Here is a 72,089-nt window from a genome sequence, read left to right on the forward strand (position 1 = left end):
ACGCCTTTGCGGCTAAACAAGGCAGATAGACCCTCATATGGATGGACAAGTATAATGGCAGTGAAACCTTTAATGTTGTTGGGTATCAGATAAAAGGTACACTTTGGAAATGAGATTAGAGCGTGGAAAGACCATTGGATACCAACGATACCAGCAAGACCAGCTCGACCACTAGCGCCAGTGGTTCATCCAATGATGTCAGTTCGTGATCTGATGACAGGCGATCCAAAAACATGGAACTCGGAGGTGCTTGAAAACTATGTGGATCCAGAAGATATCCCTCTGATTCAATCTTTGGCCATAAGTCAAGGATATCAGAGGGACAAGTACTGTTGGAGTTATACCAAGAATGGGATGTACACTGTTAAATCAGGATATTGGGTAGCCAAGAACATTCTTAACAAAGAGATGGTGAAAACCCAGGAAGAACCGAGTATTACAAAACTATAAGCCTTTGCATGGAAGATAAAAGCTCCACCAAATCACATTTTATCTGGCAAACAATCTCTGGACAACTAGCAGTAACAAGCAATCTAACACATCGTCATATGCGATGCGATAACCATTGTCCTAGATGCGGAGCAGATGATGAGACTATAAACCATGCCATCTTCGAGTGTCCCTCAGCGCTACAAACATGGGCACATGCAGCAACCCCAACGCCGCCATCAATGTTCCCCAGCGCGAGCCACTACACGAATATAGACAATCTTTTTGGAGGAATAATGATATAGAAGATCCTGAGCTGGATAAAGACCCCTATCCTTGGATTATGTGGTTTACTTGGAAAGCGAGAAATGATAAACTATTCAGAGGAATAAACATGGACTCTTTGGAAACTGTCCGACATGCTGAGTCAGAATGCCATGCTTGGTTCCAAGCAAACAACAAACAAGAGGAACATGTAGTTGCACAAAACCTTGAGCAGTTAACAAATTCTGAGAGATGCATGATAGATGGATCATGGACACATGATGCACTCTACAGTGGTTATGGATGGATATGGAAGACCTCAGGAGGAACAACTCAGCTATTGGGAGCACGAAACCAGCGACGAAGAATCTCACCACTTCTCTCGGAGCTCGAGGCCCTCTCGTGGGCGATGGAGTGCATGCTTCAGCTATCGACGTGTCAAGCTTTTGGCACGGATTGTAAGGATCTAATTTCGATGATTCAAGACCCTGGAGCATGGTCCAACTTCTCACCTGAATTGGACGAGCTGTAGAAGCTGAAGAGCAGATTCCCAGAATTCTCTATTGTTTTTACTCCTTGATCTGAAAATGTATCATCTATTTCATTAGCTAAGATACCAAGATCCTTTCATAGGGATATGTATTACATTGGTTGTTCTATTCCGGTATGGTTCCACAGACCACCTCAAGCTTGAGTAATAGATTAACCGTTTGATGTCCAAAAAAAAAAGGTTGGTCTCATATGATGTCAAAAAGTTTCATACAGCATTATTTGGTTCATACATATTATATCCTTTTATAATCATATAAATAAACTAAATATATGTATTAAACTAAAAAATCAGATTTTTTCAAAAATTAATATCCAAAACTTTCACATGTTTTTTTTCCATCATGGTATAGTATCTGAATCCCTAAAAGTGAAATATTTCATATTGTAGGCAATTTCTGGTTGTGTGAAAGCAACAAAACATCTCACAAATATGTAATTCACCACTGGTAAGAGCTGTCTTAGATATAATGGTCCCTTAAATCAATAAACTATTTTCTCTTTAAATGTCATCAAGCGTTTTAAGTTTGGATCCTATTGAACGATACTAAACAAAATTAAAGATTAATTTTGAGAAATTAGCGATGAAGTTTAACGAGATAACTTACTCAGCTTTTCAATATAACTAGTTTTTCTAGTTTAAAAATTTAATTACATAATTAAATTATGTGGAACATAGTTCAGATGAAACCAACTAAACAAATTTCTTTAGGGAAATCGTCAAAAGACCACGTTCATAATATAATTTTTCAAGTTTACACTAACCATTTTTCTTTCAAGCTTTGACCAAAAAAACCTAGGGTTAACTAATCTAAACTTAAAACCTAAACTCTAAACCCTAAACCATCAACTCTAAACCTTAAGCCTTGAAACATCAATCCTAAACCCTAAAACATCAACTCTAAACCTAAAACCATCAACTCTAAACCCCAAACCTTGAAACATCAACCCTAAACCCTAAAACATCACTCTAAAACCCTAAAACATCACTCTAAAACCCAAACCTTCAACTCTAAACCCTCAACTTTAAACCCTAAATCCTATATTTTTCGAAGTTTAAACCTTAAACCTAAAACCATAGAGTTTAGGGTTTTAGGGTTTAGAGTTGAGAGGTGGGATAGGGTTTAGGGTTTGGGGTTGATGTTTTAGGGTTTAGGGTTTATAGTTGATGTTCTATGGTTTAGGGTTTAGAGTTGATGGTTTAGGATTTAGGGTTTAGATGAGGTTTAAAGGTTTAGGGTTCGAATTTCGAAAAAATATAGGGTTTAGGTTTAGTGTTTAGGGTTTAGAGTTAATGGTTTAGGGTTTAGGGTTTAGAGTTGATGTTTTAGGGTTTAAGGTTTAGAGATGAGGTTTTAGGGTTTAGGGTTCGAATTTTGAAAAAAATATAAGGTTTAGGTTTAGAATTTCGAGTTAATGGTTTAGGGTTTAGAGTTGAGTTTTAGGGTTTAGGGTTCGAATTTCGAAATAGGATAATTTGAAAAAATTAAAAAAATTATTTTTTTATTTTTTAAATTATTTTTATTTATTTTTAATTTTTTTTATTATTTATTATATATATATATAACATGGGTATAAGAGTCTTTAATCTTTTAATGAAGTGTGAACACTTCACACGATTAAAATTGTAAAAGTTTTTTTTTATTATATTTTGTTATAAAGTTATTAATCTTAATTTTACTGATTTTTTTTGTATTTTGTTGAATAAAATACATGATTTTGCATTTTAAAGTAAAGTTTTACGGGTTATTTTACTGTACTAAATTATTTATATTTATCTCATAGTTTGGGGTTGATTTTACTGTTTTTCACGGTAAAAAAAATTATATCGTTCATGAAAAAAAAATTATATTTTTCATCTTTTTAATATTTAAATCATATCTATTAACAAAACATTCATTCCCCACAAATCCTTTAATTATTAGTCTATTTCCAATTCATCCAAATTTTTTATATTAATCATTCTACAACATAAATTAATTTAACAAATTACATAATGGAATTAAATATGAGAAATTTCCTACGATAGTCTTTTTTTTTGAGTTTTTGCCACAAAAATAGTTTTCAATGAAGAAAATGACCAAAATAAGTTTTATTAAAAGGTAAAAATACATTTTTACCTTAGGGTAACTAATCTAGATTTAGGGTTTAGAGTTAAGGGGTGGAGTTTTGGGGATAGAGTTTCAAATTTTAAAAAATAAAAAAATAAATTAAATTTTCCAAAATGAAAAATGCTATTTTGGTCATTTTTTTCTTTTTGAAAGATATTTTTGTGACAAAAACTTAAAAAGAGATATTTGAGAGAATTGCCCATTAAATATACATAAATTTCAAAAAAAAATGAAAATACATTAACATTTTTTACTTACAATACATTAACATTTTTTTACTTACAATATTTTCATATTTCATTTAACTGAAGCCAAAGAAATGAACTTTACAAAACTTTTTTTTTTTAATATCAAGTTAAACTTAAAGAGATAGAAATAAGGAAGAACCCTAATTTGACACAAAATCAAAGAATTTTTTGAACAAATTCATTTTGAAAACAAATACTTAAAAAAAAATTAAAAAATAAAAATTAAAAAAAATAAAAATAAAAATTAAGAATTTTGTTAAAATTCTTAATCTATATATATATGAAATATACTTTTCTCTCTTCTCAAAAAATCACTCATGCACATTGTTCATAAAAAGTTGACACATCATCACCAATTCTTTTACAGAATTGAAATTCTTCCACATTTTAATTTTCTTATTTGTTTGCCCAAATATTTAACAAATCATTTAATAGCTCATAAAATATTTGTTCTAATTACATGTTATTTTCGTGAAAACAACATGTAAAAATATCATTTAATATTTAAAATTAAATTTATCTATATATAGATTTATTTAAAATGAATATGAAATATCATTTTGTTTTTTCTTATCGTGATAGTTAAAATTTTATGTATATATTACATAATTTCAAATCTATATTATTAAAACTGAAGTACATTTTAGATTTGTTTGGAAACAAGAATAACATTATACATTTATATTGTTTGGAAACATGGAGAACATTTTAAAAAAATTATGGTCTTTTAGCAATATAAAAAAATCAATTTGTAATCAATATTTCATCATATATATTCAGTTACCATAACTCAAATACACGTAATAAATCTCACTTTTAAATATGGAAACAATAAAAGAATAACTAATAAATAGATTTTGACAAATATATGATACATCTGCAATATAAATTTATAAAGAAAATATAGAACACTTAAAACGGGAAAAAATATAAATTTATAAAACAAAAAAAAAAATACCACGATACAATTGCACTACAAAATGGTGAGACATCTAAAATATATAATATTCACATGAAAACTATAACAAATGTGTCGGGTAGGATCCAAACTCAAACAAAGACCCGCGGATCCAAAAGAAATACCTATTAGGTAATTTTTTCTGAACCCGGACCCAAACCAAACCTATGTTTTGAGTCGGTTTCGGTTTGTCTTTGGTCTGGATTAAATATCTAGGTCTAAGAGAAAGTTATATAAAATGTACATATAAAATCTTAAATAAACTACTTATAGAATATATAATTTTCAAAAATTCTCTTGCTCAATATAATATGACTTTATATTATAATATAATCTCAAAAAACCCGCGCTTTCGAAGCGCGGATCAAAATCTAGTTTATTTTAAATTTAAATATACATAAAATATGTTTAAATCAATAAGAGATATCTTTTCTCATTTTTGACAAGTTTTATATACATAAAGTAAAGTAAATATAAAAGATTATTTGTAAATTTTTATATCGCAAATCAAATCGTGTTTCATCATATTTTTACACTAAGACCCACATTTTTGAAACTTAGTTACACCAAGGCACACTTTTAACTTGTTCCATACTTTTGACTATGCGAACATATCAATTTAATCCTAACTAAATCCAAAACTAATTCATCTCTAACTAAATTTTCCTTCTGTCTCTTTCTTATTCATGAAACCAATGAAAACATTTTCTATAACCATAATCAAAATTAATTTTCATATTGGTCACAGTCTCTAGCGAAGCTTGCCCCATAATCTCTACCATATATTCCTCTCCTCTAATATCTCTAGTTTAACAACTTTGGTTTCATGTTCTCAAAATTACTCATATCTTCTATTCTGCTGACAATGTCGCAAGATTGTAGAAGGAAAATTAGTACGTGGAGGAAGAGGAGGGTTTTGGAATCAGTGGAAGTGATGAAGATGTAGAATGAAAGGAAGAGGAGGTTGAGGGAATGGTGATGTGGTGGAGGCGGAGAGGTAGGATGAACCAGTGGTGGAGGTAGAAAAAACTTTAGGAGTGTCAATTTCAAAATTAGGATATATCATAAGAGTCATTTAGCTAAGATATACAAGATAAACCTAATTCTTTGTACAAAACATTCACCTAGGTCAATTGACCCACTTCCCAATACCATCTGCCACTGGGATGAACCATATTCCCAATGATGGATGAAGTGAGGGCATACTAGATTGAAGAAAGAGTTAAAAGGGAGGTGTGTAAAGACAGTGGAGGAAGAAGTAGTGTAGCTTCTTGTTTAACAAGATTTGGTAGAGATTTCATTACAAAAAATAAGGCAAGAGATTGTCTGATGGAGGAGAAAACGATTGAGTTTGGGCTATGGAAGCTGAGAATCATGGCAAAAAAAAAAAAAAAAGCATCCAAGATTGAAAATCTCAGAACGAGACTGAAAGACTTTAAGTAATTACTAGATTAAAGACAATCAAATTCCATCTACGAAGCATCCTCCTCACTACGCCCTTCCAAAAAATTTCATAAACATAATCCACAAGTCATAATTCATCCAAGTCTCTTCCATTCATGTTTCACTCATCCATGATGTACCTGAAAAAGGCGACATAGGAGGCGGTGATTGAGTTTGGGCATGATCTTGTTGTGGTTGGACAAGGAAGAAATCATGGAAGCTGAGAATCATGGCGAGAACTAAAACATCCAAGATTGAAAATCACTAAACGAAATTGAAAAAACCCTAATGAATCACTAGATTGGCGAAGAAACTCGATTCATATGAAAAACAATAACACAATCCAGAAAACACCATCTATGTTACATGCATCCAATTATTGCCATAAACACACAATCCACACAAATGCATTATGTCAAAGCCATCCACACAAGAAAATGTATACAATTAAACTTTAATCCAAAAATTTGATCAATGAATTATTAAAATATATGAAAATAATTGTTAAACAATAGAAAATAAAATTTTAATTTATCATATCAATCACATTTATTTTATGTATTTTAAAAGTTAAGAAATAACCAAATAAAATATGCAATCGTTCGTTCGTCGTTCATATGGATGCAGAGTTACAAGTTTGGTTTACAAAATCTTCATGAGCATATGTTTATGGTGATGAAAAAAAAACAATTAAAATATAAGAGGTGAGATAAATAATTATAATAACAGAAAATACAAGAAACAAATTTACCTAAAACTACTTAGTCAATTGCAACAAGTTTTTCTTTCATCCAAGGGTATTTTATAAAGAAATTTAGTGACTATAGGTTTAAAGTGCCTATGTTTTTATTGAGAGGTAACGGATTGGTAAAGAGTTGAGTAAATTAGAGTAAATAAAAATGTGAAGAACATATGAAGTTAAGAAGGTGTGATGGTAGATTTAAAGAGAAAAAAAAAATAGAGTTACATCAGTTATTCTAACAAAATATAGAATAAAACTAGAGTGTTTTTTCTTCTTCTGAATAGTAAATATAGTAAATAAAAAATTGAGCAAAGTGAATCTGTAGTCATCTAAAAAATATTACTTTTTCTCCCTCTATATCCTCTACCATCTCTCTATACTTCGTCTTCTTCATCTGGTTTCTTCAGTCACCGACTCCAGCTGCTTCCACAGAGCCGGAGTCAGGTTTAGTTTTTTCTTTTTATTAATTTCTCTGGTGTGTTTAATCGGTGGCTTTGCATGTCGATTTGGAGGTTAAAAGCTAAAATCCAGATCTGTTCAAGATCTGTCGGGTTTTAGGTTTGTTTCAAGGTTAGGGGTTCCCGGTTTGATAGATCAATGGTGTGGTGTTGTGTCTCCTAAGCTGCATGCTCCTTCTCTTCTGTGTTGGTATCTTTGGCTTCGCTCCGTCTCGATCCGTAAACCGTCCGATTTTGGACGGTGTGTTGAGATTCGCTCCATGTTCTTTCTCTATAGGTATGATCGCGTCCTCGCCTTTCACCTGCTTCTCTTGACGTTTCATGGTTGTCAATCGATTCGACCTCGCCGTCTCATAAGATGAGTTGGAAACTAAAAGATGAGTTGGAAACTCTTATTCATTACGGAGATTTGAAGCAAAGGTTTTGTGCTTTATATGCTATGCTTATTCACTATGGGAAGTCTCTTGTTGGTTCTCTTTTAACAAAGATTTGCATGGAGTTTTGGTGTCTCGGTGCTTCGAGCATTCTTCTACTTTCCACTTTTGTTGTGGCCCTTTAATCTTGTTTTGGTTTTAATCTCTAAATTTTCATGTTTTATGTTCATGTGTATAACAAAAATTTCTCTATGTCAGGGCCTTGTCTTCGGAAAATCTATTTCTGCCGGTTCTGCCTCTGGGTTGTTTATGGCTTTGGTTTATGTTCTACTAGAGGTGTGTCCGCGATTCGCGCAGAATATTATTTCATTATTGTTAAGTATGATATTTTGGATAATCTAATTATGTGATTTTCTTTACTTATTAAGAGAATTATTTGGTGTTTTTATTATTTTATGTAATAGTAGGTGATAGGTTAATATATTATGTGTTTCTTTTTCTCAATAATGTGTTGTTGTGTGCATAATATTAAGTGTTAGTGGTGAAGTGAGTCTCTGATGATATTGAATTTCAATAACTTTGCTTTTATGAATTTGTTGATTCTAAGATTAACGGTTTCGATTTCAAAATTGTATTCTTTTTTATATATTTTAGAACATTATTCTTTTAAGATGTTTTGTGCCCTCTACTCATATTTTGACTGCGAGCCGTCACCATCTATGTATTTTGTTTATCTTTCCGGTGTGCGGTGCTTCTCACCATCACCAAAAAAAGACTCACCTTCGTGCTCTTGTTCTTTCTCGCCTTCTTCTCCTGTGAGATTATCTGATATTTGTTGTAAATCGGGTTTATGAGTTCCCATTTGTGTGGTTGTTTCTTACGCTTTGTAGGCTGTTCTGGTCAATATTGGCACTCCTCTTCTTCTTTAGATTTTGGCTTATGTTAGGAGCTGCATCCCCTTGGGTTGGGACAAAGTTTAGTCGTCTTTGATGTTCTCTTCCCGTCATTGGTTTGCCGTCAATAGTCCATCGTCTTGGTTTTCAAGATAAGGTTTTTGGTGATCTGACATATATGCTCTCTTTCATAGCTCGAAGACGGTTCCATGGTTTGCTCATTTTGTTTCGTCTCCCCTTCCTTCTCTGTTCTCTCGTCTCGTTGCAGCTTTCATCACTGCTCGCATCTCTGGTGGCTCTCCCTTTCGCTATGTTTGCCAATCCAGGTTTGGATAGTGATTTCCTATGTGTATGCTTTGTTGGCTTAGATGGTTGTTTCTGGTGTTAAGCTTAGGCTCTGGTTTCTCGGTGCTTACCTTCCATTCTTCCTCTCTCAGTTTGTTTGTCTTGTTCTCCTCCTTCCCTTGGTATAGGTGTGTGAAGTTAGTTTCTTAGAGTTTTGTTCCCTTATATCCAGAGCTTTGTGGTTCTTTGTTGGCAGAGACACTTTGTATATGCTTGTTTAGTTTAGGCTTGTGTCTTTCTGCTTCGTGGTGACTTTAGCATTCTGGCGATTATTCTTTCTCTGGCGATTATTCTTTCTCTAGTATGCTTTCTTGGTTCTTTGCGTTAGTGTTTGATCGCATTCCTTTGTGTTCGGGGATTGTTTTGTCTCAGATTTTATCTTTCTACCATTCTCTAACATCTGCTTGTTCTGACCAAGATACTCTATGGTAAGGTTAGGTAAGTTAGTTTTCGTTCTTGATCTCCTTTCAGCTTTGGACCTTTATTGAGTTAGCGTTATTATGTCATTTTCAGTTTTTTTTTTGTGATTGTAAATGTTTTAGGTTTAGATTATGTGTATGTTCTAGTTTCTTCTTAGTTTGGTTATTTTATAAATTTTAATAGTAAAATAAAAATATAATTTGTAAATAAAATATTATAAAATAGTTAAAAATAATAAAGTAATAAAAATTTATGTTATTTTTAGTTGTGAATAAGTTAAATATTTATAATATGTTTATATTATTTTATGTATTTCTTTATTCATTTTGTATTTTAATGACCAATAAAATAAATTATTAGACTTCATGTGATGATGGTTAGTTGCATTAATCTAAAAGAAGAAGGATTTAGAATGTAAAAAAAAAAATATGAGGAAATATGTATCAAACCCTTCTTCTACATGTCAAAAGAAGAGAAAATATCTGCTTTATATATATAGATAAATGTTTATCTTTTGTTGTAAATCTTATGTTTAATACAATCATCCTTTAGTGTTAAAAAAAGTAATTACCAAATTATAATATTCTATCCGATTGGTAAAATTCTAGCTAAATTGAGAGTAATTTTAAATCTGGAATAAAATATTACTCTAAAACAGCTAATCAGCCGCAGCTAATGTGTATGATAATGTAATGCACTTATGATTAAAACTACTATTTGAAGAAGAATTCATACATATATATATATATATATATATATATATATATATATGTGTGTACTACACCTTGTCCTTATTAAACTCACATGTCTGACGACCAAAAGAAAATAAAATGATAAAATCACATGTCTCCACAACACAAACAACATATGTCATTTCGGTGAAACATTATTATACAAAGTAATTCAATATGAAATTATAGAAATAAAGATTGGAGGCGCGTAGAGAGATTTGATTAAGTTCACGAAAAAGCGGTAGAAAAGAAGAGCGGTTTTGGCTTTGCTTGTGATCTCTGAAAGTTATCTACTATTTAATGGTTCAAAAATAGAGAGAGGTGATACACGTGTGTTTTCACGGTTCTCCCTTTTTCTTTATCTGTGGCTCCTCTCGCTCTCTTACGTTTGCAGATAAAGGAAAAAAAGTATATCGTCTTTATTACAAAAACAAGATATGGTTTGGAAAATTCAATAATCATTCATTTGACTAGGTGTTTAATTCGATTGAACTTGTAAAGAGCTCTAGATCCCCATTTCGAATTTGACTTTCAAACAGAAAATACTTTTAAGCCAAAATTTTATATTTGAATAAAGAATAGATCTCCAATTCAAAAATTCACCATGGAAACTGTGATAACCATAATCCATTATTCTTTTGCTTCTTACTAGTATATACAATGAAAAGCACAAAATTCAAGCTCTGGTATTTATTTCTTGGTTAATGGACTAATTAGCCAATAAGTAGATTAGTTAGAGGAAAAAATAATATAATGTATCTCATCTTTCAAAATTAATATAAAAAAACAGACAATAATTTTAAGGATTTACTACCTAGTTGAACGACAATATTTTCAATCATTATGTGAAGATAACCTGAATTATATATACAATGATTCATTAGTTACTCTATACAAACATGTGTGTGTGTGGGGAGGGGGGGGGGGGGGGTTAATTATACAAACGAATTATTAAGAATGTACTGATAAAAAAAAAAGAAAAAAAGAATGTACTGATAATTTAATAACTTTGAGGCCCCTTGCTAAACCTATTTATGTACACAAATGCCTCTCTCTCTCTCTCTCTATATATATATATATATCTATCATTAGTTACTGCATATATATGCGTATGTTTATATATATATGGGAGTTTAGTAGTGGTTGCTCATTTGTGACTTCTCAATACATTTATCTCTTGTGTATCTTTTGCTACTTTAGCATGTCTTTTATATACATCTATCGCAAACCCTAGTAACTCGTACAAGGTCAGCCCTCTTCTATTTCATCGACCCAATAGTAAACAAGTTTGGAATTTTGGTGTTAATCACTTATTCTTTTCGTAATTCAGACATAGGTTTGGTCTTAACAAGGTTTTTTTCCTTTTTTTTATTGTTCAACGTGTGGTGTTTTTCATGTATATGTTTTGATCAACTGACTCTGAAGCTCATGGATCGTTGTCGTTAGGTCGTGTTGGAGTCAAGAAGCTAAACCGTAACTAGCCTTAAGAGTTCAGACATTTATAATCAAGTGCGAATGGCAATGGATAAAGATTACTCGGTACGTACCTATATCTTAATCATTGATTTCTTCTCCAACATATATAAACATAATAAAGATGTATATATTTGTATATGAGTCAGTTTATGTTAATTTCGATATCAATTTGATTCTCCGGTTTCTTTCAGGAACCCAATTTCTTAGGTGAATCCTCAGGCGGTAAGGATGATACCAGCGCTGGTATGATAGACTACATGTTCAACAGAAACCTTCAGCAAGAAAATCAATCGATGACGGAACAGCATCAACTGTCTCCTTCTCGATTCGGAGCAACGCCAACTTTTGATAAAATGAGCTTTGCAGACGTGATGCAGTTTGCGGACTTCGGTCCGAAACTGGCGTTGAGCCAGACCAGAAATGAAGACGATCAAGAAACCGAGCCGGGGATGGACCCGGTTTATTTCTTAAAGTTCCCAGTCCTGAACGATAAGATAGAGGATCATAACCAAACTAATCATCTCATGTCTCAAGAAGGAGGTGAGTGTGAAGGTAACATAGGGAACGTGTTTCTTGAAGAAAAGGAAAACCAAGAAGATGAAAACGATAACAACTCCGTGCAGCTCCGTTTTATTGGAGGAGAAGAAGAAGAAGATAGAGATAACAAAAATGTTACCACAAAGGAGGTAAAGAGCAAGAGGAAGAGAGCTAGAACAAGCAAAACCAGCGAAGAAGTGGAAAGCCAAAGAATGACTCATATCGCGGTCGAGAGGAACCGTAGGAAGCAAATGAACGAGCATCTTCGTGTACTCAGGTCTCTCATGCCTGGGTCCTACGTCCAAAGGGTATTATTCACATATATATATTTATTTTATTTTTTTGGTAAAAAAAAAGTGTTTTCACCTCCTCTTTTGCCGGGACCACGGTAATTCCAGTGGAGCATCGCGTACTGGTCATATATTTTTATTTTGTGATTGTGTTCATATAAATAACTGTGAATGTCTCAAATTTTGTAAAACAATAATAAATAATGCATGCAATATAATAGGGAGATCAAGCGTCAATCATAGGAGGAGCAATAGAGTTTGTACGAGAGCTTGAGCAACTCCTACAATGTCTGGAATCACAGAAGCGTCGGAGAATCTTGGGAGAAACTGGTAATAGGCATCTTGGGGACATGACCACGACAACGACTACTTCTTCTCCCATAACTTCGGTTAATAATCCCCAGATTATTACCGGAAATGTAACCGATTCAGAGGGTGGAGGAGTACTTCGGGAGGAGACGGCAGAGAATAAGTCGTGTTTGGCTGATGTAGAGGTGAAGCTGCTAGGGTTTGACGCCATGATCAAGATACTTTCAAGAAGAAGACCAGGACAACTGATTAAGACTATAGCTGCTTTGGAGGATCTTCATCTCTCTATCCTTCACACTAACATCACTACCATGGAACAAACCGTCCTCTACTCCTTCAATGTCAAGGTAGGTTTCACTTACATATAAACTTTCTGAGCGCATATTTTAGCTATTAATCTATATAAATCAAATTAATAAGCCATAAAGAAAATAAAAATAGTCTACTAACTAGAAAATATTCATATAAGACGAAATTACAATTATAGGCTATAGCATTAATTATGCTTAAGGTATATTTTCTGATTTTATTAAACAAATTTAGGGCTGTACAAAATTTAATGAAAGTGTTTTACAGCAGTACCTAGTTACAGGTTTTATCGACACACAAAAGAGAACATCATAAAGGAGTCACAAACGAGCGGTGTATCATGGATTTGTATTGTTATAAAAAAATATGTAGCAAAATGATAAAGGCTAACATGAGGTGATGTACAACATGTGCAGATTACAAGTGAGACAAGGTTTACGGCAGAAGACATTGCAAGTTCGATCCAGGAGATATTTAGTTTTATTCATGCAAATACCACCATGTAATGAATTATATATTTCTCCTTTTATTTCGGTCAAAGGTACTTTTCACAAGTTTACGTTTGTGGCTTAAAAACAAAAGTTGATGATGAATCCATTTTAAACGTCTTTTTGTGTTGTTTATTTTCATTTTTACAATACTCCAAACCGTCTTTTCCCTCAGGGATTTGTTTAGCACAAACGAGACGATACAAGTTTAAAACTCTCTTTGGGGCAATTATCCAAAAGGCAAAAGAATTAAGTGCATATGTAAAACAAATTTGGGGAAACAGGTGGATGAAACTACATAAGTGTATTAAAATGAAAACAAAGATACGACAAAAGAAAACGAAAGCTAAAACTGTTGGGTATTATTCATTTAGTAGCAAAAACTTTCGGGTTAGAGTAGGATGCCAATTTCCCGATTCCGGCTTCTACCTTCCGAGTCATATAATTTCATATGCCTCCGGATAAAAAGAAAAATTTCTAAAGAAAATATGAATATTCACAAATTTCAAGATATAGTCGAATCGCCTTAATTGAACCTAAAAAAAATGAACCATCAACTACAGAAGAAAGACCATACGGTCATCATCAATAGAAAGGTATTCATGAGTCATATGACCCATATCTCATGATACTATCAAGACAACTAATGACATATAATATCCCATACTCATATGGAAGTAGACAAGAGACGAGACTTTCTGTTATATATAAAAATATTTTTTATATATTATTATTTATTTTTATTCATTTATGTATTATGTATATAATTAAATTAGAATAAACACATAAATCAAAACAATATTACGATAATGTTTTGGTAAATTAATCAAAACAATCATTTTATTTATTTTATATGGTATATAACTAAATTTTAATGACATGGACATAGATATATAGTATATTTTAATATAAATATTTATTATTGAGAATTCATACTCATATGATAAACACAAATTTCTAATGTGCGATTTTTTAAATGCAAATTTCAAAATTAAAATATTAAAGTTTTAATACTTTTTCAATACAAATTTATAAATTATCATAGTTAAGCATTTTTCTATGTTATATAGTTTAATTTTAAACTATATTTAATATATAATATGAATGTCTAGTGAATGAGACTTCATATTCATACGATTTATGATAATTTGTATCTTGTTATTACCAAAAAACTAAACCATTGATCACAAAATTTTAGTGTGAGACATTTAAAGTTTTTAGTAATTTATAGTCGTTTTAAAAATTCAAAATATAACATATAATTTTTTTTAATTATTACATGGTTAATGTGATTGTTTAATATCTTTTAATAATATAAAATTAAACAAAAAAGAGCTAAGATACAAAAATTGTTATCAAATATTTATTATTCATAATCATTAATTGTCATATATATTTGAATCATATTAGGCAATTCCGTAGCTTTTATTTAAGGAAAGTGCGAGAATATTCTTTTGTACACTATTTATTAATTTAATAGTTAGTTTAATAAAAAGTAGGGAGAATTGCCAAGTGTGACTCAAAACTTGGAGTCAAACCCAAAACAATACCCCAACTTGGGTCAAAGGCAAAAGTAACCTAAAAGGCTATTGAAATTACAACTATCCCCTTGTGACCAAACAAAAAAACGGAATTTTTTTTACGTTTCTACCCCTCGCAAGTCGTCTGTTTAGACGACTTAACTGAAAGTCGTCTGGATAGTTAGTCTTAAACATAATTTAAAAATTTTGTAAAAAATATTTTGATAAGTGAAAAATGGGAATTATGTAATTAACATATGTCTTAGGAGGTATAAATTAAGATATAACAAATTTCAATTGTTTTCAGCATAGATGAGTGAAAGTAGTGAGTCATGATATTCTTTAGTTTATGTTTCATCAACATATGTTGTAGTATTGTATGTGTTCTTAGGGTTAGATTTTGGAAAGCATTAAAACCGTTTTTGAAAATTTTTAAAATTACTTATGCGTGTTCATTTCTGTGTATAGTAAACACTATTTAAGTATAATTTGATTTTATAACGTGGTTAGTTAGTTAATCTAGTCATTTTAGTTTAGGAGTTCATTTTAGGGTCTAGGACGACTTAATATTTTGTCGTCTGAAAACAGACGACTAAATATTAAGTCGTCTGTTGTACATTATCAGCTAGAATAAGTCGTCTTAACCGGACCAAACCTTAAAGTTTACCAATGTACTTTTAAAGCTAACCGGATTATTTACCCAATATATAAGGTGATTTTTTTTTTTTGTTTCATTTTTCGCGAAATTCAGAAACCCTAACAGTTCTCTCTCAAAGGCGATTTCGAATTCCCACGATTTCCGAACAAACCATCGTTCTCAACGTCGGCTATCTATCTCACTTCATTCTCACCGTTGTCGCCGCAGCTTCTTCTAACCCTAGCGCCGCCGATTCCTCTAAACCCTAGCGCCGCCGATTCCTCTAAACCCTAGCGCCGCCGCTTCCACTATTTCCGAACAAACCGTCGCCCTCGCCACCGTGGTCACCAACGTTCTCACCGCCGTTTCCTCTAAACACTAGCGCTGCCGCTTCTTCTAAACCCTAGCGCCGCCGCTTCTTCTCTGTAAACCCTAACGCCGGTAAGTCATCAATCTCGAGGAAAAGATGAACATAAAACGTTGTCTCTATCAATTTACTCATTCTCACCGTTTCACGTTTATTTTTTCAGATCTATAACCGCAATGACGAGTACTCCAACTCCTTCTGCGACTAATCAGGTCCGCTTTGTACTGGAAGACTTGTAAGTAATTTAAGTCGTCTGGAAAGTCTTCCAACTGGACGACTTAGTAGATGACTTAAATATAAGTCGTCCATTTGGAAGACTTTCCAGACGACTTAATTATAAGTCGTCTACTAAGTCGTCTGGACTTATATTGTTGTCTTTGATTATTTTGCAGACAAAAAGGATGGATATTCCAGAACTCCCCCGTAGGTTATACACATCAGGGGAAGAGCCAGAAGCCCACAATAGCATTTCGTATCATACGGATAACAGCAAGTTGCATACTGCTCTTAGGGAAGCTCTTACTGATGACGAATTTGAAGAGTTGAAGGAGTCGAGTTTGGGAGTTTTCATCAAGTTCAAGGAGCAGGGATTTGGTTGGGCTTCAAGGCTGGTTCACTACATGCTCAGTTTCAAGCTGGACATTAAGAAGAAGTATGAGATGTGGTCTCTCGTTGGTCCAGAACCTTTGAGGTTTTCACTGTTAGAGTTTGAAAACCTCACTGGTCTAAACTGCGAGTACATCGAGGACCTTGAGACACCAAAATGTGACGTTACCCAAGAGATGGTTTCTTTCTGGGGGATGTTGGGAGTTCATCTGGAAGCTGGGCCAACTACTGATCAGATAATAGCAGCACTGAAGAGATGCGGGGATTGGTCCAGGGAAGATCGCAAGCGGCTCGCGTACCTCTCCATCTTCACTGGATTCATTGAAGGGAGAAAGTTTTCAACCGCTACACGATCTACTCTGGCAAGGCTAGTGATGGATTTAGAACGGTTTGAGAATTATCCATGGGGGAGAGTCGCGTTTAAGGTGCTGATGGACTCTTTGTGGAACAAAGAAATTACTGGCTGTTACACCGTGGATGGGTTTATACAAGTTCTTCAGGTCTGGGCGTACACAGCTATGCCGGAATTGGGTGCTAGTATTGGTGGTCCCAGAGCAGACAGTCCGTCTCCACCGATACTGGCTTACGAGGGCAGCAGAGGCCGCAGATCAATGAAAGCTGCTATCTTGAGTCAGATATTTACTTCAATCTAAAAGACTGCGCAGACGACTTATAATAAGTCGTCTGGAAGGTCGTCCAGCTGGACGACTTATCTAACTCGATTCTTCTATTTACTGCAGACCCGCGTGATCAACTTTGTTGAGAAGGACATTAGTGAAATGTGGCCAAAATGGGACTCTGATGTTGAGGACCTGCCCGCGGAGAACATCATTAAAGTCATGTATGAGCGGAGACCGTGGAAGTGGACCATGGATTGCTGGGAAGTCACTGGTACTAAGGTCTATACAAAACCTAAGGTTGTGACTCCATCGAAGAAAGCCAAAGAGATGGTTGTGTTGGAGGAGGAGGAGGAGGAGGAGGAAGACAATCCAAGACCTCGGAAGAAAGCTCGTAAAGAGGTTCCTAAAGTGGCTAGTGAAGAGGCTAGAGAAGAGGCTAGAGGGGTGACCAGAGAGGATTTGGAAATTATGTTCAAGGGCGTAGCTGACTGCATGAAAGAAGGGTTTAAGAAGTGCATGAGGGAGATTAGGAAGTTGTCCGATAGATTGGAAGCTGTGGAGAAGAAGGTTGGTGTCACCAATCAGGCTACCCCTCCACCTCTAACCAATCAGGCTACCCCTCAAGATAAACAGCCTACCCCTCTTGCCAAAGAAACCGGGGGTAGTAACAAACAGGCTACCCCTCATGCCAATGAAACCGTGGTTAGTAACCAGCCTCCTCCTCATCAAACCAAACAGCAGCCTCCTCCTCCTCAAAAGAAACAGCCTCCTCCTCCTCCTCAAAAGAAACAGCCTCCTCCTCAAAAGAATCAGCCTCCTCAAATCAAAGAGGTTAGTATCAAATCCAGGGTTAACTAGTTGTCCAGACGACTGTAAAAGTTGTCTGGACGACTAGTTGACCCTGGACGACTTAAACGTAAGTTGTCTGGACGACTAGTTGACCACGAAAGACTTAATTTTAAGTCGTCCAGGGTCAACTAGTCGTCCAGACGATTTATATTTAAGTCGTCCAGGGTCAACTAGTCGTCCAGACAACTTTTATTTAAGTCGTCCAGGGTTAACTTGTGTGCAACTTTTATTGCAGAGATGGTTGCCGGAGGATACAGCAACCAAGGCGAACTCGGTATATAAGATCTTGCCGGAGGATAAAGCAGATGGTGTCACCTCCAAAGAGATTGTTGCTGTCACTTCCACCGATCACCAACCGAGCCTCGCTTCCACCGATCAACAACCGAGCCTCGCTTCCACCGAGCCAAGCGATCCAGTTTCAGAACCGAGCCTGGTTGTATTGGACAAGCGTGCAAAGAGTAAACGAGCGAAGAAACCTGCTCCCACTGTGAGATCTCCTTATACGGCAGAGAAAAAAAAAGATAAAGTGGCAGCCTATAATCCATTTCCGCCAGTAAACAAAGATAAGTTGAAGGAACTCGCTGATTGGTTGAAAACTGATCCGTAAGTGATTGCTTTACCCATAATAGCTTGATTTAGTAGTCCAAAACTGATTGCTTTTTTGTTTGCAGTCATTATTCAACTAAGACCGAGGACAAACCACGTACATCACCAACAAGGTGGTACCACTTCCTCCGGACAGCCAGAGAATGGCTGGAAGACTGCGTAAGTATTCTGCACACGATTTAAGTCGTCTACAAAGTCGTCCAAGTAGACTACTTTCCAGACGACTTAAAGATAAATCGTCTGGAAAGTCGTCTACTTGGACGACCACGTAGACGACTTATATTTAAGTCGTCTGGTAACTTCTAACTTGTTATATTTAATATGCATCATATAGATGCTTGGATTAATGTGCTAAGGCAGAGGTATCAGGAGAACCCACAAGCTTTCAGGAGCGAGCGAATGTGCTTCCTGGATCACAACTTTTCCCAGTCTTGGAGAGAGCAGTATCAGCTCTTCAAAACATCGGAACCTGATCACAAAGGTTTAGGAAGAGTTCTACCTGGTGGGGCGTCGAATTTTTATGACGGATCAATACCTTCATTTTGCCAATCAAACAAGAAGTGGGGGGAGGACATTGATGATATCTATGCGCCAGTGAACTTGAACGACAATCATTGGGTTGCTATTTGGATATCGATCCCTAAGAGGCACATAGTCGTCTGGGACAGCATACCTTCATCTAGTGTACCAGACGCATGGGATGCGATAATGGAGCCTTTTCTCCAGATGGTCCCTTATCTGCTTGTTGAGTGCGCAGCCACCGACGAAATACGGGTCAAATACGGGTTGGAGCCATACACATATGAGAGACCGCTGAAAGGTGTACCCACGGCCAACAATGGTGATTGTGGTGTGTACGCTGTAAAGTACATTGAATGTCATGCTCTTGGGGTCTCCTTTGACCCTAAAGACTTTGCTAGGTGCAACGCGAAGAAAATGAGGGATAATATGGCGGTGGATATATGGAAGGAGCTTGTTGATCAGCATTTGAAAGAAAATGTGGATGGTGATAAGTTCGTGGGCATATATGATTAGATTTGTGTTTGTATTTGAACTTGTCTTTGTATTTGAACATGATTTTTTAACGAGCGAAGTATTTGTATTTCAGCTTGTCTTTGTATAGATTTGTAAATATATAAGTTGTCTGGAAGAAATAAGTCGTCTGGAAGGTTTTCCAACTGGACGACTTACAAATAAGTCGTCTAGAAGGTTTGGATGACTTATTATAAGTCGTCTGGAAGGTTTTCCAACTGGACGACTTACAAATAAGTCGTCTAGAAGGTTTGGACGACTTATTATAAGTCGTCTGGAAGGTTTTCCAACTGGACGACTTACACTGGACTTCTAAAAATAAAATACACTGGACGACTTACACTGGACTTCTAAAAATAAAATACACTGGACGACTTAGTAGAAGGTAGTCTAAAAATAAAATACACTTGAAGGGATAGTAGAAGGTCGTCTAAAAATAAAATACACTGGACGACTAAAAATTTAGTCGTCTGGACGGATAATCAAGACTGGACGACTTAAATTTAGGTCGTCTGGACAACTAGTCAACTGGTTGTGTACATTGTGGTTTCGTATGGCCAGTTTCCTTGCAGTTTGAGCATCTCCGTGCCCTGTGTTTCTTCCTGGGTTTGTGTCCTCTCATCCTAGATAGCTCCAACCAAGATTGCCATCTTGATTTCTTCGGTCTCCCCCGACCACGCTTTAGTTCTGGAGGAAAGCATTCTCGTTCCTCAATATGTTGTGACACGATAGGATATATATTCTCTGAGTATCCTGCATACAGATAATTCTTTGAGTACAATGGACATACAAGTGTGGAGATATGCAAACCAGCATGTGTTCCAGCAGCTATAGCATGAGAGCAAGGTATTTTCTCCACTCCATAGACACCACAATCACACTTTGCATGTTCCAAATCAACCACACAGTCCATTTTGCCACCTTTGACAAAGAAATGCCATCCATCAATTGGTTCGACCGTCATCGTATCCGCTATCTCTTCTCGAACAGCAAGCAAGTATTCAACACCCCCGCTATGTTCAGTTGTGAGACTCAAAGCATCTTGTCTCCTTTTCCAATACCATTTTCCTAACTTCTGCCTTATGAACTCCAGCAGGAACGTAATCGGAAATCCTCTTGCTCGCTTCAGGGCGGAATTAATAGATTCAGCAATGTTGCTTGTTTTTATGTTGAACCTGTTCCCCTTACAATAAACCCTTGACCATAGCCTGACGTCGGCTTTCTCCAAATACGTTGCAAGTTCCGGGTTTGCACTCCGTATCTCAGCCATGTACCGGTCAAAATCGTAAACCGTGTGAGCATAAGCAGCCCCTTTCACCAAGTACATGAGATGTTTCCCTTTAAACTTTTTGACAATGTTATCTTGAAGGTGATAATAACATATTCCTCGGGTTGCCCAAGGAAACACCTTATCACACGCACTTTTAATGGCCTTGTGCCGGTCGGAGACTATCACCAGAGGCTTGTCATGAGATATACAACTAGCCAATTTTGTGAAAAACCATTCCCAAGAAGGTACATCTTTCTCATCCACGATCCCAAAAGCCAATGGGAATATCTGAAAATTGCCATCTTGTGCGGCTGCAACTAACATAGTTCCTCCATACTTTCCACTTAGGTGAGTTCCATCCACCACAATGACCCTTCTCTGATACTTAAAACCTTTGATAGAAGCTCCAAAAGAGAGAAATAGATACTTAAATCTTTTCATAGAATCAAGTTCTATCGCCGTGATAGAATCAGGATTTGCAATGGAGATTTGCTCGAGATATGATGCCAGACGCGAATACCCTTCTTCTGCTGATCCTCTCACCAATCTTTGTGCATATAACAGTGCTCTGTATGAAGTGGTGTAATCAAGCGCCATGCCAAACATGTTCCTCATTGCATCAGTGATATGCTGCGGAGTTATCCCATCAATGATTCCAACACGATCAATGAAAAGACTACCTACATACTTCGGAGTACAGTGTCTCCGCTGAGCGATTCGGTCTCCCGCTGAGCATAAATGTTTTTCCACATACTTTGTTACCCAAAACGTGTTTGTCCCATGTTTGACACTCGCTCTGGCCTTCCATCCACAATAGCTAACCCGACATGTTGCCACAACGAGAGTTTTCGTTGATTTGTATAATCTGAAAGAAAACTTACCCCTCACTGCTGCCAACCGCAGCTCTGAAAGCAGTGCACCCTTGCTAACAAAACTCTGGTTGACATAGATACTGGTACCATTCGATTTTCCTCCTTCAATAGCATTTGTCTTAGCATATGTCTTTTGGATTTCTTCAAAACAAATATTATCATCATCTTCCTCGTCCTCATCTGGAACCTTTCCATAAAGACTGTAATCCCCACCATTCTGATCCGTTTCACCAACAATAGAATTATCAGCATCCTCCTCCCCATTTTCCTCCTCCCCATCTTGATTTTCATCTTCAACAAACTCATTATCACCAACATCTTCAAAACATTCATCAGCTTCATCATCATCACCAACATCTTCTTCCCATTCACCAGCTTCATCATCATCACCAACATCTTCTTCCCATTCACCAGCTTCATCATTATCACCAACATCTTTTTCCCATTCACCAGCTTCATCAATATTCCTTTTCTCTGAAACCGTTTCGACCTTGCTGCGGCTTGATACACAAAGACATACTCTATGGGTTTTGAGTATCTCCAGCAAGTTTCGAACTTGTCTATCACTTGTAACATGAATGGGAAGACTGCCTGGAGTCATCATCATTTCTGCTGGTAATGAGTAGCTAATCTCCACACTCACTGTTCTCATGTCCAGGTTATAATCTTCTTGAGCCATTGCAACAAGTTCAGCATGTGTTGAATCTTCATTCAATAAAAACAATCTTGCTCCTTTGAGATCATCAACCACAAAATCCCAACGGAAATCTCTCAACAACCATTCTCCATACACTGCATGTAACTGAAAAATCATCTGCAAATATTCAAAATAAAACACATTAGTAAACATAGAGAAAATGAAGAAGTTCAATAAACATTGCCGCAGACGACTTAGCATTAAGTCGTCCAGAAGACTTAAAGGTAAGTCGTCTAAAGAGGTCACTTTTGCAATTGAAAATTAAAAGGGACGACTTAATTCTAAGTCGTCCGGCTTTGTTTGTTAAAAAAAAAACTTCAGACGACTTATATATAAGTCGTCTACGAGAAACGGGCTAGTTTTGCATTTGACCGAATCGTGTCAGATCTTTGACTATTTCTGGACGACTTATAATTCAGTCGTCTCTGGGAAAGTTAAAATTTCAATATTTTATTAAAACTTGACGACTTACGTGTAAGTCGTCCTAGGTTAGTTTTGTAATTGAAAAATAAAACTTGAAATTTAACTTTCTCCAGACGACTTAGATGAAAGTCGTCCAGCTAAACGACTTAATTTAAGGTCGTCCGGGATAAGCAAAGTTTGACCTGAAATTTGGGAAAAATTCTGGACGACTTTGCTTTCCCCGGACGACTTTAAATTAAGTCTTCTGGAGGGACGACTTTATATTAAGTCGTCTAGTTAAAGTTAAATTATGAAGTTTTATTTTTCAATTACAAAACTAACCTAGGACGACTTACACGTAAGTCGTCAAGTTTTCATAAAATATTGAAATTTTAACTTTCCCAGAGACGACTGAATTATAAGTCGTCCAGAAATAGTCAAAGATCTGACACGATTCGGTCAAATGCAAAACTAGCCCGTTTCTCGTAGACGACTTATATATAAGTCGTCTGGAGTGTTTTTTTTTAACAAACAAAGCTGGACGACTTAATTACTCAACATGCCAATTTTCTCCAACTTTAACTATTTCCTGAGCTCCGTAATAATCAATGTTTGCTTCGATCTGCTGGCCGGTGAGATATGGAGGAGGACTGTCTCTGACAATTTTTTTGTGCCGAAACAATGTCTTATTTCTTCTGTACGGATGGGCAAGTGGAAGAAAGCGACGATGACAATCAAACCAACAACTCTTCCTGTCATTCTTCAGTTGAAAAGCATCCGTCGATCCAAGACAATATGGACAAGATAATCTTCCATGTGTTGTCCAGCTAGACAACATCCCATAAGCAGAGAAATCACTTATCGTCCACAGCAGAACTGCTCGCATCGTAAAATTGTTTTCCAAGGAACAATCGTACGTCCTCACCCCTTCTGACCACAATTGCTTTAGCTCTTCTATCAACGGTTGAAGAAAAACATCAAGAGACCGTTTTGGATGCTTCGGCCCAGGGATTAATATGGTCAAAAATAGAAATTCTTGTTCCATGCAAATATCCAGCGGTAAATTGTACGGCGTAAGAATGACTGGCCACAAAGAATATTGTCTACCAGACATTCCAAATGGACTAAATCCATCGGTGCATAACCCAAGATAGACATTCCGAATATTTGTAGCAAAATCTGCGTGTACCTTGTTGAAATGTTTCCACGCTCTTGCGTCTGATGGATGTGCAACCTCACCATCTCTCTGGACATGTTCCGCATGCCACCTCATCGACGCAGCAGTCCTCTCAGATTGATATAATCTTTTCAATCTGTCTGTAATTGGTAGGTACCACATCCTTTGGTACGGTACCCTATTCCTCCCACGGCCTTGCGGTTTGAATCGTGGTTTTTTGCAGAATCGACACTCTTCTAACTTGTCATCTTCTTTCCAGTAGATCACGCAGTTGTCGATGCAAACATCAATCATCTCCGAAGGCAACCCAAGACTATAAACCAATTTCTGAATCTCATAATAAGATTCAGCAGACACGTTGTCTTCTGGCAAATACTCTTTAAACAACTCCGCCCAAGCATCCATGCAATTCTCAGGTAAATTATGATCCGTTTTAATATTCATCATCCTAGCTGCTAGAGACAATTTAGAGAGACCTTCTCTACAACCAGTGTAGATTGGTTGATTTGCAGCATCTAGCATTTCATAAAACCTTTTTGCATCCAAATTAGGTTCTTCTACATTTCCAGTTCCATCAGCTATTGTTGTAGTTGTTTCTAAAAATGCATCACTAATCATAACTTGAACCCTATCATGATCTACCATCTGCTCCTTTTGATGATAATTATATTCATTATGCAAATGATTCGGTTCTTCACTATGATGAGCATCCTCAAAATTATTATTACTACTACTAGCTTCATTTCCCCCATAACCCTCTCCATGTTGGTACCAAATGTAGTACTGTGGTGTAAATCCTCTGTTTACTAAATGATTCCATACAGTTTCACTACGTGCAAATTTTGAATTCTTGCATTTCCGACATGGGCAGAACATCTTACCGCTTTCCTGCGTGATCGGTGTACAGCCCGCCTGGTGCATGAATGTCTCTAGCCCGCTCAGAAATGCGTTCGTCACCCTCCCGTCAGAATCTTTGTGCAAATACATCCAACTCCGTAACTCGTAAATACTATCGCCACCGGCCATTTTTTTTCTGATTTTTTTTTCGTTTGTGTGTTGTGAGGAAATGACATATATATAGAGAAATTTTTGAGTTGGGTAGTTGAAATATAACAACGATTTTACAAGGAATGTTTTACATGGATTTTACATGGTTTTAACATAATATTTATAACGACTTTACGACGAAGTTAGGTAAGTTAAAGCACATTAAATACACGTTTTCACCTAAATATAACGGCCACATGTTTCGTTGTAATGTCGATGTAACGATTACGACGTATTTCTCATTCCACGTATTTTGTCGTAAATTTACATGGACTTTACGACGAAAATATTTCCTCGTAAATTTACATGGAGTTTACGACGAAATTCGGTCTCCTTGTAACTGCGTTTTAAACACCATGTAAATTTACGAGGAAATATTTTCGTCGTAAATCTTCGTTGTTAGGGAAACGTTTTCTTGTAGTGCATATCAAAAGCATGACAAGAATATGATACATATATTACTATATATATCCTTAACTAATCACAACCATTGATTCATTTATTGTTTTTACAAATATAATTCAGCCAAATAATCTGAAGACATACATATTTTTTACATATGATGTATTTTAAAATTTCTCAAACGGATAAAACTTCATTCAAAATATATAATTGTTGTCGACAAAAACATTTCATTCTACTCTATATTATATGTATAGAATAACACATATTTATATAAACCTTTGATCCACTTATTTTTCAGTTTTTATTTTTCTTTGTTTTTATTTTATTTATCCCCTCTATTTTCATTTGATTTATAATATATCTATATTTCATAATTTCTTACTTTTGTTTATAAAATTTATTCTATTGTTCCCATGTCTTACTATTTGAAATTTATAAAGAATCACATATTTCTTAAAAATAGATAATTAACTTTCATTATTCAGATTTTTTTACCAACATTCATGAAGCTAGTAAAAATTATTTAGTTTTAGACAAAAAATATTTGTGTTTGTTTGAGTATTTTTTTTGTGTATTATATTTTTTTATGGTCTTTCGGTACAATTTTGACAATACAAATATGATTACTTGTTACATTGGCTAAAGTCATATAGTTATTTCATTTATTTTTGTTTCCCTTTTGGTTATCAACCAAATTAACGCAAAAAAAATATTTCACGCAAAATTGGTTTTGGAATAAGTGGAATGCTAATTCCTTCTATTAAATCCATCGATAATTACTCTTTTCATCAATCTAATTCCTTTTACTAGTTTTTTTTTTAACGCTGAAAAATTGTTTTATTCCAAATAATCGGTCTACAATAACGTGTACCATAATGTAACACAATGGATTAGAAACTAAACATATCCATGCACACCACTAGGGGTTATGGTAAATGGTTAAAATCCAAAGAAAGAAACAGATCCTAACCGAAACAAAATAGTTCTTAAAACGTGAAAGAAGATAAACAGCTTGACTATAGACCAAACATTTCTGTATGTTTTTATATCTTCACCATTTTCATAACAACTTGACGCTGCAGAGAATAGCTTGTTGTGTCTACAAAACAAAAGATTAAATCTGTTTTCTTTATATACATTTTTTTGGATGCAAATTGTGTTTGCTTAGTAACTTTTTGCCAAAGCTTGTAATTTACACATGATAAAACCAAATGATCCGTTCAAAAACTTATTTCTAGAATTATGGTTTTTACTTTGTTCTTTTTGTATTGGGTATCTACATTGTTTACGTCTTAATGGAAGTAGTTGGAGTTGTATAATCCATTGTAAAACCTTTCTTGGTCTGGCCCTAAGTGTATCACTCTGAAAAAATGACTTTGAATTTGTGATATGTGTTTAAAGAGATTCGTACTAACAAAAGCCGAATTGGTGAAGAAATTTTCTCATCTATATTGCCTATTGATGTTAACAGAGTAGACTTGATAATCGATCTAGAGAGTCAATAAGATTTGAGCAAAATCCCTAGAGGAAGTCGCCACAAAATGTTTTTTGCTTTTTAACTCTCGAATCTGAATGCTGACCTTGGTAATTTGAAAATGAATCATATTTCTTCATCTCCTCAGAGAATAAACATAACTCTTCTTGGTTTCTTCCTCGGTAAGACCGAGTACTAGACCCAACATCTATTCTTGTCGAGGGTGAATCTGAAGATACACCAAGCCTCAAAGACAAATCACATAACCTCTCTGTTCTTTCTTCCGGAGCCTTAATACTAATAGGCATGCCAATGATTATAGGGACTCTTGAAGACATGTCCACTTGCTGAGTCTGATTATTGCCTCTGTAATACAACGGATACACCAAACCCAAGTTGATTGGCGCTGTGAGGGAGCTGGAGCAGTGGAAGCCCCTAGTGTTCTAGCCAAAGGCTTTTGATGCACCTGCATGGATTCATGTAGAAACGCTGCTCCTCGGTTGTTGCTGTCATCAAGAACATCCACTGAGATTGCAGGTTGAGCGGTAGGGCTTGGCTTGTTGGACTTTTGAGCTTGATGATGGTATTGAGGCTCATTAGTGGATGCAGAAACAGGTTGTTGGAATTTTGGACAGAGGTAAGTCTGTACGTTACTATGTCGTTGGCTTATTGAAGCTCTTACAGCAGTGCACCCAAGGTTAAGAGCAGCTGACCACAGCCAAGGTTAAGTCCTCTTTCTAAACAGTTAAAAGAGGCAAAAAGAAAAAAAGCAAGTAACCTTCAACACAAGGAGGCAAAAGGGGGCCAGTTTCAGTGGTTAATGTTAAACCCCCAAAGTCAGCAAGATTCTGATAAACAAAAACACAAAGAACTAGGGTAAGAATAAGAACCTCAGAGTTGGATTTAGAGTACATGATTTCATCGGCTTTGAAGACAACAACGGACAGCTTCTCCTGCCATTCTTTGTTCTTCTTCGTAGCCGCACTGTGTGCTTCCATGGAGAGTCTGAAACCCTTAAAGATTTAGAAACCCTAAAAAGAGTGTTAACTGAGAGAGTAGGGGGGGGGGGGGGGGGGCAGTAAACCTGAAGATCTGGCGGATGATGAAACCTCGAATGGGTTGGTGACGATCGATATGCCAAGCTCGTTTTACACACTCGTAAGGTCTTGGACCAAGCCTAGGCATCTTCTTCTCTCTTTAGGATGAAACAATGGTGTTTTTGGGAGCTTAGAATCATTTAAACGATCAAAGGATGAAGAAGAGGGAGAAGCTGAAACAGATCTGAAGCTTGTTGAAAACTTATAAAGGGCATCTCCATGTTGGTGGGAATCACAGTTGTTACTGCGTCTCCATCTTCACTGCGTCACCGAGCTGCCCCTTTATGATTTTGGCACCAGTTCCTATAAAACCCGGACCAGTTTTATGATTTGCCAGATAAGTAGCTGTTGTTCTTTAACTGTCTTTTTCAATTAGGAGGCAAGTGCTGGATTAGAAAATCGCTAAAAGGAAACCGAATTGAATTAAACCGTAAGATATTTTTTTCAAACCCAAGAAAGAAGATCAAATTTCACTTTTACACTTTACGTTTTGAACCGTTAGACGGGTTTAAATATTTTCTAACCAATAACCATTACAACCGACCCAAATCCGGTTAGAAGTGAAACATTTATTAGAAAAGAAATTGCTAAGTACTTTTTAATTTATTTTCATAAAAATAGTACTTAAAAAATAAATGACCAAATTTTTTTATATGAAATGGTAAATATGCATGCTTTAGGATTAACTAATTTAAACTTAGAGTTTATAGTTAGTTGTGCGGTATCAAATTTAATTAAAAAAATATTAATTTTTTTTAAATAACATGTTTTAGTCATTTTTTCTTTTTTGGGCATAGTTTTAACCTAAACCAAACAAAACAAAAATTTGGTTATAGTTTTGACACCATGGCTGTCAAGACAGATATGTCTAAAGTATATGACCGCATTGAATGGAAATTTATAGAGCAAGTTCTACAGAGACTAGGTTTCCACGACAAATGGACTAACTGGATCCTACAATGTGTCTCAACGTATTCCTATTCATATCTAATCAATGAGACAGTACTAGGGTCGGTTAAACCACACAGAGGAATAAGACAAGGAGACACCCTATCTCCCTATCTTTTCATCTTATGCGGACAGGTACTATCAGGCCTATGCAGTAAGGCAGAGAGAGATGGAATCTTACAGGGGATTCGTGTAGCACGTGGAAGTCCGAGGGTGAACCACCTCTTATTCGCGGATGACACTATGTTCTTCTGCAATGCTTCCCCCGAAAGCTGCTCTAAACTGAAGTCCATCCTCCTTGACTATGAGAAGGCCTCTGGCCAAAAGATCAATTCGGAGAAATCATCAATCACATTCTCAAGCAAAACACCAGAAGACAAGAAAACCGCAGCAAAAACTCTACTGGGCATTGATAAAGAAGGGGGAACGGGTAAGTACCTTGGACTACAAGAGTATTTTGGCAGGAAGAAGCGAAATATGTTTACTTCCATTGTAGACCGAATCAGACAGAGAGCTTCTAGCTGGTCAATGAGACGACTATCCAAGGCGGGGAAACTAACTATGCTCAAATCAGTCATGCTTTCCATCCCAACATATCCAATGTCTTGCTTTGAAATCCCTGCAAGTCTGTGCAAACGAATACAATCAGTCTTAACCCGCTTCTGGTGGGATGACTCTCTAAACAACACCAAAAAGATGTGTTGGATAGCATGGAGCAAAATGACTAAACCAAAAAGGGGGGGGGGGGCTAGGACTCAGAGATATACAACTATTCAACCAAGCGCTCCTAGCTAAACAGGCTTGGAGAATCCTAACGACCCCTGACTGTCTATTATCTCGGATACTGCTAGGAAAATATTGTCACAAAACATCTTTTCTCGAAGCCCAAACCCCCGCGGTGTGCTCACATGGCTGGAGGAGTATACTACACGATATAGACCTATTAAAAGGAAACGTGGGGAGAGTTATAGGGAATGGAGAGGATACTAAAGTGTGGAATGACTCATGGATAACACTACAAGAGAACATCAAAATCTATGGGCCAGTACCAGAGACAGGAATGGACCTTCGCGTATCTGATCTACTAACATCCGAAATGAAGTGGAATGAATCAAGACTAAAAGAGTTCATACCTCTGGTTGCAGACAGAGTCAAATGCATTAGGCCAAGCGAGACAGGAGCAACAGATACGTATATTTGGCAAGCAGCAAAGTCAGGTATATACTCTTCCAAGTCGGGTTATTTTATAGCCTCTATGGGAGAAGCAAATCCTGGACCAGCAGATCCCAATAGCTTCGACTGGATCAAAGATATATGGAGAGGAGGCAACTTCTCTCCCAAAATGAGAATGTTTCTCTGGTTAATAGTTCAGAACGCTCTTCCATTGGGAGTTAACCTGCAACACAGAGGCATTAACTCAGAAGCGGTTTGTAAAAGATGCAAAGATGTTGAAACTGCTATGCATACATTCTTCTTCTGCCCCTTCGCACAAAGGGTATGGGAGCTAATCCCCTTGCATAGAAGAATGTCGATCGCAACAGACAGAAACTTCAAAGACGCAATCATCAAATTTCGTAAAGCTGTCTGCTTGCCACCATCAGGAGTCTCAGGAAACATCCCCCCTGGGTTTGTTGGGCGTTGTGGATTGCTCGCAACACTAATCTTCGAGGACCAACTCTCTACACCAGAGGAAACGGCGACGAGGGCAATACGATCAGCGCAGGAATGGGGACTCGCGCAAGGACTGAAGGATCAAATACCAAAACGCGCAGAGAACCAACCCAATTTGAATCAGCACCAACCCGAAAGAAACACGATAATGGTTTGCAAATCGGACGCCGCATGGGACAAAGGATCGAACAAAGCAGGGCTAGCTTGGATTCTCACAGATGCATCTGGAATCTGCAAACACAGAGGAGCCACAACCCAGGACTTTGTCTCCAGACCATTGATCGCAGAAGCCCTAGCCCTACGATCGGGAATCATCTCCGCAGCAGCGATGGAAATCTCGGATCTCCAGATGCTGTATGACAACCAACGCTTATTAAAGCCATCAACAACGACATCCAGAACCCAGAGATCTATGGTATTGTGAAAGATATCCAAAAGATCTCCTCTGGTTTTGTCGATATCACTTTCTCTTTTGTATCTCGCGTGTTTAACGGTGAAGCTGATGCCTTAGCAAAAGCCACCCTAAACAGATCTTCTATAATGGACCCATGAGTGGGCTGAACCTAATGGGCCTGAGGACAGTTTCTGTTTCTGGTTTAATGAAAATTTGGTGAACAAAAAAAAAAGGTTATACATATTCTTAGAAAATTAAAATTACAGAACCCCAAAAAATGAAATTGAATGCATGTTCTATCCGAATATGTTTGCACAATTAATATTTTAATACAGTATATGATTAGGACCAGTTCGTTTGTACATTTGGAAGATGCATCCAGATGGTCCATCTAGATGCCTTATCGAGATGCTCCATCTGGGTATTGTTCGTTTCTTCATTTCGTCTATGCATCCAGATAAATCATCTGAATGCAACTATGTTTGTTTGCTTTTTTTTTTTTTTAACTTGCATCTGCATCCCGGTGGACTTATTAATGAAATGACTAAAATATATTTTTAAAATTTTTGACTAGAAAGTAGCATTTTTACAGTTTTGGCGAAAAATAATTTTTACGGTTTTTGCGAAAAATGTGTGTTTGGCGAAAAAATGCGTTTTTGTGGTTTTGGCAGCAAAATACGTTTTTACGGTTTTGGCGGGAACTACCTATTGGTGGTTTTGACGAAAAAGTGCATTTTTGCGGGTTTGACGGGAAAATGTTGTTTTGGCGAGAAAATGTATTTTGCGGTTTTTGTGAGAAAAACGCATTTTTACGTTTTTAGCGGAAAATATTTTTTGCAGAAAAATGTGTTTTGACATTTATCATTTTGGATTGAACTAAATGTATATGCATCCAAATGCACCATCAAGAGTTTTTAAAAATTCAGTCGTATGATCCATCTGGACGTATATGTACAAAACGAACATCAATTTGCATCTTCGGCGCCTTAGTTTAAAAAAGTTATGGGGGTGATTGGTAAGTGTTGTGAGTGCTTTGCACAACTCATTTTTTTTCTACATTCACTTTAGGGGGGGTTATTGAAACATGAATTTCTGTGGAATTTGATGATTTTAATAGTTGAGGGGATTTTACAAGTTAACTAGATTTAACAAATTTTATCAAATACTTTTACATAGATTTTCATTAGTTGTGTATAGAATTCTATTGATTGTTATTAACTTTTAAAGTAAGAAATTAATGGTGGTAGAAAAAAAGGAAAGAAAATCATTTCAATTAAGGCAATTCTTAAACAACTTTTAAAAAAGTTTTTGTCACAGAAAAGATCTCAAGAAATAAAATGACCAAACAAATTAATTTCTACTTCTTACTTTATAGATATATAAATAAAAAAAAATTTATATAATTTCGAAATATATGTTTTAAATTTGAATTTTTGTAAAAAAAATTTAAATTATTATTTTTGAAATGTTTAATTAAAAAATACGAAAGTGCTTTTTAAAACTATTTTTACAATTTTTATTTTTAATTTTTAATATTTTTTTTCTATTTTTTTAAGTTGTGAATTGTATTATGCTAAAATTGTGATTTGTATATTATTTCATTCTTCAATTTGAGTTTTTGTATGTGAGTGTATTTTATTACATTGATTTCAAAAATCTTATGGGTATAGATGATATTATCAAAATTGAGTACTATGAGTAAAAACAAAGAAAATTTACATACCAATAAGAATAGATTTTAATAGAATTATCTTAAAATCAACGAAAACTAAACTCTTACAATAACAAAAGATTTTGAGTGGAATTTAAAAATCATCACTCCGATAACAATGGATTCAATTTAGATTTTAAAAATTCACAAATCAATAAGAATGGAATCTCAGAATTTAATAACTCCTCTAGAATTCTTTGCCCAATAACTCCCCCTTAGTTTACCAATCATGTTTTAAAAAAAAATTAAAGCTACAACCATAAAAACTAAAATAGGAAACAAAATAGCTTTGGAAATCAATTTTTCTAGAATTTTATATTTAGTGCTCTGTAAATAATTAATCTACGGTTACAACAATAAAATCTAGCTTTTATTCTAAAGCCAAAAAAATAAAGAGAAAAAGACAAAAATAGCACTAAATCAAGTTTTTGTTCCCAAACTAGCACTCAAGGTCAAAAGTCACAAAAAATAGCACTTAATGTTTTATCAAAAGTCACAAACTTAGGGTTTAGAGTTAAATGGTGGAGTTTAGGATTTAGGGTTTAGAGTTTAGAGTTTAGGGTTTAGTGTTTAAAGTTTAGGGTTTAAGGTTTAGGGTTTAGGGTTTAGGGTTTAGGGTTTAGGGTTTAGGGTTTAGAGTTGAGAAATAAGTTTTTGGGGATAAGATTTCGAATTTTGAAAAATAAAACAATTAAATTTTTCAAAGGATAAACTTAGAAAGGTGCTATTTTGGTCATTGTAGTTTTTGAGTGCTATTTTTGTGATATAAACTTAGAAAAGTGTTATTTTGAAGATTTGCCAAAAAATAAAAGCCACCACACTTACCAATCATATCTTTGTCACATGAACCGAACTGAATACCGGATTGGACCGATATTTGGACTGTATAGAATACGACACCGTATAGAGGCAAAGGTGTGTGTCTAGTGTCTACCACATTCGATCCTGTAATCTTCCGTCTCCGTCTCCGTCTCCGTCTCCTTCCATTAAAATCTCCGCCAGAGAAACTCCGATCTCTCTTTCTTCATAAAAGATGCAATATTTCTACATATTGATCGTATCTCTACTTCTCACCCTTAATTTCAAGGTTATTTTCTTACTCTCCCGAATCTTGTCCATCATTTGTTTCCCACAGAATTGCGGATCTCTGACTTTTATTTTTTATTTTTGATGAATTGGATTGATAGGGTGAAGCCAGTTGCTCTGTTTTCTTCATTGATGGATCCAACAACCAATACCTTCGTCCACCATTAGAGCAGGTAATCATTGCCCATTGCCTCTTTACGACTTTTTGTTCGTCCCAGACATGTGGAATCTAGCGTTTTGGATATTGAAAGGATACGACTTTCCTCTTCCTGGTTACTTCCACATTGGTCTTTGTTAGAAGATCTGTTGATGAGATCTCTATTGTTTGGTCTAAAGTGGAACGGAACCAAGTTGATGTTTTTTCCGTCTTATTTTGTTTTTTGTTGCTCTTTCCAGACTTATTCCATATTCATGTTTGTATTAATTTTTATCTACCAACTCATTGAATCATTATTTTTGGAGCGTTTGGGCTAGAATCAAGTGGTAGTTAACCACATTTTTATTTTGATATGAAATCCGACAGGCGCTTCCCATGTCCCTTTCTGAAGTATCTGCATCAGTGTCTGCCTTGTTGGGTTTTGCACCTCCGTCTACTTTAACAGCTGATGGCTCATCCAAGGTTTTTTTTTTTACTACTCTACTAATTTTTCTAAGTTTATATTCTTGGTTAAAGTCCTGTTACTTGATCATTCTTTTTTTTGTGTTGTTGTTGCAGCTGAACAAGATTCTAAAACCTAATCCATTCGAGAGGCCTCGTGCTGCTTTTGTACTAGAAATCGCTGGAGCTGATGGTATGCAAATAATACATTGGAAAGCTTAAGCCAAATTCTTTTAATTCTAAAAAACATTCAAGTGTTTGTTTTTTGTTACTTGCAGATGCGCTTGTGGAAACCTTACCTAGTCATTCTTTCTTGGAAAATGCCGTAAGAGGCAGTATCAGTTCTGATTTTTACAAAGCTGATATTGAACTTCCAGGTGCCGTGAAAGCTTGAGTAGCAGAACTATCTGATAAGCATGAATAGTTTCTAGTTTTCTTCATTTGGGTTTAAGTCTTTCTTTGAATATATGACGTTAATCTTTTCTAAATTCTGCAGAAAGTGAAGTAGATGTTGTGTCTGTCAATGAACCCTCATCTGATGCGACTGACAAAGACATGAACGAGTTTGTGAGTATACAAGTGCAAACAATATTACCTGTCTTTTTTCATTTTAATGTGACCACTATGTGGGCTAATATTATCCATAGGCATCTTGGTTGGGTGGATCATACGTTGCTGGCTCTGCTGAACCATTGAATGGATTGCTGAGTATCCCTCTGGCTGATGCGGCTAACGTTGAGTTCCATTTGGAAAAGGTGATATTTCCATGAAATGCTATATATATGAATTGCTTGTAGATATTTTGATTTCTGTTTAAACAAGGCTTTTGACTTTTGTTACCTACCATTGGCAGGAAGCAGAGAGGAAATTCGCTTTGAACCTTTTGGAACTATATAAGAATATCAGACGAGCAGTCAATTTTCATGAGGATTTATCTCATGATCTTGCTGAATTAACAGTTGGACGCTTTGGCGGTATCGATGTAAGGGCTTTTATTTGTCATTTGTTCTGTGTGTGTGTGATTTTTTTTTACTTTCCAGAGTTTTAGTTTTGAAGAATGAATTGGAGAGCTTGTAGACATTAGTCTTTACTGCTGTTTAAATTCATACTTTCATTAAAGCTGTCTACATCTTGTTATTCAGCTTAAAACCCACTGTGGCTATTATTTTATATTCTCTCTGGAAATTACAGGCTTTAGCACAGGAGTATGGACAAGGTATGGCAAAGAATGGGATGGATGTATTGATTGCCACACTATCAAAGCTATTCGATCTGTTGGAAACATCTCATAAAGGTGAAATGTCTCTTTGATTTGATAATCCTCTTGAAAGTTTTTCTGTTCTGTTTGTAAGTTGAAGAATGTTTGGGATGTTGCAGGCCAAATTGTTGGAGTGATCGTCCTTGATGAAAGAGTAAACCAAGAATCAGCTAATCTGCTGAGCGTTGGGTCTTCTTCTCGTTCAAATGCAAGGTCGATGGCTGAAGTGGAGGGAGTTCCAAGTGGAGCCATTATCGCTCAAGTTATTCTTGTTAGGCTGACACTTGCATGGTTAACTGGAATAATCCTTCTCATTGCAACTATCCTTGGGGTAAGTTCACATGATTCCTTCCTTATCTGCCAATGTAGAGTTGAATCGTACTACTGAAGTGCCCTGCTATCTAAAGAATCATCAGACAGTTTGTAAAAAAAAAAGATTTGTAGCTGAATATTGAAATTATAAGTCGTTGGAGTTGACAGCCGTGCTTCTCATGGTTTGTTGCAGGTGTACTTCCTTATGTACATGCCTTTGACGAAGGACACGCTCCTATATTCAAACGTGAAGCTCGATTAATACAAAGATTTTCACTTCTCAGCCGTGTTTCTCAACTGGCCACATTTGAAACCAGTAGTCTTATTTGAATGTTTTAAGAGAAGGATGACACCTTGTTGTTGCCAAGACCAGTGGGATGTGTTTACGTGTATATTGACATAAGGTTGCATTCGCTATTTGTTATTTATTTTCTTATTACGTATATGTGGGTCTCAATCCTGATAATAATAATAATAATAATAATAATAAAGAACACTTTTGGACATTTTCATGTAATCTTTTGTTTCTTGTAAGAGCTTTTGATCATGGAATATGAATAGATTATTGCAACTTAAGTACTTTTTAACTCATTCATCAGTAACTGGAAAAAGCTCCACCAATTTATTGTGATATGACCAAAAGGTTGAGAGTTATTCAAAGATGTTGCATATAATGTATATCTTATTATATAAAACTTGATATTTCAAACTTAATATGATTTTAATACGTATCAAAATCTACCGGGGATTTTTTCAGGAATATATCTTATTAGGAATTTTGTTCAGTTTATTACCAATTGCGATTCCGGTTCAGTTTATAATTTATCTTAAATTTTTAACATTAAAAGAACAAAATTGACATGTCTAAAAGAACAAAACCCCACCTGAATTGAATTAGGATAAAAAGCCGACTGTTTAATTATAAAAAATAAAAATAAAGATACACGCTTGGAGAAGAAAAAAAGACAAAAATAACACTAAATCAAGTTTTTGTTTCCAAACTAGCACTCAAAGTCAAAAATCACAAAAATAACACTTAATGTTTTATCAAAAATCATAAACTTAGGGTTTAGAGTTAAAGGGTTGGGTTTAGGGTTTAGAGTTAAAGGGTTGGGTTTAGGATTTAGGATTTAGGGTTTAGGGTTTAAAATTTAGGGTTTAGGGTTTAGAGTTTAGGGTTTAGAGTTGAGAAATGAAGTTTTGGGGATAAGATTTCAAATTTTGAAAAATAAAAAAATTAAAATTTCCAAAGGATAAACTTAAAAAAGTGCTATTTTGGTCATTTTAGTTTTGGAGTGCTATTTTTGTGATATAAACTTAGAAATGTGCTATTTTGGAGATTTGCCCCTTAGAGAAAATGAAAGACTAGGAATATTGCCTTTTTTGTTTTGTTTTGTCTCGAGCTTTTCTACTTAAGAAACAAATCAGAGAGGAAACACACAAACGAAAAAGAGTGAGAAAGAGAAAGGTTGAAGGCGATTGCGAAGTGTATCATGGCGTCCGTCGATGAGAATTTAGGGCTCACGCCTGAGTCACTCATGAGCTACAGTAAGATGATCGATGACCAACTGGATCACTCGGGGATGAAATCGTTACTTTCCTTGATTGATGCCTTTAATAACGAGAGAATCACACTTAGCGTGTTAAGCAAGTCTGTTGTTCTTTTGTTCCACAAACATAGTAACACCGAAGGTGAGATCCGAGGTTGCAATGTTTCTGCAGTGAGGGCTAAAGTAGATGATGAGAAACCGAAGAGGAGCGGAGCCCGTATTAGGATTAGGATTAAAATAGATGAGAACCCTAAAGAAGATCTTTCTGAGGGAAAGAAGAGAAGAATCATTCACTCGGAACCGGCAACTGAGAGGTCTCTGAAGAAAGCAAGAACGTCAAGGCGGTTATTAGAACGAGTGACACCGAGCTATAAGCTTATCCCTGAGGAAGAACAGTGTCCTGTCTCAGACAACCATGTACTGAACAACAAGTACGCTGTGATGCAATTTAATGGCTCTTCGAAACCTAAGAAACTGAGCAAATACGAAGAAGCAATTGAGGGTTGCGAAGAGGACATGTTTGAGACTGATATGTTGATAGAATCTCTTAAAAGTGCTATGGAGAGCGCTGAGAAAGTTATAAAGAAGGAGATGAGCGTGGAAGATCTCGGAGTAAAGTTCTACAGATGCATCGAGATGCTATACCGTGGAGATGTGTCTGAGATTGTGAGAGAAGACCACAAGAAGGCTTTACCCGCCATCTTAGAGCGGTTGAAGCAGAAGCTGGATGCGCTCACAGTTGCTAAGGAAAGCTGGAAGCCTCGGTGGAAGCAAGTCTTTGAGGAAAACACTGCAAAGCAAAGAAAAGCCACACGAAAAAACTGAAGAATGTACGACTTTTGGTTGATTTGTTTCGGTTGTTATAATGTTGCATTCAATATATGAAACTATGTAGAAAGTTTTGTGAAAGTATTAATAGGCATAAAGTCAACATCACATTCATTCACACATCTCTCTGTTCAGACTAAATGTATATGAGTTTTTACTGCAATTGACTTTTTCTAGATTTTGGCGTTTCATATAGGACTCGTCTTAGGTTTGGCTTTGTAGGCAATGCGTCTGTGTGTTTGTTCACACAAATGTTAATTTAATCCTTAGTTAGAGAAACTCAAATTCTGAAAGCAGTGCTGTCAAATTGTGCTTTGGTTGAGCGCAATTGCAATTCCCTGCTTTGAACAGCATCAGCCACGAATTCTTCACCATGAGAATATGTATGCTCAGTATACGATGAACTAATGAAACTAGTGAAACGAACTGTCAATGGTAATGAGACATTCACACTAGTGCCCTAACACCCCTGAAAAAGTAAAATATTTAATAATTATTATGAAAATTGGCTGCATTTTCCCTTGAAACTGGAAAGAGATTGCAAGAGGCTTTCCAAACAAGAACGAAAGCTTAGTGGAAGCTCCTTCCTGAAAAATAAATCTACCACACCACTACCGTCCATTCCACGCTATATTGAAGCAAACTCCACCTAATTATAAAGTACATGGAAAAGAGAAATGAACCGTTGAAAAGATTGTCATGCTAGGTACATAAGGAATCAGTGGCGGACCTATGAGATTTATTTTACCGGTGTCACATATATATAACTTTCTAAAAAAATATATAAACAGGTGTCAATGGGGACTTGTGTCAAAGGGTATAGAATAACCATTTCTTCTACGTATTCTCTTGTAAATCCTATGTAAATTTATTACTTTGACTATTTTAGGGGTGTCAATTGACCCCCCTTGGGCTTTAGTAGGTCCGCCACTGTAAGGAATTAAGGAGGAAAACATTGAAGACCTTGTGGAGTGTGTTCATAACCTTATCATGACGTACGTGGATTTATTATCGGAAACAGTGGTGAATCTAGCAAAAAAAAAATTGTGGGGGCATAAATAAATAAAAGGGAAAAAACAGTTCAGGAGAAGATTTGAACAGTGATCTTGAGGGGACAAACAGATGACTGGAACCAACTAACAATGCTATGGAAAACTTGTAGTTTCTAATGGAAATATATTTACTTTTACATTTTTGTGGGGGCAGCTGCCTCCTCCCCATATAACATAGGTTAGCCGCTGATCGGAAATCTGATAAAAGAAAATTTTGTTATATTGATGATCGATCTTTGTATATGAAAAACGACTTTTTAAAGTAATGGAATCTTCAAAACACAAGGTCTAGATTTAACGCTATAAATTTGCTCAAAAAAAAAAAGATTTAACGCTATAAATCCTACATGTTGTCATTATATTTTTCTGACGTGGCTTGCCAATGGAGTTTAGCGAGAGATGAATAACATTATAACAACGTCAACATGCAAACTGTTCTTCTCACTTCTCTGTTCTCAGGTTGTTTTTAAGAAAACAAGAGAAGATTTATGACATTTAAGCAAAACATAAATTTTCTATCACCAGAATGTTTTCACATATATGGGAGCATATATTAAGCTAATATAATGGTTGATGATATAGAAGAAAAGACGCTGCTAATTCGAAAGTCTCACGATATTGGAAAAAAACATTATATTTGCAATGGAAAACGTAACTTTGTTATTTTACCAAAAAAAAGAAGTAACTTTGTGTGCACTTAAAGTGGAATGTTGAATGTTTAATGGGTTGTTGGAACTGATAGCAGTGGACCAGTGGTTGTGGTCTGGTTTGAACCAGAGATAAAGAGAGTAGCTGAATAGAGTTATGTTGATCTTCTGTTAATAATTTTAACACCTTTGTCATGAGGGTTTATTTGCGCCATTTCCAGTATCTTTATTTTTCTTTTTTGATCAACAATATCTTTATTTTATAGCTCATTTTTTGATGACATTATTCAATTTTCCCATTTACAAATGATTGGTTTGGACCTTTGCAGGTCATCTAAATTCTGATATTATATTTTTTTTTTTGAAAAATTCTCTATAATAACCCTTCTTAAGTTTTTGTCACAAAATAGTACTCAAGTAAGAAAATGACCAAAATAAGTTTTATTAAAGGGTTAATTAATCTAAACTTAAGGTTTAGAGTCAAAATGTGAGGTTTTATGATAATGTTTCAAATTTTAAAAAAATAAAAAATAAATATTTAAAAATTAAAAAATAAAAATAGGCTATTTTTGTGATAAAAATTTAAAAATAACCGGTGAGAATTGTTTTTTTTTTTGTTTTTTTTTTAAATGATCATATCATATTCTTTTCTTTTTAGTTTATTTTCCTATTTTCCATGTTTTTTCTTCGAGCGGATGTTGTCACAATCTATCGTTGTGCCGAGGAATGCGTAAAGCCTGAATAAAATTAAATGGAAACAAATCACCAAAATCTGACTAGCAGAGAAAGTTCGTAAGAACGTCGTTACGGCACGTGGTCCCTCCATTGCCGTTACCTTCCTCTGATATACCAAACACTCCCACTTAGAGAGCCACTGCTTCTTCACCACAGTCAAACTCAGATCTCAAACTTCTCTTTCCATGGAAGCAGCATCCCCAAGGCTCGTCTACTGCGGATCCAAACCAACCCGATTCTCCGTCTACTCCCGCCGCTCCTTCATCTCCACGATCCCTCACCGTAATCGCTCTCGGCGGATCTTAGCCGTCGCTACTGATCCCAAACCCACACAGAACCCCACCGTGAACGGATCTTCTTCATCGTCGTCTGCGTCAAAAGGAGTCAACAACAATGTCTCCACGGTTAAGATTCTTTCTTCCTCTCGTCCCAATTTTATTGCTATCTCATCAATTTTGCAAACATCCAAATCGTTAAACAGAGAGTCAAGGACGTATCGAAAGAGATTAAGAGAGTGAGAGCTCAAATGGAAGAAGACGAGCAGTTGTCTGTGTTAATGAGAGGCCTTCGTGGCCAGAACTTGAATGATTCCGTTTTCGCGGATGATAGTATTCAGCTAAGGCTTGTAGAGGTGACAATTTAAAAATATTTTAACGCAATTTCAGCTGAACTTTTTTTAGTGATTTGACTTAGCAGAATTGTGTAGACTGGTGAAAGCAGTGAGTTCTTGCCTTTGGTATATGATCCGGCTACCATCTCTGCTTACTGGGGGAAACGGCCTCGTGCTGTTGCTAGTCGAGTTATCCAGTTGCTCTCTGTCACTGGCGGCTTTCTCTCCCGTCTTGCAGTCGATATAATCAACAAGAAAGTCAAAGAGGTAGGTAATGAGTCTGTGTGTGATCAGCATAAGTTTGCTAAAAGTTTCAATTTTTATGTTTTTTGGGTATGTATGTAGTAGTTTGTCATCATTTTCAGAATGAGGTTTCTAGGGCGATTGAATTGAGGGAAATTGTTACTTCACTGGGTCCAGCTTACATTAAACTTGGGCAAGCTTTGAGTATTCGACCAGATATCTCGTCTCCCGCTGCAATGACAGAACTTCAGAAGCTTTGTGACAAGGTGTGATGCTGCAATTTTCTGTTTCCTTCATTCGTCGTCATATAATATGAATAGCTAAATGTGGGTGTTTTTTTTTGTTTATTCGAAGGTCCCTTCATTTCCTGATGATGTAGCAATGGCTCTTCTCGAGGAGGAGCTTGGGAAGCCGTGGCAGGAAATTTACTCAGAGCTCTCTCCTTCCCCAATCGCTGCCGGTAAGTTTTGAACTTATCATTTTGGTAGACTTGATTCCAGATGATTTATTGTTAGTCTCTTTTTTCTTTAGCGTCTCTGGGGCAAGTGTATAAGGGAAGATTAAAGGAAAACGGGGATCTGGTGGCAGTGAAAGTACAGAGGCCTTTTGTTCTTGAGACTGTGACTGTTGACTTGTTTGTGATTCGGAATTTGGGTCTGTTTCTGCGGAAGTTCCCTCAGGCAAGGTTTCGTCTGACAGCTCAGCTTATGCACTTATTTTTCTCCTTCACCATTCATTCATCTTCATGACTTTCGACCTTCTTTGTTGGAATTTTCGTGCAGGTGTCAGTAGACGTTGTTGGACTGGTTGATGAATGGGCTGCTCGCTTTTTTGAGGAGCTGGATTATGTTAACGAGGGAGAAAATGGTACATATTTTGCGAAAATGGTACATATTTTGCAGAAATGATGAAGAAAGATCTCCCACAAGTACGATTCGTGACTTTTCTAATGGGCATTTCAGTTTGTTTGTTCTTTGTTGTCTACATATGAAGCGACTCATCATAAGTTTGTCTTTGAAAAGTACTTATGTGGGTTACATCTTTGGAATGGTTTCTTATCATGCAACTATTGATGATGGGTTCAGGTTGTTGTACCAAAAACCTACGAGAAATACACGTCAAGGAAGGTTCTTACAACACAATGGATTGATGGCGAAAAACTGTCACAAAGTATGGAGAATGACGTTGGTGAGCTTGTGAATGTTGGCGTTATTTGTTACCTAAAGCAGGTAACAGTTTCTGCATACTTGTTGCAGAGCAGAACTTGAGCTTAGCTTTTATTTTGTTCAGATTCTTCTGCAATTATGCTAAGTGATGTAGGAAGCATATGCTTTCTCAGGTTTCAATCCTAGTTAGCATCGATTGTCAAGTTCTTAGCCATAGATTCCAATAAATTCATCTAGTGAGTATAATGATTATCAAGCAGGGACTTGTAGGACCATTGTGTACCTCAGGTCTACCCACTGCTTAACTAGATCTATTGTAAGATAAGCAAAACTTTTGGCCACCAAAATACTTCATCATGTCAATTTCTTTTTGACTCTGTCTGTGCTGTTTTCTGGTCATTCTACATTGTAGAATCTACACAATTTTCATGTTTTAAGAAGTGAAAATGTTGTATATTTGAATTCTTCTTGTTAACAGTGGTGCTGTTTTTGTGCTACAGTTGCTTGATACTGGCTTTTTCCATGCTGACCCTCATCCTGGAAATATGATCCGTACCCCAGACGGAAAGCTTGCCATCCTTGATTTCGGTAATGATTCTAGTTCTAGAGTCACATTCAGTTGTGTCTGAGAAAATCCTTTTGTTGACATTTTATTTTTCTATCCATTGGCAGGTCTTGTCACGAAATTGACTGATGATCAGAAGTATGGGATGATTGAAGCCATTGCACACTTAATTCACAGAGATTATGATGCCATAGTAAAAGATTTTGTCAAACTTGGTTTCATCCCTGATGGGGTCAATCTGGCACCTATATTACCTGTCCTGGCCAAGGTTTTTGACCAGGCACTTGAAGGTGGAGGAGCTAAAAACATCAACTTTCAGGAGTTGGCTGCAGATTTGGCTCAGATAACTTTTGACTATCCTTTCAGAATCCCTCCTTATTTCGCCCTTATAATTAGAGCAATTGGTGTGCTCGAAGGGATAGCTCTAGTCGGGAATCCTGAATTTGCTATTGTGGACGAGGCTTATCCTTATATCGCTCAGGTATTTTTATATGAACTCTGTAACTTTTATCTAACCCACCGTCTTTCATTGGACCTTTACAAAATACTGATTGTTATTGTCTTCATGTGATTACTTTAATACTTAGAGGCTCCTGACCGATGAATCTCCTCGCCTGAGGGAGGCTTTACGCTACACAATATATGGGAAGACTGGCGGTTTTGATGCTGAGAGATTCATCGATGTGATGCAAGCCTTTGAGACTTTCATTGCAGCAGCCAAAAGTGGAGGAGGAGAAGATATGAACGGGGGCATGGCTGAGCTGGCTCTTCTGCAAAACCAGACAAGCAGTCTGGTTCCCATGTTTCCAGCCAGTGCATCCCAACCAAACCAGCCAGCTCAAACGAGAGTCGCTTTGTCTTTTCTGCTTTCCGAGAAAGGAAACTTCTTCCGCGAGCTTCTACTGGATGAGGTAGTTACTAACAAAATCTAACCACCTTTTTCGCCTTGTCAGAAAAATACGCTAAACTAATTAAAAAATGAATGTGAATCTAGACAACTAACTTGTTGACAAGCTCAGAGCTACTTATTCATGGTGTCATCAGTTCTGACAGTTGTTGTGATTACTGAAAACAGATAGTAAAAGGCATCGATGCAATCACAAGAGAACAGCTGGTGCAAGCAATGGCGGTCTTCGGATTCAGAAACGCACCACCAATTTTCGGTATGGTACCATCACTAGGACCTTTCAGGCCTGCAGGACTTCTTCCATCAGTAACAGAAGAAAACAAAGTCATCTTGAACAATGTTCAGAAAGTAATCGAGTTCCTTACTGGAAGAAGCTCCATGTTGAATAATCCTAATCAGGTTAGTTTCTCTTGGACCTTCTCATATAATTCTGTATTACCAGAGTGCTGAACTTGTGTGTGTTCATTATCATAAAACAGGTAGTAGATGTAACTCAAGTTGTTCGGGAACTGCTTCCTGTTTTGCCTGGAATCTCTGTGACAGTATTGCCGGATATTATGAGTCGGCTTGGGTCAAGAGTAATGGCTAGAATAGTTCGAGATACCTTTTTGTAAATACTATTGAGCTTTAGTACAATTGTGCATATAAGTTGCATTCTAAAGTACCTATAAAGATATATATACAGCTGATTAAGATTGTTTGTCCGCCTATAACACATATACTTGCTGTGATAATAACACAGATGGAACAGAACAATGACTTGGTTTCGTCAACCTGGTTGAGCTGATGCAGAATATTTACGTTTAATATCTTGTGGAAGAGGTCTTTCCTCCAAGTTATGTTTGATATGTTACGAGTAGATGTAAAAACAATGATCTAAAGAGAAAAGTGTTCTTATTGAATGAAAAAGACTGATTACAACAGAAATCTAATCCCCAATCCCTCTCTATCACATCTCTTTCTCGCAGATTATTCACTCAAACTTTCGATAACCCTTCTCTCTAGCAAACAACCGCTTAAATAGAAAAAGTAAGTAGCAAGTTGGAGAGAAGCCAGCTCAGCATCCTCCCCATGTGAAACGTTATGTGCTCACGTGCATTGGATGCCACCTCATCTCCTCATACGTATCAATCCGCTTACCAGAAATCTCAAGAGGTTTTACGGTAAAGCCCCTGCTTTGGTTGAGATTTGTATGCACAGTGGAGGTCGGGTTGCTTAATGCTACAAGGCCATGATGAGGCATGACATCATCGTTCCTGACTCACAGGAAGCAAACTTGGTCGATTAGGTCTTTGGACATGTTCATAGTAGAACACCATTGCAAGGGTAAAGTTTAGGTCTTTGGACATGTTCATAGTAGAACCCATTGCTAAAGAATCCTCGTAATATTGTTGATGATAGAATGAGAGCGATGATCTTTCTTCAGTCATTTAGCGTATCTGCCTATGTGTTTAAAATGTTTGTATTTTTAATAGAACATTCCTTAAATATTACATAAGATAAATAAAGTGATGATGTGAATCTTGATTCTTTGTGAAACACTAAATGGATTATATATCCACACTCAACCCAGTTATATTGTGCATAATCTTGGACAATCTTGTGCAAGTTTGTGTAAATTTCAGTTATCTAAATAACATTAATGAGATTATGTGCTTTGATAATTTGACAAATGAAAATGATGTTGGACACAACTCCTAGATCAGTAGGTGGATGGTCGTCTTCTTCAAGATATACACAAGTAAAGAAAAGAGTATACACAAGTATTGCTCTTAAAATAGATTCTTAAGAAACAGAGTATCTTATAGTGTTTAGTGAAGCTGCATGTTGATTGAATTCTCTTTAGAAAAAGGTTGTCGTGTCGAGGAAATGATTTACTTGTTACACCTTACATCATGTAATTAGATATATCCACCGACATGTTACATACTGCTTTAAACAATATATACAATACATCATACCCATCAAAATGCAACACACCATTTTAGTTATCGTCTGCACAAAATCTAACAATGATATTTACTGCCTAACTGTATTTGTCAGCTTTTGGTTGCATAGTATAGCCCTTAGTCTACATAGAATTTTGCTTCGCTAAAATTAACTCTTGTCTTTTATCATCTGGCTTACTAGGGCCGGACATCATTACTCGTTTTAAATTCGTTATTTGACTCGTACCCGATTTGAAAAATACTCGGTGTTGTCTAAACAAGTAACAAGTCGACTATTTTCATTATTTGCAAGACCAAGTCAAGTATCAAGTATCATTATTATTTTTAGTACTTGACTCGTTTGTTCGTCATTAACACATACTAACACATGAACAATGACTTTGTCTGGCCAGTGTGACTGTGCTGATGCAGAACGTTTACGTTTACTATATCAGAGGAAGTCGGAGAGAGTTTCGCCGGGAGTTTTAGGGGGTTTAATTTAGGGATTTTGGGTCGGTTTTGGTCACGGGTATTAATTTTGGTTATTGGGTTTTAAACACATACCCGGTTCACTGTTGGACCGCTCTAAAGGCTCTTCCCGCTACATGGTTGGTTTAAGTGTGCATCTATGATGCTTCACATCTCGTTGGAAATAAAAAATAACTTTGAAATATGTAAGATAGTAGGAAACATTTATAGATTGTGGAATGGCAAAAATTGAGGACCGCCACTTGCTGGAAGAAGCAAAATGTCATGTTTTCATATGGACGTTGCAAGCATGTTAATCATTCTGAGCTATATATTATATTCCAATCAGCTTGGTCGACAAACCTACGATGAGGGTTTGGTCAAATGGTTTGAAGTTACATCTCCCATAACATGAAGAACAATGTATTTCCTTTAAACTTCAGCTGAGTTAAAACTTCAAATTAAGTTCCAAAACTCTTAAATCATGTTGACCGTTGGGATTCATATTGTTGTTGTGGTGACAATTGAATACTATCATAGTATTCTCTTTTTTTTTTTTTTTTTTTTTTTTTGAATAGAATGTTAAATTTATTTAAAAAAAAACTTTTTTACATCATGTGTGTAACTTTTGTGTTTAAAGCTGGAAAGGAAAAAAAAAACTCTTATAGCTAAAACCAGAACCTTGGGAGTTTATGCTTGTGAAGCAAACCAGAGTTGCAGAAGCGCTCCGAGTCTTTGATTTCCAGTAACCGGGATGGACAGACACTTGTTCTTTACTTGACGATCAATGAATTTGACCAGGGAAGCACTAGGAGTAGGGGTTGAGCCATGCCGTCTCTCATTCCTTTCCCGCCAAAGCGAGAGTAGAGAGGTTTGAAAGACAACTCGAACCAGAAATCGGACCCTGCAGTCCAAAGTGTTGCTTACTAGCAGAGAAAGGATGCTATCCCAGTTTGTACTGAAGTGCGTTCCTAGAAGCCCTCTTGTTAATTTAGTCCACACTGCTGCTGTGAACACACACTCGAAAAATAAATGATTGCGGGTTTCGATACCATGTTGACAGAAGATACAAGCTGGATCAATGCTTGAGCTCCATGTGATCATACGATCCCCAGTTGTCAACCTGTTATGCAGAGCCAACCATGTGCAAAAAGCATACTTTGGTGTGGCTTGTTGAAACCAAATTCCTGTGTGCCAATTAACTATAGGAGCAGCTTGGCGAATGAGATGCCATGTTCTCTTTGTGCTAAACAGGTTTTTATAAGTCCCCTCTTTTTGTTTCCACAGAGGAGTGTCCTCTGCATCAACAGCCTTTAACCTCTGATTCTCCAGGACTGCCTCAATCTGATTCAATACATCAACTCGGTGAGCCCTTTTTTGTCTGTTGAATACAGATGCCACTGATGCCGTAGCTCTAATACCCATATCAATACAACCTCGTGGCCCTACTACATCATAGAGGTGCCCCATATCTGACCAGGTATCATACCAAAAGGATGTAGATTTTCCACTGTGAACCTCCATTCTGTGGAAGACCTTAGCCTTGTCCCTGTACTTTAAAAGTTTCCGCCATATCCAAGAGCCTAAAGATGTGCTCTCTTTGATAGCCCAGAAATTTCCATTACATATTAGATACGTATGAACCCACTTAGCCCATAAAGAACCCTGCTGGGATGTCAGACGCCATATGAGTTTCAAACTGCTCACCATGTTTGCTTCTTTCAATGGCCTAAGCCCCAATCCTCCCTCTCGCTTAGGTAGACACACTATATCCCAAGATATTTTTGCCTTTTTCAAGCTCAACGCAGGACCCAACCACAGGAAAGCAGAGCATATGCTATTTATTTCTTTAATGCATTCTCCCGGTAGGATGAAAGATGACATCCAAAAATTTGCAATGCTCATAAGAACTGAAGCAATTAATTGGAGTCTTCCAGCCATTGATAAGAACAGATTAGTCCAATGACTAATACGTCTTCTAATTTGCTCTATGAGAGGCTTATAGTCTTGTCTTCCCATGCGCTTAGTCAGTAACGGGAGACCAAGGTATCAGACTGGTAACTGTCCGGAAGCAAACTGATATTGGGCTTGAACTGTTTGTACATTTGTGTCATGTCGACCAGCATAGTAGATTGTTGATTTCTCCATATCATAGTATTCTCAAGAGCGACAACACCAATTACATTGTGTTTTTTCTGATAAAAAAAGGGTGGCCATATATATAACAAATCTGCAGGTATGTTTAGCTAATACGGCAATCACATCTTCAACTCAATGGAGACTGTCAAAATTGCGTTTTTAATTAGCAAAATGGAAAACATATGCAAAAGAAGCAGAATGAATGTTTTTACATCACACTTGAACAAAAAAAAAAGGAATAAACCAGAACCGTCCCAAACTTATGTGAGTTATGGTTACAAAAGAATGATGAACAAATAATCAAATCGCATCTCCATGATCAGAATATGTCTCTTTGCAGATTGTGCAAGTGAGCCTGCTTCAATCCAAATAGCATAACCCTTTCTCTTCATTGTCTTTTCATGCCACAATCTGTGTAGGTTAGTGTTTCAGGACGTGGGAGTGACTTTTAGCTAACTTGCTCTGCCTTTTTACAACCCTTTTTCCGTTTCTGCTTCTCTGCTTTCTTTTTCTTTGATTCAACACTCACCCAATTATACCCTGCTGGGATAGCAAATGGGTCTTGTAAAGCCTGGGACTTACTGCTCGAACCATCTTTGTTTGATCTGGCTCTACGAAACCACGAGGAGGAGGACGTTGAGTTGGCTGAAGGAGCTGGACTCTCATAGCCAGAAGAAGCAGTCGGGCTCGAAGGAGGCGTCTTAAACTCATCTGCAGGATCAATCTCTTCAAACTTTGTGAATGTAACAATCACTTTTATCGTCGGTACCACTGGAATAGCAACCTACATATATTTTACGAAACAAGTCCAATGTAAAACTGATCTTACGTAACATCAGATTCATTACCTTTTAAAACATTAAACGACAACATACCTTGACTGGAAATGTTCCTGTGGGTAGATTTGTGGTAAGAAGCTCTCTGAGACGACAAATTGCCTTTACTTTGTTTGCAAGTATGTCAAGCAAAGGAAGCAACTCTTCCGTTTGTAACGGGAAGTTTGGAGATAGCCAGAGAACAAGACGTAACCCTTTCTTGTATTCACTCTCTTGGTGAGTCTTACTCGACACTGATGCTACTCTTGGCTTCCTATTATGCTCATTATCTACCGAGTGTCTTCCTGGTTTTATCTCATTACAGTCTCCTAGAAGATTACTTACTTTCTCATTCACACAAAGAGAGCTTCTCGGAGGTGCATACTTGATTTCCTTCTCCTGCTTACTCGTCGTCGTCTCTTTTCTTCTCCAGCCTCCTAGCCACTCTTTCTTCCCCTCTTTCTTGTGAGACAGACTCAAATCAAGATTAGGGAAGTCTGGTAAGTCCAGCTTAAGAGCACCCTCTAGTTGCCTCTTCTCTTCATCAGTTAGCACATCGCAGAGATCATCATCTACACCACCGTTCTCTTTTTCAACTTATAAACCAGGAACCTTTCTAGACATAATGCTAACAACCACATTGTTCATTTCATAGACCTTAGCTTTCCAAGGACCCACCATCTCACTCTTCTCCTGCCTCCTCCAATTCGTCTGCGGGTTTAAAACCGCTTGCGTCACATCGATCCCGGGCCTAAAAACACTGTTCTTACACATCGAAGCCACTTCTTTCCTCACATCTTCATCCGAAGGAAAACCACATGCACCATCCAACGTATTTATCACTTCTTTATCCTTATGATTCACCATGTAAAGCGATCCACGAGGAACTTTACCATCTTCAGACCCATCACCAAGAAACAGTATACTCTGGTCAGACCTCTGAATCTTGAAACCATCAAAACCAGCCATAGTTATATCAGCTCTCAGATTCGAACCCACTTTCCACACTTTATAAGTATCAGAAGGAGCAACCTTTGATACAAAAGGCACAACGGAGCTCTCAAAGTGGAAACTCATCTCCATGTAGAAATCTCTCATCTCCCTCATCGTTGCTATCAAGCGAGGCAGCCTCCTACACCACTTAGCCCAAGCTAGAGGTTGATAATATGGCTAACTATGATCATGGCGATGGACTCTTGTCTGCTGCAAACAGCTTCTTGCAACGCGTTCCAGCCGTGTTCGTTCTGCAAAGTCCAGTCAGCTCCAGCCACCATCAGCATCTCTGCTGCTGTTGAATCACAGAGCTTCACAGCTAAGTGGAGCGGCGTGTCGCGGCTTGGCACGTCTCTTCTGTCGATGACGGCGGAAACGGCGTCGGATTTGGCTTCCTCGACTAAGGAAGATGCTTCGGACAGAATCTCGGAAGGGTATCGTGGGGTTGGGAGAGAAGAGAGTATTGATCTGAGAGTGGCGTAGTCTCTTGAAGCAACTGCTCTGTGTACCGAGCTGTGTGTGTACTTGCACACATCAAGGTTCTCCATTTTTGATCCAGGATTAGGATTTCCAGATCAAACGAGAATGATTGAGTCTAAAGATGGAGACTTTGCGTGGTGGGTCCAAATCAAGATTCACGAAAGTTTCTAACTTTTTTCTTTTTTGTTGCTTGTGACTTGCTCCGCAAGAAAGAGAATGACGTCTTACTCCATGAAAAGCTTGTAGCTTTCCTTTGTTTAGGTAATATCGCAAATGTATTGTATACACACTCTAAGTTTCTTTATTGTTTTGTCCATAGGAGAGGAGAGAAGACAAAGAGCTAGAATAAAGAAACTGTTATAAATCAATCGGTGAATGTCCATAACCGGCCCGGTCCATAACTGGTCCATACACCTATAGAGAGAGACGGCTCAACCCTAGAGAGAGAGAGGCGGCCGCGAGACTTGGAGAGGAGAGAGAGGCGGCTACAACTTGCCTATTTCCTAATTCGTTTATGTTTATAATTTGTAATCTTTCATATTATTGTATTTCCATTTATATCTCAAGTAACCCCTATATAAAGAGAACACTTATTCATAAATAATATACAGAAACTTACAGTTCTAAATCCTTAAGTTTACAACACGTTATCAACACGATAGCCTCTAACACCCTGAGCCTAAAACCAAATCACTAAAACCCTAAAACCCTAAAACCCTAAATGAAAAGGAATCTGCCTCGGAACTTCGAAGAGGCCGTTCTCCCAAACCGTGAGGACCCAAAAAACGATCAAGATATCAAATCGAAGCCCTGGCCGAGACGAATCAGTCAGTGCAAACCGCTGGTCGATCTGACCACCGACGCGCCTTCACGCACAGATACAGTGCGCGCCGATTTGCTTTGGAACCCTAATCCGAACCCGACGATACCGACGAAACCTTAATCCGTTCGCGACTCCGTTCCAGCTCGTGTCCACCTGATCAGCTCCAGCCCCAAGGCGTTCCTGATCCTAGACGAACTCAGCTCCATCCTAAATCAAGGACAGCTCGCGATCCGACAGCATCTGCTCCCGTTCGCATCAGAGCCGCTCGCGATCCGATAGAAGCAGCTCGCGTCCCAGCCAGCTCGCGTCCCGATCGTGTCTAAGCTTGAGGTTCATTCTTGGTGGTCCGGTTTCTATAAACAACTAAACTAAAGGTATTTCAAATTCTAAAAACATAATGAATCGAATTTGGTTGATTGTAAAGAATGAAACCCTAAAATATAATCTCTAAGATGAAAGCCATAGGATAATAGATCAATCCCTAAGAGAGTAAATCGAAGCTCTATAAGTTCGATCCCCAAACCCTAAAAATCGAGATTGATCTATTGATCAATTAAAATCAGAACCTTAAAGGTTTTGAATCTCAAATCAAATCCCTTTGATCTAAGATCAAATTTTCGAAATCCCTAAGCCCTAATTCGAAAACTATTGATTAATTAAAACTGATTGATTGATTGAGATTGAATTTGATCATCCTGAAACTGAAATTGCTTGTTAATAAAATCGAAACACTAAAACCCTAATTCTGAAAATTGATTTTGATTGTTTGAAATTGAACATTGATTGGTTGATTTGATCACCTGGAACTATTGTTAGGATTGTTCAAACTCGAATCTGATTGTTTGGATTGTTTAAACTAAAACCCTAATGACCAAGTTTAGATTATTTTAAAATCGAAATCTGAAACTACATATTAGGTTAAACTGTTCTAGACTTGATCATACTCGTGGCCGTGTGGCCTTGTTGCATTCATACCATAACTTAATCACATTGATTGATTGCAATTACACTTAGAACTTATTCTAGGAATGGTGTTGAATTGAATCAAATAGCTGTGTGGCTTGATCTTTGCTTGGCAGATAGGTTTGCTTGTTTTGATTGCATCATGAACTGATAGAAACAAACCATGTTAGGATTGCAATTACACGACAAACTAAATGCATAAAAACGAACTAGTTTGCATCCATGGCCGTGCGGCTTGCTCATTGGCCGTGAGGCATAGATCTTGGCTGTGAAGGCTTGTTTGATTGTTTGAACATAAAACCCTAATCGTTTAAACATTAAAAACTATTCCTAAAAGATCTAAAAATATTAATCTATAACTTCAGATGTCGAAAATCAACAACCTTGATTTCGCTGCCCTAAATCTATCTGGAGACAATTACCTTCAGTGGGCGCTCGATGCTAAGATCATCCTGAAATCCAAGGGACTCGGTGAGTGTATCACCGAGAACAATAATGCCAATGAAAGGATCGTTATAGAGCCATCTTGATCATTCGTCATTATCTAGCTTAGAGTCTCAAGGATCAATACCTAACCATTGAGAATCCACTAGATCTTTGGAATGAATTGAAATCGAGATATGATCACCAGAGAACAGTGATCTTACCAAAAGCTCGGTTTGATTGGACGAATCTGAGGATCCAAGACTATAAGTCTGTGGACGAATATAACTCTGCACTGTTTAAGATTGTTTCTAAAATGAAACTGTGTGGTGAAAGTATTACGGAACAGGATATGCTTGAGAAAACCTTTTCCACTTTCCATGCAAGCAATGTGCTGTTACAACAACAGTACCGAGAGAAAGGTTTCAAAACCTATGCTAATCTTATTTCTTGTCTCTTGCTCGCTGAGCAGAACAATGAATTACTAATGAGAAACAGTCAGATGAGACCACTTGGATCAGCTCCACTACCTGATGCACACGCTACAGAGGACAATAAAGAGTCCAACCACGTCCAAGGAAACGGCCAGCATGGCCGTGGTCGAGACAAATCGAACGGACGTGGCCGCGGTCGAAGATCCTTTGGCCGCGGGCGAGGAAATGGTCGAGACCATGGACGGGACCGTGGCTCATTTGGACGAGGCCATGGTCGTGGCCATGGATCTTCTTTCAAACCCCAACACTCGACTAAATCAGAGAAATACATGTGCCATAGATGTGGAATGAGCAATCATTGGGCTAAGACTTGTAGGACTCCCAAGCATCTAGTTGACCTCTATCAAGAGAGCTAGAAAGGGAAGAATCCTGAAGCCCATATGACTTACCAAGATGATGAAAACGACTTCAATCATGAGAAGGACGATCTTATGGATTATGAAACTTCAGATTGTCTAAAAAAAAAAAACTGAAGATTGATTTCGACATTTGTAATCTAAATTATATGTTCTTTGTTTTGATGTTTTTCATTTCTATGTTTTTCATTTCTATGAACTTGTTTTATTAAAACTTAATAAAAGGAATGAATGATTTTTGAAAACGCCAATATGATTTGCGGGTATGGTATAAGGGCAAGCATTTAGATGCTTTATATTCACCCAGAAAAACCCGCTGAGATTATATAGAGATATAAGAATGAATGGTTTTCATATTGAAACAATGGGCGAAGGAAACAAAGAGTTCCTTCAGATATATGTATAAAATCGCCCAAGACCATAATGAGTCCTAAAAAAAAAAAAAAAACTATACATGCATTCTCTATTGATCTAGACTATGCCAAGATCAGTATGATAGAGGCAGTAGTCATGGTAACTAGAATGGTTTACCCACGAAATTATACACTTTATGGTATGACCGGATTGGCCATCCTGGTCCAAAACATGATGCGAAATTGATATTGGAAAGGGCACAAAGAGTTATCCCATAGAATCTCACGTGTGTAGCATGAACACAAGGGAAACTCATTAGGCCATGATGTCCTAAAGCACTTAAAGATTATAGTATGTCCATGAGGGGGCAGTGAGGACAAATCCGCACATGTCCATACTATATATAGCTTGGCTGAATCCTTTTATAAATCTGTATTGGCCATTACCCATAGGTCCAAACTCTCAGTCCAAGGCTTGGGGACACACGAATTTACATGCATCTTAACTAATAAGCATCAGACCATTAAGTAAGCATAGATATTCCCATCTCAAATTTATTACGGGTCATGAGCCAGACATATAACATCTTGAGATATTTGGATAAGCCACCACAAATATATGTGCCGTCTAAGATGGATCCTTAGAAGAGGATGAGGATGGGGATATATGTTGGATATGAATCTCCCACAAATAATGAAGTACCTTGAGCCAAATATGGGTGATCTATTTAGTGGCCAAGTCCACGGATTGCATAGTTTAATGGATCCGACTATCCAACATTAGGGGGAGAAAATAATAAGCTGGTAAGAGAAACATAATGGCATCAACCATCATTGTCTTGGCAAGATCCTCGGACTAAAGAATGTGAAATAGACGTCCAAAGATTATACAAAGCTAGCTAATCAAATGCCAGACACATTTGCTGACCCAAAAAAGAATGACTAAGTCATATATAAACCAGCTTGTAAAACACCAACTAAATTGATGTCCAAGGGAGACACAATCAAGTTGCTACATAGTCTATACAAGATAGACCAATAAGTTCCAAAAGATAAGAATCCTCGGAAACAAAAGAGAAAAGTGCATAGAATGATAAAAAAAACCGAGATCAAGGAAACCATCCCAGACATAGAGATAAGGCCGGCCGACTTTAAGGTATAGGTACCAAACAATGTAGCTTGGGACGCCAAGCTGCAAAGTATTAAAGGTCCTGATAATAATGAATCTCAATCGATTATATCATGTCTGGAACATAATGGAACACAATAAGGAATGCCGATATAAGATGATACAAGGTAGCACTTGAATTTATGAATATAAGCGAGGATCATGAACCCACGTCAATATAAGAGTGCACACTCGTAGAACATATTGAATGGAAACGTGGGGTTAAATAGTTTAAAGAAGAAAGGCGTATTTGGCCATATGATTAAGACGCCATATGATGTTAAAACCAGTGGATATAAATGGGTCTTGTGAGGAATAGAAATCGTGAGATATAAAGCTAATGTTGCACAAGGATTCTCACAAAGACCAGTAATAGATTATGAGGAGATATACTCCCATGTGGTGGATGCAACTACTTTTAAGATTTCTCATAAGTCTGGCTATATAAGAAAGAAAATTAGACTTGCAGCAAACTGATGTAGTGAGTGCATATTTATATGGTCCACTGGATAATGAAAGTACTAGAGGGTATTGAGCTGAATGTACAGCAAGTTCTCGAGAACTATATTGATAATCATCGAAATATATGATCTGAATATCCTAGGAACCTCTGGATACAATTTCCCAAATGGTTGAATACGTTAAGAAAGAATTCGAGATGAAAGATCTCGGGAAAACAAAATTCTGTTTGGGATTACAACTTGAGTACATAAATGATGGGATCCTTGTGCATCAGATGGCATACACTGGAAATGTACTCAAGAGACTCAATATTGCCGATTGCCATTCTCTGATCAGTCCCATGGTCGTGAAGTCTCTCGGCCTGGACACTGACCCATTCCGTCGCAAGATGGAAGATGAAGATGACCTAGGTCCCGAAATGCCATATCTCAGTGCCATAGGAGCTTTAATGTACTTGGCAACTCACACACGGCCTGATATAAGCTTTGCCATGAACCTACTATCTAGGTTTAGCTACTATCAAACATGTTCTTCGTTACCTGCAAGGAACGAAAGACTTGGGTCTATATTATACTAACCATAACAAAGATGGTTTAGTTGGCTTTGCTGATGCTGGTTATTTATCAGATCCACATCAAGCTCGATCACAGACAGGATATATCTTTACACATGGAGGTACGGCCATATCATGGCGTTCCATGAAACAAACCATCGCGGCCACTTCATCTAATCACTCGGAAATCTTGGCCATACATGAGGCCAGCCGCGAGTGTGTTTGGTTGAGGTCGATGACCCAACACGTCCGAGCTGATTGCGGGATGGCCGAGTGCAAAAAGCCAACTGTGATGTATGAGGACAATGCTGCGTGCATTGCTCAGCTCAAGGACGGTTACATAAAAGGTGATAGGACGAAGCGCATATTGCCTAAGTTCTTCTTTACTCACGAGCTTCAGAAAGCCGGTGAGGTCCAGGTCGTCCAAGTACGATCCAGTGACAATTCAGCTGATCTATTCACCAAGGCACTTCCTACCTGCACGTTCAGGAAGCTCACGCATCAGATTGGGATGCGTAGGCTGAAGGACCTCCACTGAGGTTCACATCAGGGGGAGTAGTACGTGTTGTACTCTCTTTCCTTTATCATGGTTTTGTTCCACTGGGTTTTCCTGATAAGGTTTTAATGAGGCAACATTAAGCGTATTACAATCCATGTATGGTTATTGCATCCAAGGGGGTGTGTTATAAATCAATTGGTGGATGTCCATAACCGGCCCATACACTTATAGAGAGAGACGGCCCAACCCTAGAGAGAGAGAGGCGGCCGCGAGACTTGGAGAGGAGAGAGAGGCGGCTACAAATTGTCTATTTCCTAATTTGTTTATGTTTATGATTTGTAATCTTTTCTATTATTGTATTTCTATTTATCTCTCTTGTAACCCCTATATAAAGGGAACACTTATTCATTAATAATATACAGAAACTTACAGTTCTAAATCCTTAAGTTTACAACAGAAACGTAGGTGCAACTCCAATGTATTACTCTTTCTTTTTATTCAATTTTGTTCTAAAATGGTGCAACACCAAAATGGAATTAAGTTTTACTTTAATGTATTACCTTTTATTTTTACTCCAAAAAATATATTTTAAAATAATTCCATTTTTGTTTAATTAATAATTGTTAATAGTACATCCTACTTACACAAATTTACCAATTAACTCCAACTATCTTATGTTTACAAAAATTCTTTAAAATATAATTTATTTAAATTTAATATGTATTATATATTAAAAAGAACAAAAAATCATAAAAATACAATATATATTTTGGTACAACAATGAACATTAGAATATATTTCCCACAAACTAATGCATTTCGTAATGAAAAATGAGTTTTTTTTTAGTTTTTGATATTATTAAATTGAGCTAGAAAATTTTGAAATCAGACATTTTCATCTTCTGCAATTTCTACTGGAGGTGGAGCTTCTCTTCCAATTTCAATTGGTGCTTCGAGTTCGCGCTCATCTTGAATTATCATGTTTCGTTTCGTGAATAAGTTCCATACAAAATCCAAATGTCCGTGCATATATTCAAGCTCAACAAGTACAAATAATATCAAAGCAAAATGATGAATCACAAAATCAACAAAGCTCCTTCTCGATCTTTTCCGTTTGGGCAATACTTTACCGATCTTAGTGGATCCAAAAGCGATTTGCCGGATTATTTATAAATCATTTATTTTATGTTATCTTTATTTATATTATTTATGTTTGTTTTCTAAAAAAAATAGTTTATGCATCTTGATGTAAAATTATTAAATAGCCCTTTGTGGAATATCCTATTATCTTTCATGTTATTGTATCATTTTAAATATTATTTAAGTAAGAAACAAAAATATTAAAACATTAAAAGACCATTTCATAAATAAGAAAATTTAACTCCATTTTGGCGTTGGAAATGGAATGGGGTTAGAGAATATTTTACTTCAAAATGGTGTTTGGAGTAGAAAATGGAATAGGAGAGGTATCATTCGTCAAGAATATGAAATGTTGCTTACTGGGAGGGAAGCAATCATTCCAAAGAAACACGCAAGTGGCATTGACATTTATAATAAAAGAGAAATTTCGACTGACTTAGAAACAATTTATGTTAATATATATAATATAAAAAATCTTATACTAAATAAGAAGGATTATATATATATATATATATATATATATATATATATAGTTAGGGTTCTTATTGAATTAAGGGTTTATAAATTTTGGTGGTATTTATATTTGATGAAATTTGTATGGATTTTGAGGAAATTTGCGTAATTTAGTGGGATTTATAAACAAAATAAAAATCAATTAATGATTTGATAAACTTTTTTTCTTATTTTAAAATATTTTGAGTGATTTAACAATGACTATTGTTTGTTTTTTAAACTCTCTATTTATTAATTTTTGGTATAAATTATCTTTCAAATCTCTTTGAATCCTATTTGATATATTTTAAAAGTTTATAATTTTCAATAAGATGTTATTTGGACAAATAACTAATTTAATAACCATGGATTTGAAATAATTTTTAAAAATGATAAATTCACTAAGGAAGGATTTAATTATCATTTACTACTTGTTAATTTATATGAATGTTAATTTATTTTACTGTAAAAAATAATATATTTTTGTATAGTTTGGTTTTTAATCATAATTAGATCTGGACCCGCGCAACCGCGTGGGTGTAAATTTTCATTATTTTTTCATAGACATTTTGTTTTATTTTGTATATTATAATCACATATATTCAAATGTGTATATGGATTTTTCAAACATAAGTATGTGATTCCATTTCTTTGTTTTTCATCAAATTAACAATTTCAAATCTAACATGTATTGTATATTCTTTTATGTAATTTAGTTTGTTGAATTAGTGTTTGACTATTAAACTCATCAACTTTTGAAATGTGGTTTAGTAAAATAAATAATATTTTCATTTCAAAAATATTGTAACATTTCAAATAAAATTAAAGTTAGGAAAAAAATAAAAATATATCTTCTTACATTATAATTATAAAGTAATTAATTAAACATTTAGTATTTTTTATTTATTTTTTCAAAAAATGAATTATCAAATATTAAACAAATACATTGACATACATTTAATAAATTACATATGAAGGTATACTGTTAAATAATAATTTCAAAATCTATATTTATTCTAAATATTTCAAATTAAAATGATGTTTGTAATAGTAAAAATAATCTTACTAAAAGTATAGTATATATTTTTCAATTAATAGTGTTGATAATTTAAATGTGACAATTTTTACTGATCAATATTATACTTAGCCCAATGGGTCACTAACCTATTCTATTATTTATTTAAGCCCATTATACAATTAACTTAAGCCCAAAATAAAAAGCTAACATATTTTTTTCCAGGAAAAGATAACAACGTGTTCTAAACATAACAACTAACACAGTCTCAATTCTGTCGATCCATTATTTAAATTAAGTGAATATTATGTAAAATTGTTTTGATATTCTTGTTGCAGCCGATTTATGGATTTGAAAATTCTTGTTACATTGGTTTTACAGGTAAGGGGTTTGAATCCGGAACAGTTCGATGAATATGTGATCATCTATGTATATAATGTGCAAGAAAAACTTGTAAACTAAAACCAGCAGGTTTAATGTTTCTTTACAGGTGAAATGCTTCAAGGGTATATGTAAGAGGTGGATCATCACTTGATCATATATATATATAACGCGTAAGCGAATAAAACAGAGGTTATAGTGTATTTTTTAAATAACAAACAATTCACATTTACAACTCTAGAACTATACGTTAACGTTTTAGTCTAAAGACTGTTTGTTAATGATTTATATTTACGGTTGAGCATTAGAAATATACGATGATGTATTGGTTTGATAAGGATTTACAATAATTAAGGAAGCAAATATTGGTATGTAAACCGAACTGTAATTGTAGGCGTGTATAGGAATTTTAGGGAATGATATAATAAGGCATATTATTAGTAATGAATTAATAAATGATAACTGATTTCTAATGATAGTCCATTTAAAAAAAAATTAAACTTGAATCAATGTTGTGACTCCTGTTTTAATATAATAGATATCTTTAGTATTTATTCTACTAAAACACTGGAATGTGTGTATTCCCCTTATTATTTAAAGAATGTAAAAATCTAATACTGATAGTATGATTGACTGACATTATATATTTCAAATTATAAATTTCAAATTATAAATTTAAAATTACCTTTGCATTTCTTTTTCAGATTTGCTAAGTATCATATAAGATGTAAGAAGATTTGTCTATTATAACATATAGATATTAATAAAAAAATTATATATTTGTTCTATCTTGCAAATTGATGGAGAAAGAAGACAATTGCTTTAAGAAGTAACTATACTAAATACCAATAATAATAAATATAATGTGGTACAAATGTATATTTTAATTTTAATTTATTTTTAAATAAATACTTCAAAAATACGTATAAAATATAATAAATTTAATTGGTTAGAGAATAATCATCCAAAATACCCTTAAAAGCAAAATTAATATTATATAAACATCTGTAATTTTTAAAATTAAATCAAAATATCATGAAATATTTAATAATAAATATATTTTAATATTATATCACTTACTTGTTAAATAAACACTGTGAGTTATAGCCAAAATAATTTTTTATAAGCCAAAAATGTAAATGAGTACAATTTTTATACATATAATCAGTAGTAGAACAAAAATAAACATGTAAGATAATTATAAATAGCGTAACTATTTTATATCTGAGTCTTTTGATTATAAATTTTTCCTCAATTTTTTTGTAATATTATAAAAAGAAAAATTAAATATTTTTATATTAATATAATTAAATAGCATAATTAACTGCTCTTGACAACGAAAATGACTTTTATCATAGAAGTGAGCTTTAATTCCAAGGAAATAGTGAGCTTCCCAAAGTCTTTCATTATGAACTTCTTGTTCAACTCTTCAAGAAGTCTGGTGAGTGCAGATGCACTATTTTTGGTGATTGTCATATCATAGACATAGAGAAGTAACGTAATAACGTCTCCACCTTGATTATAGACAAACAAGGATGAATCTTTGATGCTGCAAACAAAGCTAAATTCAAGCAACAAGTCACTGTACTTATTAAACCAAGCACAGGGTGATTGTTATTTGTATAAGAGGCAAACATGACCAGGTTTCGTTTTGTCTACAAAACCTGCAGGTTGACACATGTAAACAGTTTCACTGAGATCGCCATGTAAGAAAGCATTTCGTACATCCATTTTCTTGACCTCCCATTCAAATATTGCTGCATTGTGTAACATTTTTTCTCACAGTTGCAGTTCTTACAATTAGATTGTATGTCTCCAGAAAGCCAACTCATGCTTCTTGGTTATTCCCTTGAACCACCAAGCAAGCTTTGTGCTTGTTCAAGGTTCCATTCGCATTCAGCTTAGTTCTATACATCCATTTTCTTCCAACTAAGCATATCAGGAGTTTTAGGAACAAAATACCATGTATTTGTTTCAGAACAATTACATATCTCTTCTCCCATTGCATTATTTCACAGTGGAGTGACCGATGAAGATGCCAATGCCGCAAGTGTTGCAGTGGTAGCATCGAGATGAAGATGTCACTATACATCACCAAATGGAAAAGGTTTTCATAAAAAAACACATGGTTGCTGATATACACACGACTAGTGGGTGGATACAAGCATCTATAGCCCTTAAATTTGTCATTGTACCCAAGAAACATATAATGCAGAGATTTGAAATCAAACTTGTTTGTTGCATAGTCTCGATGTGCGGGGTAACAAGAGCAACCAAAGGACCTCAAAGACGAGTATTCATGTGGCTTTCCATACAAGAAGGAAGGCTGATGAAGGAAGGAAGTTACTGGAAAAAAATTAGTAAAGAATACCTCAACCCAAAAACTGTGGAATCTTGCTTGAAACATCAGTGTTAAACCATGATTAGTGATGTGTCATTGTTTCCTCTCAGCTAAACCGTTCTGCTGGGTGTATGTGGACATGATGTGTATTGTTGTATTCCAAATTCATGAAGATGATATAGGAACTTGTTACTGAAAACTTACTACAAGATCACAATGAAAGATATTAATCTTTGTAGAGAACTGATTTTAAAAAAAAAATATTATGAAAATAGTAGAATCCATTCAAGAAGTCTGACTTTGCTTTCAATAGATACAACCAACATAATAAGAAAAAGTTATCAATAAAGATATCAAAGAATCTGAATCCTTGATTAGACAAGACCAGAGATGGATCCCATAGATCACAATGGACTCTCTCTAGAGGTCTAGACGTAATCAAATAGAAGGAGTGAAAGGTAAATGACTACTGTTCTCTAGACGACATGATTCACACATCTTCAAGATACTCTTATGTAATTCAAAAAAACTTGTTCTCTCAGATATCGAAGAACTTGAGAGTGCAGATGCCGTAGCCTTCTATGCCACACTTCATCACTTGTTGAGACCTGCCAAATAGAGTAGAGGACCTGGGCTGGTGAAGACTGTATAGAGACCCTCACGGGTGTTTTCTCTGCTCAACATCCTTATGGTTCCCTTTTTCTGCATACACACACCTTCGAGTCAAAATTAAAGGAGCAAGGATAGTCTTTTGTGAGTATTGACACATAAAGTAAATATTTAGTTATGTTAGGACAAACTAAAACATCTCGTAAAGGAAGAGTACCTGATATTGAAGCTATATCAGCTGACCCTACATGAGTTTTGGGGATGAAAGTTCCATCTCCAATCAACACTGCATGGTTACCTTTGTATGGTTGGTTGTAGTTGAGATGGTGGGAAAAGTTTGTAATGTGATACAAAGCTCCATAGTTCGGATACCACTCTTGTCATGTCCCCGATCCTAGATAGGATCGTCCGGACAGGCTATGGTGCGAGGAGACGCACCAGTCAGGTCTAAAAGACCTTAAGACCTTAAGACAAGTGTATCATGGCCAAACTGAAGGTTAAGGAAGGCTAACAGCTGAGACTTAACCAGGAAACGATGGAGACAAGTTTAAAGGAGCTGGACGAGTGATTAGGGAGCTGGGCGAGTTCTGGTTCAAGCTCAAGCAGCTGGAAAGAGTGTGAATCCAGCTCATTAAGTCTTGACCAGCTCACGGGAGCTGATTAGCTAGCTCACTCAGATGGGGACAGTTGGGGGCCACCTCATCTCAGCTTGGAAGAGTGTTCCGGTCTGGACCAGTGTGGCCGGGTCCGAGCGGTTACCGGGCCGTGCCGGCGGCTCGTGTGGGACGATGGGGCCATGTGCATTCAGGCTCGAACCAGGGCTTGGGCAAAGGTCTGGGGAATGGTTTTCGATGGGAGAAACTGCCAAGGGAGCAGTTGGACCAGATAGGGGCTGTTCTGGGCGGTTATGGGCGAAAAGGCACAAAGGAACAAGTGGCAACCCCTTGCCCAATCGTTTGTAACTGTCCGGCCAGGGAAGTTATTGGCTCTCTCTCTATATATACAGAACCTTGGGGTCGATTTTGGGCATCAATTTCCCTAGGGAAAACCCTGAAGAAACCGTGTGAGAAAGAAGAAGAGAGAGAGGCCGGCGACTTGAAGAGAAACCGGTTGTGTGGTGCTTGATCTGTTCCGGCTAAGCCCTGATCGTGTGTAACAAGTTCTGGAGAATGGATACCAGAAAGAAGGAGAAGGAGAAGGAGAGGGAGAAGGAACCAGCGCCTGGAGAACGGACCCCTAAGGTTAGTGGTGTGGTTGCAGTCCATTGGGCATAGCCGGCGCCAAACCGCCTGAGTCTATTCCCTGATCGGATTGTTGGTTACACCCATTTCCACTTTCTGATTACTTATCTTATATCTTATGTGATTGTGGTATAGTCTGATGGATCTGACACTATGCTACTGAACCATGGCCTTGGCCGGTTCAGAAATAAAGCCCTTGGCCTTGGCCGGGCTGATCATGATCAAGATCTATATGGTCTGGATTGATTCTTTGGAATCTGATTATGAGAATCTCTTAGTTGAGAATTATCATGAGTTTTAGTGAATTTTATTTAGTTTTTAGATCACTTTTGAAATCGGCCAGATTTGGGTCTAAAGAGAAATTAAATGATTAGTTATGGCTCCAGCCATGGGAAGATGTGTGGTGATTGAGTCATTGTTGATAAGTGTGAAGTATTGGTAGCCTATTTTGCAACTTGTGAACTTATGATTGATTAAGTATGTAATCTAGTAGAATGAACAAATGAATGTTATATGGACCTCATTTATTATCTATGAAAGAAACGATTTGCCTTTACTTGAATCTTATTGTCTAAGTATGAAATGATAAACCCCAACTCTGATAAATTATAAAGAAAAATATTCACTTGAATTGAGAAGTAAAGGAATCGAACTAGATAGAAATGGTTAGGTAAGCCGCGGTCTGGTTGGATTGAGGAATCCAGGATCGGGTCTTACAAGTTGGTATCGGAGCATGCTTGATTCTAGGATTTGTTTGGGTTATTGGTTCACCACACATCGGCTGTTGAGACTCACGGTAAGGTCGTTCTTGTTCCTTGTGTTGATTGTTTGTTTTGCATAACCTTAGGTTCAGATTGAGGTTTAAGATTCTGGTATGAACTAACTTTTGTTTGTGTTTTAAATCCTAAGGGTACAACAAGGAAGAAGTCTAGGAAAGGGAAGGAGGCTGTTGGAGTGTTGGGGTCAAAAACGGTTACGACGAAGTTAACGTCCAAATCCCCGAAGAAGAAAAACGTAGAAAAATTCTTCGACAAATATATTTTCGAAATAGATTCTTCTTTACGAAAAACCTTTGCGGAAGAAACGCGAATCATCGGACAAGAGCTCGAGAAGGATCGTTACGCAGCGACCAAACGCGTGCTCCGCTCGGTCGCTACGTAGCAACCGAGTTCGAGCCAAAGCTCAGTCGCTACATAGCGACCAAACGCCCCATTCCGCAAAGTCGCAACGTAGCGACCGAGCTCGAGCCGGAGCTCGGTCGCTACGTAGCGACCGAGCTCGAACCAAAGTTCGGTCGCTACGTAGCGACCGAGCTATTCCGAAACGTCGATACGCCATCAGTCCATGCATTCTCGTCTACCCTTTGATGCTATTTCCCGGATACCGTAGCGAACCCATCTCACGTTCCCCGCCATTTCTAAGTTATCAATAAAACTTAACCGTAAAAACCGCGGAAAGTTCATTTTTTTATCGAAAGAAGCCGTAATAAACGCTTCAAGTCGAGAGACGGCCCAAAGGGACCTAAGACACGACTCGAGGCCCAACTTACGATTTCTTAACCAACAGCCCGTAAACCGCATGTCGGTTTACGCTTGGTCCGCAAGGGAAGATAAATGTCAAGTTTCCGCGGATAAATACGAAATTTTGAAGATAATTACGAAGATCGGAAAAAAATGGAATATCTCCATTTTTATGCTATGGTGGCTTAAGGGCAGAAGAGGAAAGGCGTAAACCGACCTTGGAGTCAGTATATAAGGGATCCTAGGCGAGAGGCATAGAAAAAGGATTTTTTCAGAGCAAACTTAGCACTTAGAGCAATTAGGCATATTTTCGTTTTTGTTATTCGAGCTGCGATTCAACTAGGTTATTGCCATCTTAGGGTTTTAGAACTAGGAATCTCGCCGACAGCTCTCTTAGCCCAGGCTCTTACCTTGTTGTAACGCTCAAACGCGAATTCAGAATAAGATCTACTTTGCTCTCTTTTCGATTTCTTATATTTTATCGTTGTCATTATTGTGTTCTGATTGCTTGGCGTGTGGTATTAGCAGATATCCGGGACCTCTGGGAAATTAGGTTTTTCCTAGTTTCCTTATTTAAACGGAAATCGACAGTGCAAATTTTGGCTCCCACAGTTTGGCGCTAGAAGGAGGGGGATACGGATCAATCTAACTCTCAACCACATCACGCTCAACCAGACATGTCAACTGACGACACAGATAACGTGCAGACTCCTCTTAACGGAGGCAGCGGCACTGATCTCCACACTCCTGCAGCGGACGTATCCGCGGCCAACGCACCAGCCAACGCCGCGGCGCTCGAGGAGTTTAAAAAGATGTTCGGCACCTACGAAAAAAGGTCGGAAGAACATGATAAGCTCGTGAGCACCTTGACCAAACAAGTTGAAACTTTAACGGCAAGGACTCGAGCAATCCGCCCCCGTGGAACCACTAAAGTCCGGGGGAAAAGACTTGACTTTTCGACCCCACTCAACAGGCCTGGAGCCGCCCAGGAACGACCTTCGAGTCAAAACACTAGCGAGAAGTCTCCCGTCGAAAAGGGAAAATCCAAAAGCCCTCCGCATCCCGCGAAGGCTTCGGAGGACAACGGAGTCGAGCAAGTCGACCTGGATCCTAGCGATGTCTCCAACAATACTGATGAAGACGCCGACAGACATCCAAGAAGGACCAGAAGCCGATTCACTCGGGAAAGCTCTCCGTTCGACAAACCAATGACAGAAGAGGAGGAAATCCTCTATTGGAACGAACAGGAAGAGCTGGCTGAAAAACAAACCGAGCTCACTCGCAGTAAACGCCGACAAGCGCGGAAACCTGCTGACGAGACGTCGGATATACGCGATCTTCGCGACTATATCACCAAGACTGCGGCAGAAGTAAGAGCCGTACAATCTCAAATCCATCATGCTACGAGCGCGGACCCCGAGATCGACAGACTGCTGGAAGGGGCTCGGAAAACCTCTTTCACCGCTCGCATCTCTGATACGAGGGTATCCGATCCAGGAAAGATCAAAGTACCGAAGTATGATGGTACGACCGATCGGAGAGCGCACCTTCAGGCTTTCCACATCACGATGGGAAGAGCGAGGCTGAAGGACGGCGAGAGAGACACCGGATACTACCGCCTGTTCGTCGAGAATCTAGAAAGAGCAGCCCTCGAATGGTTCGCACGCCTTAAACGAAACTCTATCGGGAGTTTCCGATAGCTCGCATCAGAATTTCTCAAGCAATACTCTATGTTCATTGATAGAAAAACTTCCGATGTCGATCTCTGGAGTCTGTCCCAGAGGGAAGAGGAACCCCTCCGCGAGTTCATCAGCCGGTTCAAGTTGGTGATGTCCAGGGTCAGCGGGATAAGCGACAAGGTGGCCATCGACGCGCTCAGAAAGGCGCTCCGGTACAAGTCGAAATTCAGAAAATGGATATCCCTCGAAAAATCACGGACGATCCAAGACGCCCTCCACAAGGCGACAGACTACATCATGATCGAGGAAGAAACGAAAATCTTATTGCAGAAGCATAAGTCGGCAAGATCGTCCTCGAAAGATGTAGCCCGAAAACAAGGAAGAAGAACCCTCGTAACGACAAGTATGTCCATCACGAGGGGGAAGAACTCCAAGGAGCACATAATTACGCGATTGGCTCAGACCAGGGCCGAACCACGGGTAATACGTGGACTCGCAACCAAGGATATGACGAAAACACCTTCTGCGAGTTCCACCAATCCCGAGGACACTCCACGACTAACTGCAAGGTCTTGGGAGCGAGGCTGGCCGCGAAGCTACTAGTCGGAGAACTCTCGGAAGTAACCAGCGTGAAAGATCTCATCCTCGAGACCGATCGCCCCCCGAAGCCAGACAGAAATCTCCCCGCGGAGAGATCTCCCCAAAGAAACCAATCCGGGGATACACGCGGCAGGAGGTCAGACGACAAGGGGAACGATAACAATCGTCGTAGGGTCAACATGATCATCGGAGGATCGCAATTCTGCAACGATACGGTCTCCGCCATCAAGGCTTACCAGCGGAAGGTGGAGTCAAGCGCAAACTGGCCTACATGGTCTCCTACCAAAGGTGATCAGAACTACTCAATCACCTTCACAAAGGAGGAAGCCAGCGGGATTGATCAGCCTCACTGCGATCCGCTCGTCATAGACCTCGTCATACGAGATCTGGAAGTCGGAAGAGTACTCATTGACACGGGGAGCACAGTGAATGTAATCTTCCGCGACACTCTCAATCGGATGAGCATTGAACTCAGAGAAGTAACTCCAACTCCGAAACCGCTCACAAGCTTTTCTGGCGAAGTATCGATGACCCTCAGATCAATTCAGCTACCTGTCATGGCCAAGGAGGTCACAAAAATCGTAGAGTTCGCGGTAGTCGATCATCCTGCCATCTACAACGTGATCATGGGAACCCTGTGGCTCAACGCTATGGAAGCCGTTCCATCGACGTACCACCTGGGCGTCAAATTCCCGACCCCAAACGGAGTCGCAACTATCTAGGGATGTCAGAAACAGTCACGACTGTGCTTCCTCGCAGAACACAAGTTAAGACAGATGACAACCTCTGCAATGGCAAATCGCAAACGCGCGAAGATCGATAAATCTTCGACCAACAACGTTTCGAGAAAAGACGATTTCATATCATCTGCTGACGCAGACGCTTCGGGCGTCGAAACTCAACATGAGGCCGAAGCCAACACTACAATTTAATCGGAACATCCGGAAGAGAACACTGACCCTGCCACGATCATCTCGATCAAGGCGGTCAGCACGGCGACAACCGCCGAGTAAAAACGCTCGCGGCATAAAACAGAACTACGAGATGGCTTGATCCTCGAAAGGGGTACGTAGGCAGCTCGTCGAAGGACGAGTTCAGCTATCCCCCTCTCCAAAAAGGGGGTGGGGGAGTGGGTGCGTATACACGTATACTCCCACATAGGAAAAGATGCGTTATTGTAATCGAATTCTATCAAGATTTCAAAAATTTTTACGAAATATTCGTCGCTCTTTTTAAGACAAAATCGCAAAACAATCTCACTTCAGCAATATACGTATAGTCTTCGAAATAACTGCGAGACGTCGCCAAGTTAAAAATCGAGATGATGCGAACAAATTGTCCGAACGCGACCACTACAAATCTTACACTCCGTTCGTCGATTGGCCCCGACGAACACATCAGCCGTCTTAAACAAACGCAACCTGATCACTCTTTTGATCTTCAAACGTCCAACACAAGGACGAAAGCGCGCTACAAAAAAAAATCCGAAATTTTGGTCTAGCACATCCAGTTGGCTTAAAAATTGTCTCTGGAAAGATGCTCGATTTGTACCATACAATTCGTATAAGCAGAGAACCTATCGCGGACTTTAAATCGGTACGAATCAGGTAGAAATCGCAACATAAAAACCGATAGCCGGCTAGTCACCGCACAAACCTTAAAACCGAGAGTAAACCTAGGTCTTGCCCTAAACCCATCGCATTGGTCTCAAACATCTCAAAGACATGATATCTAAACGATACGAGATTCCTAAAACATGTCTCTTCGTTCATAACTCAACGTTCCCGAAAAATCGTAAATGATCTCTACGAAAACTCACGAACTAACAAATTGAACGCCTCAAACAAAGATAAATATGAGACGACAACTCATGTTCACTTCAAACCCACTCTAAACAAAGTAAACCCAAACGGACATCCATTATATAAACCGCATAGCGGTAGGGGTTCAAGGCCACACTCGGCCAGACATATATGAACAAAGGCCACACTCGGCCGCTAAATACTAGATAAAGGGAAAACTCCTTCCCGCCAAAACACTCACATGTCAAAGTTAAAATTACCAGACAAGGAAGCCCCGAATGCATCCGCGGGAAAGTTCACTTCCTCATCATCACCAGCAAAATCAGCCGTAGTCTCTACGGTATCAGGGGAAACCGGGATGGGAACCCAAAATTTCTGGATCTTCCCGTCGATCGGAGGAATGGTCGCCTCAGCGTGAGCATGATCCTTCATGCCACCCTTCATTAACTCCATCTCCCTCTCGAAGACGTAGTCATCTTCCTGTGTCTTCCAAAGGCTCCCGACGGAGCCGCGACACTCGCGGAAGTCGCCCAGCGAGTTGAAAGCACCCTTAAGATTCCCGTACTCAACCGGAAATTGAGAAGCGCGAGTCTTCATCACCTCGACAATTTCCCTCCCGCCCTTCTGTTCCGCCCTGCGAACAGCCCTGGCATGATCACGAGCGAGTTGAGCGTCTCGCGCCAACATCTCGTCTCGCATGCGAGCAAGATCCTTTTCCGCCTTCTCCGCTTTAAAGCGATAGATCATGGCCTCTCTATGGCTCGCCTCAATGGCCGATCCAAGAAAGTTCAAACCCTGTAAAACCGATTGACACGTTATAAGCCAAAAATAATAATAACGATCGTCGGAATTCTTAAAAATTATACCACGTTAATGATGCGAGATCCTTCCGCAACAACTCTCGGCCTCCCTGACTCGCTCGTGGCCTGAGGAGCGTCAAAACCCGACGGAAGACCAGCGAAGAAATCATCAAAATCCGGAATAGGGACCTCGCTCGTACCACTTCCATCGCCGAAAGCAAGGTTCGGATCCCATCCTGGAAGCATGCAATCGTCCACCGAAAACTCCAGGTCGCCGAGATCAATATCTTTTCCCTTCGAAGAATTCGGCCCCGTCACAATAGTGGGAGTGGCGTTGGGACCGGCGTTGGGACCTTGGTCTTCAGGTTTTGAATCACTCCTAGTTTCTCCGCCCAAAGCAGGACCAAGATGGACAAACCTCAACGCCTTACGAACTCTCTTCGGCGTAAAAGAAGTCCAGAAAAAAAGACCATTCCTGAGCTGATCCCTCATCGCAATAATGTCCTCAGGAAACAGAGCAAGAGGGTTGATAGAAGGACGATCGTTCGGCAACCTCCGAAATAGTGGGATACAACTCTCCTCAACGGACGCTACGTCTACACGAACGAAGAAGAAAAACTTCCTCCACGAGTTGAAGTTAGAAGTGAACCCCTTTACCACTGACATGAAGTTCCAAGGAACTAGCCGGTACGTGTCCGTGTCCCGGATGATCTGCAATCGAAGAAGCGCTTCGAAATGATCAACGGTGAGAGAGAGACCATGCTCGTAGCTCAGGACCAGGATCCCTATGAGGTGCTGGATGCTAAGAGGATTCAGTTGGCTTATCGCCACCCCGAAACGACCAAACACACGGACGATGATCTCGGGGATCGGAAACCATAAACGGCAACGCACTACAAATGCCTCGTAACAAGTAAAGAAGCCCTCCGGGGGACTACTAGCACACTCTCCTTGACAAGGAATCCTGAATTCCACCGCGTCCGAAATATGGTAGAACGACCGCATGACCTCGAGAAATCCGCTAGTGCTCCTACTCGGCGCACCTGCCTCCACCGGACGATGGTTCATGAACGGGAACGATTTTTCTATGGGAGGCGTGATCGAACCGTAACACGCCACCCACCATGCCTCGTTTTCGGCGGGGTCTACCGAATGAGGAACGAATTCCATCTTCGGCACTCGAAGCTCTTCAGAAACATTCGCGGGCAAAGACTCTTTCT

General features: G+C 37.5%; 5 protein-coding genes and 3 pseudogenes across 7 annotated transcripts; 5 read left to right on the plus strand and 3 right to left on the minus strand.

Annotated features, from left to right (window-relative positions):
* The first annotated feature begins 637 nt into the window (after positions 1-637).
* LOC125579961 lies at positions 638-1,225 on the plus strand. The gene has a single exon (XM_048743882.1). It carries the CDS (start codon positions 638-640, stop codon positions 1,223-1,225), a length of 588 nt encoding a protein of 195 aa, XP_048599839.1.
* A 9,777-nt stretch (positions 1,226-11,002) lies between these two features.
* Positions 11,003-13,495, plus strand: LOC106428256 (transcription factor FAMA-like). Of its 3 annotated transcripts, none has more exons than XM_013869007.3 (5): positions 11,003-11,212; positions 11,412-11,504; positions 11,633-12,286; positions 12,490-12,924; positions 13,303-13,495. In XM_013869007.3, the coding sequence occupies exons 2-5, from the start codon at positions 11,481-11,483 to the stop codon at positions 13,390-13,392; spliced, it is 1,203 nt and encodes a 400-aa protein (XP_013724461.1). In that variant the 5' UTR covers positions 11,003-11,212; positions 11,412-11,480; the 3' UTR covers positions 13,393-13,495. The 3 variants fall into 3 exon arrangements, with proteins under 3 accessions (XP_013724461.1, XP_013724462.1, XP_048601643.1); XM_013869008.3 differs by having other exon boundaries at positions 11,114-11,301; XM_048745686.1 differs by having other exon boundaries at positions 11,163-11,317.
* A 12,430-nt stretch (positions 13,496-25,925) lies between these two features.
* Positions 25,926-27,953, minus strand: LOC106428247 (annotated as a pseudogene).
* A 5,695-nt stretch (positions 27,954-33,648) lies between these two features.
* Positions 33,649-36,536, plus strand: LOC106428254. Its single transcript, XM_013869005.3, has 11 exons — positions 33,649-33,863; positions 33,964-34,035; positions 34,386-34,481; positions 34,578-34,653; positions 34,739-34,837; positions 34,957-35,027; positions 35,108-35,215; positions 35,314-35,442; positions 35,652-35,754; positions 35,838-36,049; positions 36,224-36,536. Exons 1-11 carry the CDS (start codon positions 33,810-33,812, stop codon positions 36,290-36,292), a joined length of 1,089 nt encoding a protein of 362 aa, XP_013724459.1. The 5' UTR covers positions 33,649-33,809; the 3' UTR covers positions 36,293-36,536.
* Positions 36,537-37,523: 987 nt separating this feature from the next.
* On the plus strand, positions 37,524-38,405 carry LOC106428216 (paired amphipathic helix protein Sin3-like 2). Its single transcript, XM_013868969.1, has one exon. The coding sequence runs from the start codon at positions 37,524-37,526 to the stop codon at positions 38,403-38,405; it is 882 nt and encodes a 293-aa protein (XP_013724423.1).
* Positions 38,406-40,832: 2,427 nt separating this feature from the next.
* On the plus strand, positions 40,833-45,110 carry LOC106428258 (annotated as a pseudogene).
* Positions 45,111-47,419: 2,309 nt separating this feature from the next.
* Positions 47,420-48,439, minus strand: LOC106428217. The gene has a single exon (XM_013868970.1). It carries the CDS (start codon positions 48,437-48,439, stop codon positions 47,420-47,422), a length of 1,020 nt encoding a protein of 339 aa, XP_013724424.1.
* Positions 48,440-48,983: 544 nt separating this feature from the next.
* LOC106428244 lies at positions 48,984-51,547 on the minus strand (annotated as a pseudogene).
* Positions 51,548-72,089: the final 20,542 nt, after the last annotated feature.

The sequence above is a fragment of the Brassica napus genome, chromosome C1 (genome assembly GCF_020379485.1).
Source record: "Brassica napus cultivar Da-Ae chromosome C1, Da-Ae, whole genome shotgun sequence".
Taxonomy (NCBI): domain Eukaryota; kingdom Viridiplantae; phylum Streptophyta; class Magnoliopsida; order Brassicales; family Brassicaceae; genus Brassica; species Brassica napus.

What these genes read in the sequence shown, in the direction of transcription:
- LOC106428256 (XM_013869007.3), top strand. Translation starts at nt 11,481, where the DNA reads ATGGCAATGGATAAAGATTACTCG. An exon ending in CTGGGTCCTACGTCCAAAGG is followed by an intron (nt 12,287 to 12,489) that starts GTATTATTCACA and finishes GCAATATAATAG; the next exon opens with GGAGATCAAGCGTCAATCAT. An exon ending in TCTACTCCTTCAATGTCAAG is followed by an intron (nt 12,925 to 13,302) that starts GTAGGTTTCACT and finishes CAACATGTGCAG; the next exon opens with ATTACAAGTGAGACAAGGTT.
- LOC125579961 (XM_048743882.1), top strand. Translation starts at nt 638, where the DNA reads ATGGGCACATGCAGCAACCCCAACGCCGCCATCAATGTTCCCCAGCGC.
- LOC106428216 (XM_013868969.1), top strand. Translation starts at nt 37,524, where the DNA reads ATGGCGTCCGTCGATGAGAATTTAGGGCTCACGCCTGAGTCACTCATG.
- LOC106428254 (XM_013869005.3), top strand. Translation starts at nt 33,810, where the DNA reads ATGCAATATTTCTACATATTGATCGTATCTCTACTTCTCACCCTTAAT. An exon ending in TTCGTCCACCATTAGAGCAG is followed by an intron (nt 34,036 to 34,385) that starts GTAATCATTGCC and finishes GAAATCCGACAG; the next exon opens with GCGCTTCCCATGTCCCTTTC. An exon ending in TCATTGCAACTATCCTTGGG is followed by an intron (nt 36,050 to 36,223) that starts GTAAGTTCACAT and finishes GGTTTGTTGCAG; the next exon opens with GTGTACTTCCTTATGTACAT.
- LOC106428217 (XM_013868970.1), bottom strand. Translation starts at nt 48,439, where the DNA reads ATGGTGAGCAGTTTGAAACTCATATGGCGTCTGACATCCCAGCAGGGT.